Source organism: Thamnophis elegans, chromosome 5 (genome assembly GCF_009769535.1).
Source record: "Thamnophis elegans isolate rThaEle1 chromosome 5, rThaEle1.pri, whole genome shotgun sequence".
NCBI classification, from domain to species: Eukaryota; Metazoa; Chordata; class Lepidosauria; order Squamata; family Colubridae; genus Thamnophis; species Thamnophis elegans.
In genome coordinates, this window is record NC_045545.1 from 95,418,514 (window position 1) to 95,489,437 (window position 70,924).

General features: G+C 47.5%; 1 protein-coding gene across 2 annotated transcripts; it reads left to right on the plus strand.

Moving 5' to 3' along the window:
- Nucleotides 1-4,234: 4,234 nt before the first annotated feature.
- Nucleotides 4,235-58,796, plus strand: ZNF512B (zinc finger protein 512B). 2 transcript variants are annotated; one of them, XM_032217230.1, is made up of 17 exons: nucleotides 4,235-4,312; nucleotides 26,884-27,009; nucleotides 29,018-29,097; nucleotides 34,113-34,241; nucleotides 36,191-36,369; nucleotides 37,945-38,204; nucleotides 39,317-39,388; nucleotides 41,587-41,742; nucleotides 44,331-44,455; nucleotides 47,499-47,591; nucleotides 47,801-47,902; nucleotides 49,767-49,937; nucleotides 51,585-51,776; nucleotides 52,376-52,477; nucleotides 55,128-55,190; nucleotides 55,682-55,780; nucleotides 57,411-58,796. In XM_032217230.1, the coding sequence occupies exons 2-17, from the start codon at nucleotides 26,886-26,888 to the stop codon at nucleotides 57,702-57,704; spliced, it is 2,241 nt and encodes a 746-aa protein (XP_032073121.1). In that variant the 5' UTR covers nucleotides 4,235-4,312; nucleotides 26,884-26,885; the 3' UTR covers nucleotides 57,705-58,796. The 2 variants fall into 2 exon arrangements, with proteins under 2 accessions (XP_032073121.1, XP_032073122.1); XM_032217231.1 differs by lacking the exon at nucleotides 34,113-34,241.
- Nucleotides 58,797-70,924: the final 12,128 nt, after the last annotated feature.

The following is a 70,924-nucleotide window of genomic DNA, read 5'->3' on the forward strand; positions in this document are numbered from 1 at the left end:
TTCAAGAAGAAGCTGGACTGCCATCTGTCAGAAATGGGATAGGGTCTCCTGCGTGGGTGGGGGGTTTTGGACTAGATGACCTCCAAGGTCCCTTCCAACTCTGTTATTCAGAAGTTGTGGGAGCTTTTCCCTGGAGGCTTTCAAGAAGAGGCTGGACTGCCATCTGTCAGAAATGGGGTAGGGCGGTGATGGCACACAGACATGTGTGCTGTCGCCCCCCCTCAGCTCCACATCACCTGTGTGTGCGCCTTCCGCCGGCCAGCTGGTTTTCGGGTCCTTGCTACGCATGCACACGGGGCGGTGCACATGCAGGAGACATATGGGCATGCATGAGGCACACATGCGCAGGGGACAAGACGCATGTGAGGGGTTGCACGTGTATACATGGAGGTGGGGGAGCAGGGCAGAGGTGAGTTCCTACCAGTTTGGACTGGTTTGGCCGAGTAGGTAGTAACTCAGCTAGCCACATGCCCAAACCAGTTCTATCGGCGGCGCCATCTTGTTTTTTGCTCCTGCCCATACGCATGCAGTGTGTATCAAGCGCACCCACGGCCAAAATTGCATCCCTGAGCGAACCGTCAGAAGCTGGAACCCACCCCTGGAGCGGGGCGTCACACACAAATGCGCTGGGGGTGGGCCAAGGGGAGCATGGGGGGGTCATGCACGCGTTCAGCACGTGACGACAAAAAGGTTAGCCATCACTGCCCTAGACGAGGGTCTCCTGCTTGGGCAGGGAGGGTTGGACTAGAGGACCTCCAAGGGTCCCTTCCAACTCTGTTAATCTGTGAATCCCATGATGGCTAAGGACAGTAGCTTTAGTACGTACCTCTCCATTCATGTATTGCATTAAGCCATAGTTTGTTACCTGGGGTTTACTTGCTCAAAAACAATGCCCTGGATTGGCGCAAAATTCTGATGGCGAAGCAATTAAAAAAAAACCCCATCCAGATAAATAGTTTAAAGACATAATCCCTGTCTCCGCTTTAAATCACTCGCAGGCTGATGATTCATAGCAGCTTCTTCCTTGTTACTGAGTAAAGTAAATTTTCAGGGTTTGCGTTAAGCCAGAAACTAACCAATGGGGCTGGCAATGCACATCAAACCATGCCATCACAACACACACACAATAATATGATTTTAAAAGAGCTAAAGAGAGTTATTTGTTCAAATGCCTCTCATAGGCATACACATGCGCACATGCACAAACACACACACACACACAAATATTCCTTGCAAAGGCAGGATTACAACATTCTTAAAACCCAGGGAGAAATGGCACGTGGGCTGCCCTGATTCCCCCCCCCCCTCTGCTTTTCCAGCTGCTCAAGAGCCAGGGGGGGGGGCAGGGGTGGAATCTTTTTCCTTCTCGCATCCGCTTCCTTCTCTCCGCTGCCATTCAGCCCTGCTATTCCCAGCCACAGTGTTCCCAATTTATTTACTACTAGCCGATAAGCTGGCGTTGCCCGGGCGTTTATTTATAGGGGACAAATGTCTGGACCAAACGTAATTTCTAATGTTGGATTTTCCCCCTTGCGGAGTACTGTGAAGCCATTACGATGGCAATTCCACTGCGCTGTACAGCAGGAGCCATTTTACAGTACAGTAGAAGCCATCTGAAGGCACAATAGGCTGTATTGTAACAGAACACCACCAACCCCCGAGGGGTTTTAGGAGTGTCTTACCCCTACAGTATTTGTCTCCAGACAGTAAGTCATCTGTGTACCAAGTTTGGTTGAAATTATTGGAGGCATACATACACACTATGTATGTATGTATGTATGTATGTATGTATGTATGTATGTATGTATGTATGTATCAGGGGTGGGTTGCTAATCCCGTTCCAACCGGTTCGGTTGGAACGGGGCCGGTGGTGTCCTCGTGCACGGGTGCAGTTCACGCATGCGTTTTAGCGCCTGCGTGATGCTCCAGCTGCTTGCGGAGACTCGCGCAGGCGCTGTATGTGCCATCCAGCTGCTCGCAGAGAATCACGCAGGCGCTGTATGTGCCATGAGCCTGCGTGGAAGCGCAGAAGCCTTCAAAGACCGGTAAGGAGCGCGGGCGGGCGGGTGGTCCCTTCGCCGTTCCCGGAAGTTACTTACTTCCGGGATCGCCGACCAACCAGTTCGCGGGAACCGCCGCGAACCAGTTGAAACCCACCCCTGGTATGTATGTATGTATGTACATATATATAAAATGGCTTTCTCCCTGGATGGCTCCTAGGGTGAGCCGAAAGACAGAAAAGGAGAGCAGTATGTAGATTTTCACGGGTGTAGGTATGCTGGCCTTGTATTCAGGTCTTTTCCCGTGTATCACGGGAATCTCAATCTGGCGGGGGGGGATTCTGGGAGTTGAAGTCCACAGGACTTAAAGTCGCCAAGGTTGAGAAACATTGCACTATACGCTAAATAAATAAGTAAATAAATAAAATGGTTAGCAGCAGATATCTATGTTTGGCCCAACTATGAAGCAAGGACTTAGAAAAGTGCTGTCTTCTTTTCGGCTGGCGACAAGTAGTCCTTGACTTACGACCATTCGTTTAGTCACTATTCAAAGTTACAGCAGCACTGAAAAACATGGCTTGGGTGACCAATCCTCATGCTAGCTGTGGAATTCTGGGAATTGTAGTCCTCACATCTTCAAGCGGCCAAGCTTAGCGGGAGAATTCTGGGAATTGAAGTCCCTGCATCTTCAAGCTGCCAAGGCCAACTGGGGAATTCTGGGAGTTGAAGTCCACACATCTTCAAACAGCTAAGATTGAGAAACTCCCCCCCCACTAGAAATTATGGGCTTCCAAGAAGTCCCCCCTGCCCAGTTTGACTGTCTTCATCCAGAAGTTCTCCGTGATTAACTCAGCCAAGGTCTCCTCAGTTAGCGGCGCGTTGGCCTGGGTCACCCACTAACTAGATGGATTCAAACTTAGTAGGTTTCTCAGAACTGACCCCAATCTGGGTTTGTGCAGGAAGCCCACAACCATCAATTTAGCAAAGGAAGGGAGAGAGGGAGGAAAAGAGGAAGGAAGGAGGGAGGGGTGGAGGAAAAGAGGAAGGAAGGAAGGAGGGAGGAAAACAGGAAGGAGGGAAGGAAGGGAGGGAGGGAGGAAAAGAGGAAGGGAGGGAAGGAGGAAAGGAGGGAAGGGAGGGAGGGAGGAAAAGAGGAAGGGAGGGAGGGAGGAAAGGAGGAAGGAGGGAGGGAGGAAAAATGGAAGGGAGGAAAAGAGGAAGGGAGGGAGGGGGAAGAAGGGAGGGAGGAAAGGAAGAAGGAAAGAGGGAGGAAAAGAGGAAGGAGGGAGGGAGGGGTGGAGGAAAAGAGGAAGGAAGGAAGGAGGGAGGTAAACAGGAAGGAGGGAAGGAAGGGAGGAAGGGAGGAAAAGAGGAAGGATGGAAGGGAGGAAAAGAGGAAGGAGGGAGGGAGAAAAGGAGGAAGGAGGGAGGGAGGAAAAGAGGAAGGAAGGGAAGAAAACAGGAAGGAAGGAAGGAGAGAGGAAAACAGGAAGGAGGGAAGGAAGGGAGGGAGGAAAACAGGAAGGGAGGGAGGGGGAAGAAGGGAGGGAGGAAAGGAAGAAGGAAAGAGGGAGGAAAAGAGGAAGGATGGAAGGGGGGAGGGAGGAAAAGAGGAAGGGAGGCAGGGGGGAAGGAAGGAGGGAGGAAGGAGGAGGGAGGGAGGAAAGGAGGAAAAAACTCCCTCTGGGGCCAAGCCAAGCCAGGCTTTGGAAGCCCAACCCAAGTTCTCCCTTAGAGGTGACTAACCCTGGCTAAAGCAACCATCGGAGCTAGGAGCTCCCCTCCAACTGTCGTGGGAACCCCACCTCCCACTTCTCCCGCCCTGCTGATCCGAGTTAGGCTGTCCGAAGAAGACCCGAGTGCCCCATTTCTCCCACGCTTCCCCCCCCCCCGGAGTGTGTGTGTGTGTGTGTCTATGTGGGGCAGACCCTTCCCTTCCTCCTCCTCCTCCCCCCCGCGGGAACTATTCCACGGCCCCCCCCGGGATCCCTTCCCGCCCCCCTCCCACCCCCCCACCCGACCCCCCTCCGACCGATTAAAATAATACCGCGAGAATTGCCGAGCGCCGAGGGTGAAGCTGTCAAGGGGAGAAGGAGGGGAGGAGGAAGAAGAAGGGAAGGAGGAAAAAGAAGTGGAGGAGGAGAGAAGGGAAAGGAGGAGGGGGGGGGTCTCCGCGCATGATCCGGCCGGGCGGCTGCTGCTGCTGCTGCTGCGGGCTGGCTGGGCTGGCGTGGGGCTCCGCGCGTGGGAGAAGAGGAAGAGGAGGAGGAGGAGGAGGAAGAAGAGGAGAAGAGCTGGCCGCCCGCTCGGAGGTAAGCGAGGCCGGCCAAAGCGCCTTGGCTGGGCCACCCCCGGCCCTTCTTCTCCCCCTCCAGCCCAGCCCGGCTCCCTTCACCTCCCTGCCTGGCTCCCTTCCTTCGTTGCCAATCCCGGGGCTGCTGGGCGCCTTCTCCCTCCCTCCCCTCGTTCTCTTTCCTTCCCTCCTTTCCTTCCTTCCTCCCTTCTCTGCCATCCCTCCTTCTGCATTATTAAAAAAAAAAAGCAGAAAGTCGCCATTTTGCTTCATTGCTTTCCCGGGGTTTGCTTCCCAGGGCCTCCTTCTCTCCCCCCCCCCCCCCCCACAACCCACTTCCCCCTCCACCCACTCGTGGTTTGTTTGTTTTTTTGCACCGCCAGAAAGCCCCCCCCCCTCTCCGGGTCTTGGGTTTTGGGTGGGTGGGTGGGAAGCGGGAAGAGGTGGGGGGGCAGCTACCGAGGCGTGCTGTGCTGGCGCGGGTGGGAGGGAAGGAAGGAAGGAAGGGGGGGTCGGGCGTGTTTGTGCAAGATTAGGGGTGCAATTGAGGGGGGCTCGGTGTTTTTTTAATGAGGAGGGGGCTTCTACCCCCCCCCCCGTTTTTAATGGGGGGGTGGGAGAGAAAACCCTGGGGGTCTTCTTCTCCTCTCTCTCTCTCCCACCCACCCACCCTTTTGCAAAAAAAGGGAGAAAGAAAAAAAGAAAGGGAAAGGGGGAAAGAAAGAAAGGGAAAGGGAAGAAGAAAGCGAAAGTGAGGGGAGGAGGAGAGAAAGCACTTTTTAGGAAGGGGAAGGGGACAGAGAGGGGCTTCCCCCCCCCACTGGGGAAGCAGCTGTGGCCACCTGCCCACCCGCCACCTCCCTTCCAGCAACAGGTGGTGGGACTGTCACCCCCCCCTCCCCACGCGTGGGGGTCTTTCGAGGGGCTCAGAGAGGAGCATGGGCTTTTTCTGAGCGGGTCACTTCGAGGTCACGAATGAAGGGGGGGGCAGAAAGGCTCTAGCCACTAGGCTCTGTCTGGTGCCCCTCAAGGGCAGACGGGGGGTCCGAATCAAGCTGGCCAAAGTTTGGGGAGGAATTAAGTACGCCCCCCCCCCCCCTGGAGTAAGGCTGGGATTATGGGTGTGTGTGTGCTGGATATTGGGGAGCAGGGACTGGGGGGGACACCCAGGTCGAGATGGCTATGAAGAGCCGCTGGAGGTAGTCCTTGATTCGCGACGACCAATTATTTCCGTTGCTAAGTGAGGGGCGCCTCATTTGACCACCGGTTTTTTTTTTGCCAGCGTTCTTAAGCGAATCGCTGCCATTGGTAAGGGAATCGTGGGGCCGTTAAGCGAATCTGGCTTAACAGGGATATGGCAACGATTTTTCAGTGGGAAAACTAGCTGTCGGATGCTTTTTCCCCGGTGCCGGCGTAACTTCGAACGGTCGCTAAAGAGTGATAAGTTGAGGACTATCTGTAGATGGCATTTGGCACAAATGCTTGCTGATTGTAGGAAAGGCTGCCACGTGAAATTGTGACCGGGCCTTGGTTGAAAGCTTCTGGATAGGGATCATAAATCCATACATTTGGAAGGGGCCTTGGAGGTCATCTAGTCCAACCCTTCTCTGGTGGAATCTGCCTTCCGCAGATGAGGTGACCTGAGGTCCCTTTGAGGGCTGTGCTGTCTTTTGATTTCCCCTGGTATACAGTTAATCCTCGACTTACGACCACACTTGAGCCCAGCATTTCGGTTGTTAAGCGAGACATTTGTTCAGGGAGTTTCTCCCCATTTTACGATCTTTCTATTGTCAAGGGAATCACTGCCATTGTTAAGTGAGTAGCACAATTGGGAAGTGAATCTAGTTTCCTCGTCGTCAGAAGGTCGCAAAAGGGATCACATAACACCGTGTCCGTCATAAATACGAGTCAGTTAACCAGCGTCTGAATTTTGATCACGTGACCATAGGGATTGTTGCAACGGTCGTGAGATAAATGGTCATAATTCACTTTTTTTCAGTGCCGTCGTAACTTTGAACGGTCACTAATGAACTGCCGTAACTCGAGGACTACCTATATAGGCGCTCAACAGACAGGAAGTCATGTTCGGGGTCAAGCAAGGAGAAATTGCTGTCCGCGTGCCTCATCCCAACTTCCCAGATATTTATGTTTTGGGAATTGGAAAGGAATTGGGCTAGGACAGGGGTCACACAACCCGGGACTGGATGGGTTTGAAAAGGGCTTATTAGCTAGCTTGTGACTCTGTGCCTGCATTCACACAACACGGGTTAAGCTGGTCAAGTGAGAGTCTAGCAGAGACATTTGGACGGCCTGCTAAGCTGGGTGTTAACCTTGGTTAGATTTTTGCCTCGCTTTGGATGACTTTAGCGTTGTGGCTCACCAGCGGAGCTGGCAGCAGATTCGGACAGTGAGGAGGTTGGGGAGGAACCTGGGCCAGTCCTGGAGGCTGGGGAGGGCTTGGATGAAGGCTCTGTGTCGGAGGCAGAGATGGGACCAGGGCCGTCTGACAGTTATCAGCTGCCTTCGGAGTCAGACATCAGTGAGCAGAAGAACAGCTGGAGCCTGTTCCCAGTGTGCGCATGCACAGAGCTGCCAGACAAAGGGAACAGCTAAAGAACAGGGGTCGACTTGGGAGTAAGACCACAGGTGGATGGTGAATGGCCCCTCCCAGAGGAAATAAAACAGGAGCGAAAGGGGAGTGAAGTTGGCAGGAAACAATTAGTTCGCTTCATTGGTTCCTGACTCTCCGAGACTCCTTGCCAAGTTTGCAGATATCAGCCTGGCAGCTCTCCAAGCCAGATAAGGTCTGTGACTGTAAATCCTCCCTTGAAAGACTTTGCCGTCACAGTAAATTAATAAAAGGTGTTTTTGTCGGGACAAGGGGAGTGGAGTTTGCAGGAGACAATTAGTTCACTTTATTGGTTTGTGACTCTCCAAGACTTCTTGCAGAGATCGGCCTGGCAGCTCTCCAAGCCAGATAAGGTCTGTGACTGTAAATCCTCCCTTGAAAGACTTTGCCGTCACAGTAAATTAATAAAAGGTGTTTTTGTCGGGACAAGGGGAGTGGAGTTTGCAGGAGACAATTAGTTCACTTTATTGGTTCGTGACTCTTCGAGACTCCTTGCCAAGTTCTGCAGATATCGGTCTGGCAGCTCTCCAAGCCTGATAAGGTCTGTGACTGTAAATCCTCCCTCGAAAGACTTTGCTGGGTGTGAATGAGCAGAATTCACAGCAAATTAATAAAAGGGTTTTTTGTCGGGACAAGGAGTTTGTTTCAGACTCTTGGGAAGCCTCGGTCAGAACATCTAGCTTGTTTAAATTAGATTGAAGGTTCGGTGTGTTGTGTGAATCCAAGCACAGCAGGTTTACAGCACGATTCAGTTAACCATGGAAATGTGATAGGTAAACACAGCCTGGAAAAACACAGTCCTCAACTTACAACAGTTCATGAGTGACTTGTTCAAAGTTACAACAGCATTGAAAAAAGTGACTTCTGACCCTTATTTCACACTTAACAACTGTCGCATCGTCGTCTCGGGTCACATGATCCACATTCGGACACTTGGCAACTGATTCATCTTTATGACGGTTCCGGTGTCCCGGAGGTCATGCGATCCCCTTTTGCGACCTTCCAACAAGCAAGGTCAACGGGGAAGCCAGATTCCCTTAATGACCATGTGACCAAATTAACAACGGCTGTGATCCCCTTAACAACGGCAGCCAGAGGGGGGGTAAAAAGGGGCAGGACTCCCTTAGAAACACAAATGTGGCGCTGTGTGGTGGTCGTAGGTCGAGGACTAACCGTATAGCAGGGGAAATCTCAAGACAGCATAGCCCAATGTTGCCAAACCTTTTTGGCACTGGATGCCAGGAGTGTGTCCGCAAGGGAGCACCAAAACCTGGACAGCAGTTCCCCGGCACGCATGTGTGCACCGGGCACGCAGGTAGAGCAGCTGGCTGGCACACGTGTGTGCTGGAAACCACAAATGCACCTTCCTGACACACACATGCGCGCCGGGGATTTGGTCTTCCAGTTTCTGGCGCCCTCGCGCGTGCAAAAACCAGCCGGCCAGTGAGCATGGGGCGTGCCGGAAGCCGGAAGAGCAACGGGCTACAGCTGGTGTGCCCGGAGAGATGGCTCTGTGTGCCACTTCCGGCACTCGTGCCATAGGTTCACCATCACAGGCATAGCCCCTGAAGTGATCTCAAGTGACCTAATCTGCCGAGGGCAGACTCCACCAGAACATCCCCAGGGAAGGGTTGGACTAGATGACCTCCAAGATTCCCTTCCGGGTCCTTCTGCTGTCTCGCTGGGCAACAGAAGTCTTGGGCTCAGTTGTAGGTCGTTAAGTCGAGGACTACCTGTCCTTACATGGTTTGATTTTTTTCTTTCCTTTTCTGAATCTTCATCCTTCCAGGAATCGGTGTGTAGTTTCCCACTTCCCCAGGCCAAGTGAATTAAAAAGAAAATTACTCCCAGGTTGATTATTCCTGCCCTTGGCTGGGGATCTGTCCAAGAATCCTTTGCAAGGTTAGGTTAGGTTTAGGTTTATTGGTTTTGTATGCCGCCCACTCCCGAAGGATCCGGGCGGCTCACAATAAACAGGGGAGGGAATAAATAAGACAATACCACAATGGCTGTTCCAGCAGGCTGTGGGGAGCTGAGAAGCATCTACCTCCACGGAAATTGTGAATGTTGGTTTTGTTTTCAATATGTTGTCTTTGTCTCGTTCCCCTCTTTCCCTTGTCTTTTGTGAGCCGCCCGGAGTCCTCCGGGAGTGGGCAGCATACAAAACAAACAAACAAACAAACAAATAAATAAATAAATTTTAAAATCCACAACAGTCACAATTAAGACGGGGCTGGGTGCTTTAACAGCCCCCAGCCTGCCGGAACAGCCAGGACTTAGTAGCTTTACGGAAGGCCGGGAGGGTAGTAAGGGTCCGGATCTCCACGGGGAGCTCGTTCCAGAGGGCCGGAGCAGCAACAGAGAAGGCCTCTCTCCCGGGGGGTCGCCAGCCAACATTGGCTGGCAGATGGAACCCGGAGAAGGCCAAGCCTGTGCGATCGAATTGGTCTTTGGGAGGTAATTGGCAGGAGGCGGTCTCTCAGGTACCCAGGTCCGATGCCATGTAGGGCTTTATAAGTAACAACTAGCACCTTGAAGCGAGTCCGGAGACCAATGGGCAAGCCAGTGCAGCTCGCGGAGGATAGGTGTAACGTGGCAAGGCTGATCTCTGGACCGAAGACCCTGCGAGGAATGAGGAGGGCATTGCTAAAGTTAGGGGAAAAGACCCACTGGGTACTATTTAGCATCCCTTAAAAACGGTGAGGGTTGGTGCTGTCTGCGTTTGCCGGCTGGCAGATGGAGAATAGCGGCGTCTTTAATCCTTCGCAATAGCAACCTGCAAGATTGCCTTTGCGTGGCTGGGATTGATCATCGGTTCCAACTTGATCCTTTTTCAAAGTGTCTGCTGTGAAATGGATCCCAGAGCCATTTTGCAGACTACAGGTAGTCCTCGGCTTACGACCGGTCGCTTGGTAAACATTCAAAGTTACGACGAGACTCTCCAGGGTTGGGGACAACCTGGTTCCCAAGTTCGGATAGAAGAGAATAACAGAGTTATTATTATTATTATTATTTATTAAATTTATAGGCCGCCCTATAAAGTTGGAAGGGACCTTGGAGGTCTTCTAGTCCAACCTCCTGCTCAGGCAGGAAACCCTACATACCTGTGATGGCAAACCTATGGCACGCATGCCACAGGTGGCGCACAGAGCCCTCCCTGTGGGCACGCCAGCTGTACCATGCATGCTCGCGCGCCTCCTAGCAGCCAGCTGCTCTTCGGGCCTCTGCTGCGCATGTGTGGGAAGTGGGGCACATGTGAGGGCCAGATGCCCGGAGGATGGGGCGCATGCATTGGAGGGTGGGCTGCATGTGCACCCGCATTGCATTTTGGGGTACATGCTTGTGCATGCAGTCCCTCGGTGCCCCATTTTGGGCTTGGAAGGCCTGCATCAACCTGGAAGCCAAAAATGGGCCAGGGGAGTGCATGTGTGGAGACATGCACGTATGCACGGGGGATTGGTGCGCATGCCCTGCGTGGCAGTGGCATTGCATTTTGGGGTTTCACGCGCACACATTTGGCAGTTGGCACCAAAAAGGTTAGCTATATACAATTTCAAGCAAACGGGTGTCCAATCTCTTCTTAAAAACTTGTTGGGGAATTCACAACTTCTGGAGGCAAGGAGTTCCTCTTTAGTTCTAAGTTGCTTCTCTCCTTGATTAGTTTCCACCCATTGCTTCTTGTCCTGCCCTCAGGTGCCTTGGAGAATAGCTTGACTCCCTCTTCTTGGGGACAACTCCTGAGATATTGGAAGACGGCTATGATAGTGCTATCATGTCCCCCCTAGACTAGTCCTTCTTTTCATTACAACAGAACAGAATAGAATAACAAAGGTGGAAGGGACCTTGGAGGTCTTCTAGTCCAACCCCCTGCTCAAGCAGGAGACCTATACCGTTTCAGACAAATGGCTGTCCAACTTCTTCTTAAAGACTTCCAGTGTTGGAGCATTCACAACTTCTGGAGGCAACTTCTGTTCCACTGATTAATTGTTCTCACTGTCAGGAAATTTCTCCTCAGTTCTAAGTTGCTTCTCTGCTTGGTTAGTTTCCACCCATTGCTTCTTGTTCTGCCCTCAGGTGCCTTGGAAAATAGTTTGACTCCCTCATCTTTGTGGCAACCCCTGAGAGTCTCAACATCTTTTGAGAGGGATGGCTGCCTCCCCCTTCCCTGATTATGTGACTGCATTTTGGGCACATGACCCCCGGACTTTGCTGTGTCCCGGTACCTCACATATCTGGGTTTTACGTCATTTTGACCCAAAACTGCCCCAGGGGTTTGCTTAAGGATTGCAATGTTTAGGTGGGCTCCATTGTAGGGATTAAAGCAGTAGGCTAGATAGCTGGAGATCGTGAGTTCAAATTCTTTTTTCGGCATGCAAGGCGACTGAATTACTTTGAGCCAATCAGCAGGAGATTGTGATTTCTAGTTCTGCCGTAGGCACGAAAGCTAGCTGGATGGCTTTCTGCCACTCACCAGGAGACTGTGAGTTCTAGTCCCACCTTAGGTATGAAAGCCGGCTGGGTGGCTTTGGGCCAATCACCAGGAGACTGTGAGTTCTAGTCCCGCCTTAGGCCCAAAAACCAGCTTTGTGCCACCACTTTGTGCCACTCACCAGGAGACTGTGAGTTCTAGTCCCACCTTAGGTACGAAAGCTGGCTGGGTGGCTTTGGGCCAATCACCAGGAGACTGTGAATTCTAGTCCCCCCTTAGGTATGAAAGCCAGCTGAGCAGCTTTGGGCCAATCACCAGGAGACTGAGTTCTAATCCCGCCTTAGGCAATCACTAGGAGACTGTGAGTTCTAGTCCCACCTTAGGTACGAAAGCCAGCTGGGTGGCTTTGGGCCAATCACCAGGAGACTGTGAATTCTAATCCCGCCTTAGGCAATTACCAGGAGACTGTGAGTTCTAGTCCTGCCTTCGGCACAAAAACCAGCTGCGTGGCTTTGGGCCACTCACCAGGAGACTGTGAGTTCTAGTCCCGCCTTAGGCACAAAAACCAGCTGCGTGGCTTTGGGCCACTCACCAGGAGACTGTGAGTTCTAGTCCCACCCAGCTGGGTGATTTTGGGCCAATCACCAGGAGACTGTGAGTTCCAGTGCAGTTTAGGCAGTTGATTTGGGCCAGTTACTCTCCCTTAACCCAACCCACCTCACAGGAATGTTGTGGTGGTGAAAGCAGAGCCAAATTATATATGCCTCATACATTTCACTTCCTTGAATTATTTATAAAAATAAGAAAGGTGGGATTTAAAAAGAATCTTTTTTAAAAAAATCAAATAATTCCCCTGCCAGTCCTACCTTGGCAACTCCTGTCTTCCTTTAAAAAAAAAGAATCATAATGCTTGCAACAGCAAGATGAGGAAAAGTGTCTGTTTTCACTTAATCCTCCTTCCTTGATCCTTGTTCCGTGGGCGTAGAGAATAAGGCTTTCACGTTTTGAAGTGGGAGAAGTTTGCTGTAGAGAAATGAACAAAACCGAACATCCGTTGTGCAGAAAGAGAAATGTAAATATGTTGGTCAGTGCTGTGATGAGGGGAATAGTACAGTAAAAACAGTAAAAATGTAGGGCAGGGGTCTCTAACCTTGGCAACTTTAAGACTTTTGGACTTCAACTCCCAGAATTCCCCTGCCAGTCCTACCGTGGCAACTTTAGGACTTGTGGACTTCAACTCCCAGAATTCCCCTGCCACTCCTACCTTGGTAACTTTAAGACTCGTGGACTTCGACTCCCAGAATTCCCCTGCCAGTCCTACCTTGGTAACTTTAAGACTCGTGGATTTCAACTCCCAGAATTCCCCTGCCACTCCTACCTTGGTAACTTTAAGACTCGTGGACTTCAACTCCCAGAATTCCCCTGCCAGTCCTACCTTGGTAACTTTAAGACTCGTGGACTTCGATTCCCAGAATTCCCCTGCCAGTCCTACCGTGGTAACTTTAAGACTCGTGGACTTCGACTCCCAGAATTCCCCTGCCAGTCCTACCTTGGTAACTTTAGGACTCGTGGACTTCAACCCCCAGAATTCCCCTGCCAGTCCTTCTTTGGCAACTGTAAGACTCGTGGACTTCAACTCCCAGAATTCCCCTGCCAGTCCTACCGTGGCAACTTTAGGACTTGTGGACTTCAACTCCCAGAATTCCCCTGCCACTCCTACCTTGGTAACTTTAAGACTCGTGGACTTCGACTCCCAGAATTCCCCTGCCAGTCCTACCTTGGTAACTTTAAGACTCGTGGATTTCAACTCCCAGAATTCCCCTGCCACTCCTACCTTGGTAACTTTAAGACTCGTGGACTTCAACTCCCAGAATTCCCCTGCCAGTCCTACCTTGGTAACTTTAGGACTCGTGGACTTCAACCCCCAGAATTCCCCTGCCAGTCCTTCTTTGGCAACTGTAAGACTCGTGGACTTCAACTCCCAGAATTCCCCTGCCAGTCCTTCTTTGGCAACTTTAAGACTCGTGGACTTCAACTCCCAGAATTCCCCTGTCAGTCCTACCTTGGCAACTTTAAGACTCATGGACTTCCCCTACTACTGGGAGTTGAAATCCACAAGTCTTAAAGTTGCCAAGGTTGGAGAACCCTGATATAGGCAATACAATACAGCTAGTCCTCAAGTTACAACCATTCGTTTAGTAACCGTTCAAAATTACGTCGCTGAAAAAAGTGGCTTGTGATCATTTTTCACACTTACAACTCTTGCAACATCCCCACGGACATGCGATTTGTATTTGGATGCTCGACAACTGGTTCATACTTATGACGGCCGCAGGGTCCCAGGGTCGTGTGATCCCCGTATTGCGACCTTCCGGCAAAGAAAGACAGTGGGAAAGCCAGGTTCACTTAACAACCGCGTTACTAATTTAAGACCTTCAGTGATTCACTTAACAAATGTGGCAAGGGAAGTCGTAAAATGGGGCAAAGTTCACTTCCTCTCAATTTCTCACTTAACAACATAAATTGTGGACTCAGTTATGGTCAGAAGTTGAGGGCTACCTGTGGGAGAGATTTATTTCCTTGACAGTTCTAATTCAGGGGTATTTTCTCTCTGCAAGTAATTGACTTCCCAACTGTTTTTCATTTTCATGGAAATAATCTAAATAAAGAGCTTTGGGTTGCGAAATCTTAGAGGAAAATTCACAGCAGTGGGATTGTTATTCATCCTCTTATTGTGTCCAGACAGTCCTCATTTTACAACCATTCATTTAGCAACCGTTCCAAGTTAAAGGAATTCTGAAATAAGGACTTATAACCGATCCTCGATTTTACAATTGTGGCACCAGCCCCAGGATCACATATAATCCGGCCACTTGGCAGCCGGCCAATACAGGTAGTCCTCGACTTATGACCATTCGTTTAGTGACCCTTTGAAGCAAAAACATCATTGAAATAAGGGACTTACGACCGTTTTTCATGCTGACGACCATTACAGCATCCCCGTGGTCACGTGATTAAAATTTGGATGTTTGGCAACTGACTCATATTTATGATGGTTGCAGCATCCCGGGGGTCATGTGATCCCCTTTTGCGACCTTTTCTGACATCCAAAGTCAATGGGGAGGCCAGATTCACTTAACAACGGTGTGACTAACTTAACAACTGCAGCGACTCGCTACAACTGTGACAAGAAAGGTTGTAAAATGGGGCAAAAGTCACTTAAAGAACTGTTTCGCTTAGGAATAAAAACGTTGGGGGCAATTGTGGTCGTAACTCGAGGGCTACCTGTACTTAAAATACATAAAATATTTGTTGTGTTCAAGAATTTTCTTCCTGAAATTAGTTGGTCTAATTGTTCTGACCAGTTCTCGTGGCACGACAAAACCGCGCTCGTCAAAATAGTGGTGATAAAATCGCGTCGCTAAAGCCGCGACATCATCACCGCACGTCATCAACGCTGCGACAACAGCGCGGCAACAGAAGGGCGCTTTAAAACGGCGCCGCGGCAGAAAGCCGATTTAAATTAAGGTAAGGGTTAGGATTAGGTTTAGGGGTTTGCTTTAGGGTTAGGTTTAGGGTTAGGTTTACGGTTAGGTTTACGGTTAGTTTTAGGGTACTGAGTGCTTCGGAAGGCGCGGATTTGCCCTCCGCGATTATGTCATTGCGGTAGGGTCGCGTTTTTCCTTAGCGCTTCGAATGGCGCGGATTAGCCCTTCGCGCTTATGTCTCCACGGATAAGGGCTTCGCGGTATTGTGGTGGAACCACCAGTTCTGACCCAGGCTTCCTTTGAAACCAAGAAGCAAAAGATTGGTCCCAAGAAAACCTTTTATTTACACGACTGTGAATTCCTTTCATTCACAGTCACCAAGGCTTTAGCAAACAGTCTTTCAGAGGAATGTTTATCCACACGCACCTTATCTCGTTTGGCGAGCTGCCAAATCACTAGTTTCCAAACGCAGGGCAAGGCAAAACTTGGCATAGAGTCTCTTCTAGGCACAAACAGAACTTTCCACTCTCGAAACGACCGAAGGAACAAATTGTTTCCTGCAAAAGCCCCCTCCCCATTCGCTCCTCTTTTGTTTCCTATGGGAAGGGCCAATTCCCTTCCAGATGTGGCTTTACTCGACCCTGCTTTCTTGATTGTTCTTGTCTTCAGGCAGCTCTGTGCATGCGCACACTGGGAACAGGCTGCAGCTGTTCCTCTGCCTCACTGCTGTCTATCTCCCTCTCTGCCTCCGACGCAGAGCCCTCGTCTGAGTTTCTCTCAATCCCCAGGAGTGGCCCCTGTTCCTCCCTAACCTCCTCACTGTCCGACTCTGCTGCCAATGCCGCTGGCAGGCGGGTCACAATGCTGTTTGGAGAAGGCTTTAATTTACGACTTTCCAAAGTGGTGTTGAATTAAGACTGGAGGAAAAATTTAAGGATTAAAAGTAGAAAAATAGAAAGGGGTGTCTGGCTCTATTGGGGTGCTGCAGGTTGTATGTGGGGTGTGATCAGGTACCTTAGTTACAGCTCCAAGACTCAGACTGGGAGGGAGAAAAGGGGAATCATGCAGAGCAGGGGTGGGTTTCAACCGGTTCGCGGCGGTCCCTGCAAACCGGTTGGTCGGCGAACCCGGAAGTAAGTAACTTCCGGGAACGGCGAAGGGCCCACCCGCGCGCCCGTGCTCCTTACCCGTTTTTGACGAGTTCTGCGCTTCCACGCATGCGCAGGACGCATACAGCGCCTGCGCGATCCTCCAGGAGCAGCTGGAGCATCGCACAGTTGCTAGTATGCATGTGTGCGCCGCGTGCGTGCACAAGGACGCCGCCGGCCCCTTTCCAACAGAACCGGTTGGAACAGGGCGAGAAACCCACCCCTGATGCAGAGATACAAAAGGCAACCCATCCAGCATATTTAAGAAGATCAGTTCAAGAGCTTTCATGGAGTATTGGTTAATCTTAAACTTGGTTTTAAGTTGGCTTGGATTAGTGGTGAAATGTAAAAATTTGTGCCACCAGATCTCTGGGCGTGGCTTGGTGGGTGTGGCTTGGTGGCGTTATGTGACTGGGTGGGCGTGGTCAACTTTTAAAAAAGATTTAAAGCATTTTTACAACCTATTCGTCTGAACCGGTAGTAAAAAATGCTTTAAGAAGTGGGGGGGGGGGAAGGTTCAGCTGTGGCGTGCGAAAGTGGGAACCCTTTTTCCCACTTTTTAAAGTATTTTTTAACTACTTGTTCGGGCGAATAGGTAGTTAAAAAATGCTTTAAAAATGAAAAAAAAAAGGTTCCCACAATTTGGACTGGAAAAAATGCTTTAAAAAGTGTGTGTGTGGGGGGGGGGGAAGCTTGCGACAATCGTGCGGCTCACAGCTGAGCTGCGCGATTCTCAGAAGCTTTTTTGAACTACTGGTTTGCAGAACCAGAGCCCAGGTGGCGCAGTGGTTAGAGTGCTGTACTGCAGCCACTTCAGCTGACTATTATCTGCAGTTCGGCAGTTCAAATCTCACCGGCTCAGGGTTGACTCAGCCTTCCATCCTTCCGAGGTGGGTAAAATGAGGACCCAGACTGTGGAGGCGATATGCTGACTCTGTAAACTGCTTAGAGAGGGCTGAAAGCCCTATGAAGCGGTATATAAGTCTAACTGCTATTGCTATAGAACCGACGACAATCGTCCCTACCAGTTCGCGCAAACCGGTGCAAACCCGTAGCATTTCACCCCTGGCTTGGATTCTTCACGGCTTCACGTGTGCCGCCTGTTGAATGCATCCGTTGTGTGTTACGATTCCGTAGAAGCCTGGCAAAGAATGATAAAGCTGGTAACCCGGTTAAATCTGGGGTGGGTGGTAGCTAGTCTGATTATCTCGTGGAGTGATTTGGATGTGAACCAGGTTCAAGAGTCGCAGTGGGCATTTTCCAATAAACACTCCCGTCCCCAATAGCCCCTCATCCAAGGGTTTAATTGGCATTCTTCATGGAAAGGTAGAAAATTATGATGAGAAAAAATCGGATCTGGAGCAAAATAAAAACAAGCATTCTCCTTGTTTGTGTGTTGTGTTCATAGAACAAATTTTGGCCTAGCAGTTGAAGATGGCACCTGTGCTCACCCAACAAACTCACCTTAATTAGAGCTGACATTAGTAAGATTCCTTCTTTCCCTCCCTCCCTTCCTTTTCCTTCTTCCCTCCTTCTTTTTTCCTTCCCTCCCTTCTTTTTCCTTCCTTCCCCTTCTTCCTTCATTTTTCTTCCCTCCCTTCATTTTCCTTCCTTCCTTTTCCTTCCCCCATTCCAACCTTCCTCCCTTCTTTTCCCTCCTTCCCTTCCTTTCCCTGCTTTTTTTCCTTCCCTCCCTGCTTTTTCCTTCCTTCCTTTCTTCCTTCCTTCCTTTTCTACATTCCGCCCTTCCTCCCTTTTCCCTTTCTTTCTTCCCTCCTTTCTTTCTCTTCTTCCCTCCTTTTTTCCTTCCCTCCCTTCTTTTTCTTTCCTTTCTTCCTTTTCATTTCCTCCATTCATTCATTCATTCTTTCCCTTCCTTCTTTCCCTTCCCTTCCTTTCCCTTCTTCTTTTTTCCTTCCCTCCTTCTTCTTTCCTTCCTTTTCCTTTCCTCCATTCCTCCCTCCCTCCCTTCTTTTTCCTTCCTTCCTTCCTTCCTTCCTTCCTTTTCCTTTCCTCCATTCCGTCCTTTCTTCTCTTATCCTTACACCCTCCCTCCCTTCTTTTCACTTCCTTGCTCCCTTCCTTCCTTCTCTCCCTCCTGTGAAACTACCCAATTTGCACATCCATTATTTGTTCCAGCCAGTTACCAATTTGATCAGTGAAGCCGAGAAAATGGGTTAAAGCCAAGCATTCAGATTTTCTGGGTTTTGTGTGAATGGAACCCATGTGAAATAAGGCTAAAGAAGATCCCTTAAGATTCTGTTATTTACTCTGAAAACCTTGGCATGCTTCACTTCAGAAACTCCGTTGATTTACACTCAGTTACCATTTCATGTTACGTTGACCGTGCTGAACAATTTGCCAAGTTAATAAAAAGCCAGATGAAATGTGCCAAAACTAAAGCAATGTATAAAGATTGACTGCATAGCAACAGGAATAGACAGTAACTAGGAGTGGAGCAGTGGCAATTATGCATTATTTTATACAAAATCAAAAAAAAATATGTGTATTTTTAAAAATTAAGTGCAAAATCTAAAAGCCACCACCGTTATGCACTGAATTGTCCTGGTTTGGTGTAAAATTGGAAATGCACCAATATGTAGAATTCCATCTAGAATTATAGGGCTGAAAGGGACCTCGGAGGTCTTCTAGTCCAACCCCCTCCCTATTCAAGGCCAGGAGACCTTATAACCGTGATGGGTATGGCACACAGGTGGCACGCAGAGAGTCCCTTTTTTTTATGACCTGCTTGTCACAGTTGTTAAGTGAACCACTGCAGTTGATAAGCGAGTAACCCGGATGCTAAGTGAATCTGGCTTCCCCATTGATACTGCCCGTCAGAAGGTCGCAAGAGGGGATCACGTAAACCCGGGACAGTGCAACCATCACAAATATGTGTCAGTTGTCAAGCATCTGAATTTTGATCACATGGGACTCGTAACACTAGAAAAAAGTCCGGTCTTACAGGGGTGTTGTAACTTTGAACTCAATGAACTGTTGTAAATCAAGGCCTAGCTGTGCTGCTGGATTTGCTTGCTCGCAGAATCCCCCAAAGCGTTTTAATCCAACTCCGGCGTAGAAGAAAGCCAATATGGGGTGGGGGGCCTCTTATCCCACACAACCTGTTAGCTTCCCCACATATTGAACCAAATGAGCTTAGCCTGTGGTCCAGAACGGGGGTGTCAAACTCGATTTCATTGAGGGCCGCATCAGGGTTGTGTTTGACTTTGGAGGGCCGTGGTGTGTGTGTGTGTGTTTTCCCGTGGCGGGCATGACACGGGATCCTGTGGTGGCCAAGTGCTAAGACAGGACTTCCCTGCTGAGACCCTCCCTTACTCTCATCATTATAACACGTCTTCACTCTGCTTGTTTGTGTGTTGTGTTCATAGAACAAATTTTGGCCTAGCAGCTGAAGATGGCACCTGTGCTCACCCAACAAACTCACCTTAATTAGAGTTAGCAATAGCAATAGCAATAGCAATAGCAGTTAGACTTCTATACCGCTTCATAGGGCTTTCAGCCCTCTCTAAGCGGTTTACAGAGTCAGCATATCGCCCCCAACAATCCGGGTCCTCATTTTACCCACCTCGGAAGGATGGAAGGCTGAGTCAACCCTGAGCCGGTGAGATTTGAACAGCCGAACTGCAGAACTGCAGTCAGCTGAAGTAGCCTGCAGTGCTGCATTTAACCACTGTGCCACCTCGGCTCTTAGGTGGCATTAGTTAGATTCCTTCCTTCCCTCCCTCCCTTCCTTTCCCTTCTTCCTTCCTTCTTTTTTCCTTCCCTCCCTTCTTTTTCCTTCCTTCCTTTTCCTCCCCCCCATTCCACCCTTCCTCCCTCCTTTTCCCCCTTCCTTCCTTTCCTTTCCCTTCTTCCTCCCTTCTTGTTTCCTTCCCTCCCTTCCTTTTCCTTCCTTCCTTTTCCTTTCCTCCATTCCTCCCTCCCTTCCTTTTCTGCTTTTCTTTTTTCCCCTTCTCCTTTCTTCTTCCTTCCCATCTTTCCTTCCCTTCCTTCGTCTTTCCCTTTCTCCTTTCCTGTCCCATCTTGCATGCTCAAATGCAAAAGGGGAAACATTTCTCCTTTAGTTGTATTTTTAGTTTTGATAGCCCTCTCCCAGTGAAAACAGAGCTTGGGTGGTGGTGGGGGGCACATTTTCTGCCAGGACAGCCTCCTGCAACCCTCTGTCCCTCCCGAGCTCAGATTTCGCTGGCAGAGGCACTGTGGGCTGGTCCTTCGCTTGTTTCCATGTTCCCCGCAGGCTAGATCTAAGCATCCCTTGGGTCGGATTTGGCCCGCAGGCCTTGAGTTTCACACCCCTAGCCCAGAATCTAGATTTTTTTTCCTACTGGAAAAAAAGCAGAAAACAGCCCAATTCAACAGCACTTGAGTTTGCAAGGAGACCAGATTTACAGCCACTTAGTGGTTAATTAATAATGTTGAGCCGATGGCTGGCTCTTTGCCCGCAAACCTATTAGGCCAAATACTCTGGAAGCCTGGCTGAATTTGGAAACAGGAAGAGAGAGAGACTTCTGGACAGTGAAAGTGGTTTTTATGGATAGTCCTCGACTTACAGCCAAAAATGTCTGCTACCAAGTGAAGCATTTGTTCAATGAGTGGGCCCCATTTTACGACTTTACTTGCCGTAATTGTTAAGCGAATCACTGCAGTTGTGAAGTTAATAACCTTGTTGTTAAGTGAATCCCTGCAGTGGTTAAGTTAGTCACATGGGCGTTAAGTGAATCCGGCTTCTCCCACTGACTTTGCTTGTCAGAAGGTCGCAAAAGGGGATTCTCTCTCTCTCTCTCTCTCTCTCTCTCTCTCACACACACACACACACACACACACACACACGATGCTGTGACCGTCATAAATATGAACCAGTTGCCGAGTGTCTGGATTTTGATCACGTTATCATGGGGATGCTGCAAAGATCATAAATGTGAAAAATGGCCATGAGTTACTTTTTTTAATGGTGTTGTAACTTCAAACCATCACCAAATGAACTGTCATAAGTTAAAGATTCCCTGTACATGCTGTTCACCAAGTGCCCAAATTTGGATCATGTGACCCTAAGGATACCCCAAAGGTTGTAAGTCCAAGGACTGGTCATCAATCACTTTTTTTGGTGCCGTTGTAACTTTGCACAATGTTGTGATGAATGCTTGTAAATTGAGGATTTTTTTCTATGCTGTTTCATTAGTGGGGAATAGTAAGGAGCAGAATGTGTTGTTGTCATAATAAAACATTCCTTTCCAGAAGCCCAAGGTCATCTTTTTGTCTCCACACCTCTGCACCTGACCGGAACTAGATGGGTGGAAATGCCAGCGTGGCAGAGGTACATTGGACCATGTGGTGGACTTGTGGGTGTGGGGCCAAGGTTTTGAACTTTCAACTAGGTGGAAACCCAGGAAGCTTTCAGATTCGGGTTCCCACAGTTTGTACCAACATGTCTCTCTGATTAAATTGGAACTTGATGAAAGCTATGCCTTGAATTCTGATTTAATTCTGGATGATATTTGGAACGCTGACTATATATATAGTCTCCGACGGCGAGGGGTCTTATGAGTCAGCCCTGGAGGAGGTTGAGGACCCTGGACGGGATTCTGACTCCGAGAAGGGTGAGGAGGGACTGGTTGGCCACCAGGTGGTGTCTGAGCCTTGGATCAGTGGGGAGGATACAAGAGTGAGTGATCCAGAAAATACCTGTGAGTTGTTCCGGGATGCACGCTGTCAAAGGGCTACTCAGCAAGAGGTGATTACACTCAGCTGATGCTCATTAAGATCCTCTCCTGATTATAAAAGAGACTGCTTGTGCCACGCCTTTCTGCAGAAGTCAACGTTAAGGATTAACAAGAAACAAACTTGGCAGGCTGGATTGCTGCCAAGTTTTGTAGGACTTGCTGCCAGAGTGCATATATAGATATAGATATAGATGATATAGAGATAGAGATAGAGATAGATAGATAGATATAGATATATATCTATATATCTATCTATCTATATCGATCTATCGATAGATAGATAGATAGATATGAGATAATCATTCATCATTTTCTTATACACAATATATATATATATACTAGTCTCCCTTTATTTATTTATCAGCACAAATACAACACAAATGTAACAAAGGCAACAGTAAAAATATTGGGTTTCTGTCTGAATGGTCTCTTGTGACGAGCCGATGGACAGAGAGTGGAAGCAGTGGGCTTCCTCCCATATTTGGGCATACCAGGGGTTGTAACACTTAATAGATATATGTGTGTGTGTGTGTATGTATATGTGTGTGTATGTATGTGTGTGTGTGTATGTGTGTGTGTGTATATATATATGTGTATATACATACATACATACATACATACATACATACATATATATATTTAAAGTCACAACCCCTGGTATGCCCAAATATGGGAGGAAGATTATTATCAGCACAAATATAACATATACATATACATATACATATACATATACATATATATCCATCCATCCATCCATCCATCCATCCCCCGGTATGCCCAAATATGGGAGGAAGCCCACTGCTTCCACTCTCTGTCCATCGGCTCGTCATAAGAGACCATCCAGACAGAAACCCAATATTTTTACTGTTGCCTTTGTTATATTTGTGTTGTATTTGTGCTGATAAATAAATAAAGGGAGACTAGTATAGATGTATTTCAAGCTATTTAGCTCTCATCAGCTAGCCATACCCTTACTGGGATTCGAACCTGGGCTGTATTGCATCTTAGGCAGATGTGTGAACCATTAAACCACAGAGTTCCTCTCCTTATCAGCTGAGCCAGGGAGAAAGGTATATATTTAAAGTCACAACCCCTGGTATGCCCAAATATGGGAGGAAGATAACTGCTTCCATTCTCTGTCCATCGGCTCGTCATAAGAGAACATCCAGACAGAAACCCAATATTTTTACTGCTGCCTTTGTTACATTTGTGTTGTATTTGTGCTGATAAATACAACACACACAGACACACACACACACACATACATATATGAGATAATCATTCATCATTTTCTTATACACAGTAATAATCTTCCATCTTCTAATTTCTACCTCTATTATCCAACCATTGATAAAACAAATCCCATGTTAGGAAATATTCTGTATTTTCCTTGTCTTTTATCTTTAAATTGAGGACTCACAAGATTGTCGTTGCTTTGGCATTCTTTCACCCCTAAAATAATTTTACAGTTTGTCTTTGAGTGGCATGGACCTAGTTACAGATTTTTTATTTATTTTTTTAAACTTTATTTTGATCTTTCCATTTTTAAAACCAGGGCTGTGCTCACATAGATCATCTCAGGTCAGGTTCCACCAGATGTATTTCTCTTTGATCCTTTTTTAGTGTGTGCAAAACTGGACTGGCTAATTTATTGCTCAACGTGCAACTTTGAAAAATGTATCCATTCCGAAACTGGGTTAAGAGTGTTGTGCAAACGCAGCTAACGTCGTTTCTTCGGTGGCAAAATGGAACTCCTTTGTAGGTCATACTCTGTAGTAAAGGATGTTTTTGTGTCAACATATTTAGAATTGAATATTAATAAAGGGGAATATTTGCAGCTCAGGTTTGAAATGATGGGTCCTTGGTGCTCTCTGAGCTTCGGTTGTTGTTGTTGTTATTGTTGTTGTTTTGCAGTTGTTTTGTTACCTAAACTAGGTTACGTCATCAGTGCCATAAGGCAGTGGTCACCAACTGGGTGGTCCGTGAGAAAAGTTTGGTGGTCCGCAGAAAAATTATTTGCATTTTTTATATTGCACTAAATCAGGGGTCCTCAAACTACGACCCCTGGGACGGATACATGTAATGAACGCTTGTGTTGCTGCAGAGAGTCTCCCCCTTTGGGGTCTTTTTGTGGGGGTCGGAGGGGGACAGAAATTCCAGCTTGGGGTCTGCTTCAGCCTCCTGGTGGGGGGCTTTGGGTGAAGGCTGGAGGGAAGTGCCACTGGTGGCGAAGAGCCGGAGGGCCTCGTTCCAGTGGGACTGCATCATGGCCTGGAACTGGCTGACCATCTCAGCCCAGTGAGCCTCCAGGCGCCGGTCCCTGGCCTTGCTGTCTTGCAGGTCTTCCCTCTGCTTGGAAAGCCTATGCTCCTAGTCCTCAGTGAGGTGCTTCTGCTGAGCCTCCTTCTCGGTCACATCCAATTTGAACTGAGCCAGCTGTTTTGCCAAGTCTTTCTCATAGTGGCTCCTTAGCTCCAGCAACTGCTTCCTGTTGGGGCCATAAGGAGCCCCGGAAGGCAGGCAAGGAGTGTCTGGGAGGGAAGGGGAGAGTAGAGGCTGGCGAGGCGCCCCTTGACGTGAGTGACATCGAGTTGGCCACGCCCACCCACCCAGTCATTAGGCAGATTATTAGTGATCTGTGGAATTTGAAATTATGAATTTAGTGGCTCCTGAGGTCCAGTGATTGACCTCTGCCATAAGGGATTGGGGTTTGCTCTCCTTCCATTCTAGCCCTGATGATGTTATACTTTGGTAGTGAGATGTCTACAGGAAAACAACTGAGCTCAGAGCGTGCCAAGGATCCCTCAGAATTGAATATGGGTAGTTCTCAAATTACAACAGTTAATTTATTGACCGAAGTTACAACGGCACTGGAAAAAATGACCGATGACCATTTTTCACATTTAACGTCTGTTGCAGGTCACATGATCAAAATTCAGACAATAGCAATAGCAGTTAGACTTATATACCGCTTCATAGGGCTTGCAGCCCTCTCTAAGCGGTTTACAGAGTCAGCATATCGCCCCCACAATCTGGGTCCTCATTTCACCCACCTCGGAAGGATGGAAGGCTGAGTCAACCTTGAGCCGGTGAGATTTGAACCGCTGAACTGCAGAACTGCAGTCAGCTGAAGTAGCCTGCAGTGCTGTATTTAACCACTGCGCCACCTCGGCTCTTACACATGGCAACTGACCCTTATTTTTGATGATTGCGGTATCCCGGGGGCATGTGGTCCCCTTTTGCCACCTTCTGTCAATGGGGTAACCAGGTTCACTTAACAACCGTGTTACTAACTGAACAATGGCAGTGAGTCACTTAACTGTGGCAAGAAAAATCGTAAAAGGGGACAAAACTTACTTAACAGCTGTCTCGGTTAGCAACTGAGGTTTAAAGCTCAATTGTATGTGCAATTACCTGTATTCCCTAGGACAGTGGGGGTGAACGTTTTTGTCCTCCTGTGCCCAAATTGTCTGCGTGTGCATGATAGCCACAATGCAATGCGCCCCGCCTATCTGCGCATGCACGCACGACCACCACGACCCCACATGGGTGGTGCAGTTTTCATCCTTACCAGCCTCTGGAGGCTTTCCTCAGGCTCCTGGGAGGGCAAAAATGGCGTCCCCCGGGCTCCAAAGGCCCTCCGGAGGCAGGAAACATGGTCCGTGTTTGGCACCAGGAGGCTTCAGGGAGGGCATCTGGAGCCCGGGGAGGCCATTTTCACCCGCCCAGAGGCTTGAGGAAAGCCTCTGGAGCCTGAGGAGGGCGAAAAATGAGACTTCCTGAAGTTACATTTTTCACCCTCCCCAGCTCCCCTCGTCCCCCGCGCATGCATGGTGGAGTTGCACTGGGCGACTGCTTGTGTGCCCACAATAGAGGGCTGTGCATGCCACCTATGGCATACATGCCATAGGTTTGCCATCATGGCCCTAGGCTTTGCAACTTTCCTGCATAGTTTCCACCACATTCTCAACCTCAGCATCTTTCAGATGGCTGGACTTCAACGCCCACAATTCCCCATGGCTGGCTGGGGAATTCTGGGAGTTGAAGTCCACCCATCTTAAAAGTTGCTAAACTTTCCTTCAAAAGGATGCATTACTGGTGACCTTTTCGTGTAAGGCAGGGGTCTCCAACCGTGGCAACTTTAAGTCTGGTGGACTTCAACTTCCAGAATTCCCCAGCCAGCTTTGGGGAATTCTGGAAGTTGAGGTCCCCCAGGCTTAAAGTTGCCAAGGTTGGAGACCCCTGGTCTAAGGCAAACTAACTTCTCTTGGTTGGGTGTGTTGTGGCCCACCAGCGGCCAGCAGAGATGGCAGCAGATTCGGACAGTGAGGAGGATGGGGAGGAAGATGGGCCAGTCCTGGAGTCTTGAGAAGGCTCTGATGAGGGCTCTGTGTCAGAGGCAGAGATGGGGCCAGGGCCGTCCGACAGTTATCAGCTGCCTTCGAAGTCAGACATCAGTGGGGCAGAAGAACAGCTGGAGCCTGTTCCCAGTGTGCACATGTGCAGAGCTGCCAGACGAAGGGAACAGCTAAAGAACAGGGGTCGACTTGGGAGTAAGGCCGCAGGTGGACGGTGAATGGCCCCTCCCAGAGGAAGTAAAAGAGGAGCGAAAGGGGAGTGGAGTTTGCAGGAGGCAGTTGGTTCACTTAATTGGTTTGTGACTCTCCCAGACTCCTTGCCAAGTTCTGCAGATATCGGCCTGGCAGCTCTCCAAGCCAGAGAAGGTCTGTGACTGTAAATCCTCCCTTGAAAGACTTTGCTGGATGCGAATGAGCAGAATTCACAGTCAGTTAATAAAAGGGGTTTTTGTCGGGACAAGGAGTTTGCTTCTCTTGGGAAGCCTTGGTCAGAACAGGGTGTTCAGATGGTCTTCAAGATGCCACTTTAGAGAGGACAACTTTGGGAGGCCTATATCTTCACCCCTGGCTTAGGAGTTGACCCAAAACTGGTTGGTCATTAGGAGACATCTAGTTTCGGATTGAGATTGGGCTTGACTTCATCCAGGAGGACCATTCTGAAGTTCTGAAGAAGCAGCAGTGGGTTAAGGTCGACCTCTTTGACCTCCATCCCAGAAGGTTAAAAGAAAAGAAAACCCCAAACTCCCTTGTGTGACGGTCCAGGTTCTTGAGTTGATGCTCTTCCTTCTTTCTTTCAGCCATGGCAGACCACTATACCTACAGAATTGGAAAGAAGGTTGCGGGCTCCAGCAGGACCAGCGCGGAGAGAGAAAGCAGAAAGGCAGAACTGAAGGTCCCCCCAGCCTATGAACAGTCTAACCTGGGTAGGCATTAGATTTTCCCAAGTGGGGTCAAGGGAGGTCAACCTTTGGATCCACCAAAGGGCCAGGGGTGGTGGGCATTTGCAGTTACCCTGAAGTTGTGGACGACCTGTAGCACAAGATCTGAAGATGGGGAGAGACCTGGGCCGTAAAATCAGCAAGAGCCGGACACGGCTGAGTGGATAACATCATACAATAGAATGAAATAATAAGAGTTGAAAGGGACCTTGGAGGTCTTCTAGTCCAACCCCCTGCCTAGGCAGGAAACCCTACACCAGTTCAGACAAATGGCTGTCCAACATCTTCTTAAAGACTTCCAGTGTTGGGGCATTCACAACTTCTGGAGGCAACTTCTGTTCCACTGATTAATTGTTCTAACCGTTAGGAAATTTCTCCTCAGTTCCAAGTTGCTTCTCTCCTTAATTCGTTTCCACCCATTGCTTCTTGTCCTGCCTTCAGATGGTTTGGAGAATAGTTTGACTCCCTCTTCTTTGTGGCAGCTCCTGAGGTATCAGAACACTGCTATCCTGTCTCCCCTAGTCCTTCTTTTCATTAAACTAGACATACCCAGTTCCTGCAACTGTTCTTCATAGGTTTTAGCCTCCAGTCCCCTAATCATCTTTGTTGCTCTTCTCTGCACTCTTTCCAGAGTCTCCACATCTTTTCTACATCGTGGTGACCAAAACTGAATGCAATATTCCAAGTGTGGCCTTATTATAGAGTGGGATTAACCCTTCACGAGATCTTGATTCTCTCCCTCTGTTTATGCAGCCTAGAACTGTGTTGGCTTTTTTGGCAGCTTCTGCACACGGCTGGCTCCTATTTAAATGGTTGTCCACTAGGACTCCAAGATCCCTCTCACAGTTAATGCTATTGAGCAAGGTACCACCTATCCTGTACCTGTGCGTTTCATTTTTCTTGCCTAAATGTAGAACCTTCCTTTTTTTTCACCATCTTGATTCTGTCCCTCTGTTGATGAAGCCTAGAACTGTGTTGGCTTTTTTGGACAGCTGCAGCACAAGGCTGGCTGATATTTAAATGATTGTCCACTAGGACTCCAAGATTCAAGACTCCATCCTCATCCTCATCAAAAGCCAGGAACCTCAAGACAATGTTGTCTTCTCCAGCCCCCCCGCCCCATGTATTGACAAAGTATGTCAATACTTTTTAATTATATTTTAATGTTAGTATATTTTAATATAGTGTAAAAACTAATGTGCATTTCTGGTCTTTGACCGTAATAAAGATTTTACTTACTCTCCAGCCACTACTGCAATGCACTCTACATGGGGCAGCCTTTGAAGAGTATTCGGAGACTACAACTTGTCCAGAATGCAGCCGCGCGAGCGATTGTGGGTGCACCTCGGTACACCCACGTTACACCTATCCTCCGCGAGCTGCACTGGCTACCGATCGGTCTCCGGATACGCTTCAAAGTGCTAGTCGTAACTTATAAAGCCCTTCATGGTATTGGACCTGGGTACTTGAGAGACCGCCTGCTGCCAATTACCTCCCATAGACCCGTTAGATCGCACAGGGTCGGCCTCCTCCGGGTTCCGTCTACCAGCCAATGCCATCTGGCTACCACCCGGGGGAGGGCCTTCTCTGTGGCAGCTCTGGCCCTTTGGAACGAACTCCCCGCAGAGATCCGGACCCTCACCTCTCTCCAGGCCTTCCGGAAAGCCGTCAAAACCTGGCTGTGCCGGCAGGCCTGGGGTTGATGAGTTCCCCTCCCCTCTCGACTGGTATGGCTGTATGACTCTTGTGTATTTTAATTACGTGTATTGTGTTTGTATCCCCTTTTCCCCTTTTGAGTTGTTCGCCGCCCTGAGTCCCTCCCGGAGAAGGGCGGCATACAAATAAACTAAATCTTAATCTTAATCTTGTCATGATGCAAATGACATTGTAGTGGTCACGTATGCATTCAGCCACCACACTACACCCTGTTACACTGAAAGCATATGTTGATTTCAACGGCTGTCTCGTTTTTCTTTTCTCCCCCTCTTGGTAGGAAATGCAATGAATGACAAAACAGAAAGCAAACGGAAAGGAAGGCCCAAGACCGAAAACCAGGCCTTGAAAGATATTCCCGTAAGGTTTTAATTATATTTTCTGTCTTTCCAGCAACTGGAGGGAGGAGGGGGGGGGGAACCAGCCTTGAATTGCTGAGCATTCCTTTTAACATAGGATGGTGTATTAGATGGAGAGTTTTGTTTCTGTGCTTAGAACATAGTCTCAAAAGGCTGAAAGGGACCTTGGAGGTCTTCTAGTCCAACCCTCTGCTTCAGGCAGGGGTCTTTATACCACCCCAGTCAAATGGTTTTGGAATCTTTTCTTACAAACCTCCAGACACAAAAGGAGGTTGAGTGACTTCCAGGCCAATCAACAGGAGACAGGGAGATCTAGTCCCCCCTTAGGCATGAAAGCCAATTGGGTGACTTTGGGCCAATCACCAGGAGACGGGGAGTAATAGTCCCACCTTAGGCATGAAAGCCAATTGGGTGACTTTGGGCCAATCACCGGGAGAGACGGTGAGTTCTAGTCCCGCCTTAGTCATGAAAGCCAATTGGGTGACTTTGGGCCAATCACCAGGAGACTGTGAGTTTTAGTCCCGCCTTAGTCATGAAAGCCAATTGGGTGACTTTGGGCCAATCACCGGGAGAGAAGGTGAGTTCTAGTCCCCCCTTAGGCAGGAAAGCCGGCTGGTGACTTTGGGCCAATCACCAGGAGACTGTGAGTTTTAGTCCCGCCTTAGGCATGAAAGCCAATTGGGTGACTTTGGGCCAATCACCAGGAGACAGGGAGTTCTAATTCCACCTTAGGCATGAAAGCCGGCTGGTGACTTTGGGCCAATCACCAGGAGACTGAGTTGTAGTCCCACCTTAGTCATGAAAGCCAATTGGGTGACTTTCGGCCAATCACCAGGAGACAGGGAGTTCTAATTCCACCTTAGGCAGGAAAGCCACCTGGATGACTTTCGGCCAATCACCAGGAGACGGGGAGTTCTAGTCCCACTTTAGGCATGAAAGCCGGCTGGTGACCTTGGGCCAATTTCCATTTCCTCTAGGCAGGATGAGGATGATGGAACTTGTAGTGCACCACTGCTGAGCGACTGCAGCTGCTTTTAAATCTCAGCAGAGGAAACCCACTGTTTAGATTCATGCAGGATGATTAATTGTCATGGATTACTGATGAGCTCTCGGATGGCTTAAAGCCTGTGGCCGTTGGGTGAAAAACCTCCCCTTTAATCCACTTTCATTTATTTGCTTCTCCTGGTGGAGAAAGCAGAATTTTTTCCCCCTGCTTCTGCATTTGAGCTTTCACTCGTTCCAGGTGGAGAGAATCCTAGAGCTGTGATGGAGAATCTGTGGCATGCGCAGGGGGTGGGATGAATGTGGGAGATGCATGCGCATGTGGGGGGCTTAGGAGGGAGTCACTTGTGCATGTGCTGGGGCGGGGGGAGTACGGGGTGTGCCACCCCCCCTCCACAGCCTTTTTTTTTCATCCTAGGAGGCAGCAGGGAGTCCTACTGGGAGTGAGGGGGTGTCATGCGTGCATGCGTGGGGAGAATGCGGGGGTATAACACGCACATGCGTGAGGGGGAGTCGCATGCACATGCATAGTGGGCACAGGGCGCGGGGGGGAGTGTCACACACGCATTACATTATGGGTGCGGGCGCAGTTTCGCCACGAGACGGCAAAGGTATTAGCCATCACTGTCCTAGAACAGTGTTTCCCAACCATAATGACTTGAAAAGGGGTGGGCTTCAACTCCCACAATTCCTCAGTCAGCAAAGCCGAGTGGAATTCTGGGAGCTGAAGTCCGCCCTTCTTCAAGTTCTCAAGGTTGAGAAACACCGTTTAGAGGAAGCATCGCATTGCATCTTGTAAACAACTCCAAACCTTGGGATCTTAAGCAATAGTGAAATTCTCAGAGGAATTCCCACCTCCCAAAAACCTCATTAAAACTTCATTCATGACGATTGCTTAAGCCAATGGAAGAGAATATTTCTAGCTCAGGATGGAACTGTGGGGGTCCTTGGTGCTCTCTGAACTTGGTGTGGTTTTTTTTGGCAGATGTTTCGTGACCCAACTAGGTATCAGCGCTAGAAAGGAGTGGAGTTTGCTCTCCGTTTACATACACGTCGCTTGCCCTGTCAGTGTTGGTGGGTGTAAACCCAATGACAAAAACACCTTCCTGCCTGCAATCAATACTCGGATAAGCAGAGATCAACACCAAATTTATTACTAGACCAACAATTATGAATTAAACAATACAGATGAATTAAACAATGCAGATGAACAGTCAAACAGCAAGCAATAGGTGGCTGTTTGACTGCCTCTCATCAAGACAGACCAAGGACAGACCCACTAAACAGAGAGCAAACCCCACTACCTTCTAGCACTGATGATGTTACATAGCTGGATCATGAAATGTCTGGAAGAAAACATCCAAGATCAGAGAACACCCTGGACCCCACATTCCTCCTCCTCCTCATTCCCCCTACTTCCTACACTCCCTTCTAGCACTGATGATGTTACCTAGTTTGGTAATGAAACATCTGCAAGAAAGGAACCAAGTTCAGAGAGCATCAAAGACTCCATAATTGCTTAAACATTAGCGACAGACATACATACTCATATTGTTCCATTAGCTGGATACCCGTGCTTAGCGACGAAAGTATGTGTTCGGGCTATACAGGAGAAATTCGGTTCACAATCCATTGGCTCAGTGGTGGGCGGTGATTGAAACACATAAGGAATATCCCTCCCACCGCCTTGAGTCCGGAAGCCGTTCGATAGGTGGAAGGTTTAGACATTTGGATGAGGTATCAACGTTTAGTACTGTAAGCAGCCCCAGATCGCTCCTGAGTGAAGGAGAGGGACATCTGCCAGTTTGAACTGAGGTAACGGAATGTGAGGCAACTAGCATTTGGAACAGAGTTCTTTTCAGGTGGGGAGGGGGAGTAGAATGTCTAACTCCTTAGCATCAAAGCGTGTTAACATAAGGCAACTGGCAGTTGGAACAGAGTTCTTTTCAGGTGGGGAGGGGGAGTAGAACTCCTCAGCATCAGAATGTAATAATTACTGTATAAGAAATATTAATGATCTGATGGTCATTCGAAAAATCCTTTCTGAGCGAGCACCTAGAAGCCAAGAGGAACATATGTGCCAAATTTCAAATTTGTAGGCTTTACCATTCTGGAGATTTTGTGATGAGTGAGTGGTACTTGGCTTTTAGATAGATAGATAGATAGATAGATAGATAGATAGATAGATAGATAGATAGATAGATAGATAGATAGATAGATAGATAGATGATAGATAGATAGATAGATAGATGATAGATAGATAGATAGATAGATAGATAGATAGATAGATAGATAGATAGATGATAGATAGATAGATAGTTAGCCAGATAGGGAATGGCATTTGGGGGAGACAGAAGTGCTTCCTAGTGGGTTGTTGTGTACACAGATCGTTGTGTCCTCCAATAGCTTTTCCTTTATCTTTCGCCTTCTTCGTTCCTTCAGCCTTCCATCTCACATCCAGTTGCTGGTTCAAACATGACTCTCCATGTCTAATTGCTGGTTCAAAGTTCTTCTTTGAAGATTTTTCCCCCCCTATCTTGCTCATTTTCACACTCATAAATTCTCAAGGGAAATATTTCTCAACCTTGGCAAGATTTAAGACGTGCGGACTTCAATTCCCAGAAATCCCCCTCCCATATGTACGGACTTCAAAACCCCAAATTCCTTCGCCAACACGCATGGACTTCAACTCCCAGAATTCTCATCTAAGCATGTGTGCACTTCAACTCCTAGAACAGCGATGGTGAACCTTTTTGTCCTCGCGTGCCGAAAGTGTGCGGGCGTGCATGATGGTGCACATGCCCACACCCATAATACAATGTGTGTGTAACACCCCCACACCCCGTTTTGTGCCTAGCAGGCCTCCCTGAAGCCTCCTGGGACCAGAAATGGGGTGCTGGGGGGAGGGGGTGCAGGGGAAGCTCCTCCCCCTTGCACTCCCCCCCCCACAGTGCATGCACACATTGTTACAGGTGTTATGTATGCCTTGTATGCAGCTTTATTCCTCTCTAGCGTTCCTCTCCATTGTTCAGTGATGCATTTCCTGCCTCTCTAGAATTTACCTCTACCTGCTCCTTTGAGGCACTTCCTGTTGGATGTATATAGTTATATTCTCGATCGCTTGCATCGTGTTTTAAGTGCATTTTGATTAAACAACATGCGCTGCAGAGGCTCAAAAATCAGTTGACTGGCAGGAGGCACGCGGCGCATGTGCGGTGGAGCTCAGCTGGGGCGATGGCTTGCGTGCCAGTAGAGAGGCCTTTGCGTGCTTCCTGTGGCCATCACAGTCCTGGGATTTACCCAGCTGTGGAATTGTGGGAGTTGAAGTCCATGTATCTTAAAGTTGCAATGGTTAAGCTAGGGTGACATTTTAGCCGTTCTGCTTCTTGCAAAATTTTAGTTGGTATAACTATCTCTGCATGAGTCTCTGTTCTTGGGTTGCCTTCTTCTGTTCCCTGGGAGAGGAATCTTTACCTTTCAAGCCCCATAATTCCCTTCTAGCATGTGTGGACTACAACTCCCAGAATTTGCCCAGCTCTGTAATTCTGGGAGTTGAAGTCCACAAACACCTTAAAGTTAATGATGATTGAGCTAGGATGAAGTCTTAGTCAATCTATTTCTGGCAAGATTTTAGTTTCGTGTAACTATCTCTGCATGAGTCTCTGTTCTCGGGTTGATCCTCGTTTTCCCTGGAACGGAAATATTTTAACCCTAGAACAGTGTTTCTCAACTTTGGCGACTTTAAGTCCTGGGAACTTCAACTCCCAGAATTCCCTAGCCAGCTATGCTGCCTGGGGGATTCTGGGAGTTGAAGTCCACAGGACTTAAAATTGCCAAGGTTGAGAAACACTGCCTTAGAAGGTTCTATGGAAAGCCTTGGGTTCAATAGAGATTGAGCTGAGGAACGAAGCTGCGCTCTCTTTGAATCTTTCTGCTCCCCCTTTCTTGATTTTTTAAATTCCCTTTTTTGTCTCTCTCTTTTTTTCTCTCATTTTATGGGCTTTCTCCTCTCAGCTGTCTCTGATGAATCAATGGAAGGATGAATTTAAGGCTCATTCCAGGGTGAAATGTCCTAACTCGGGTTGCTGGCTGGAATTCCCAAGCATCTATGGCCTGAAATACCACTTCCAGCGGTGTCAGGGGGTAAGGAAGTCAGCCCTGCTGTCCTCGTTTTAGTGACCACCTTCATTGCAGCTCTGTCATTGTGTACAGGCAAGGCCTTGACTTACGACTACAATTGAGACCAGGTTTTCGGTTGTTAGTTAGACATACACAACCTTTTCTCAAACTTGAAGATGGGTGGACTTCAACTCCCAGAATTCCCCAGCCAGCCAGCTAGCAGGCCAAAGCCACTGACCTCTCCTCTGGCCTTTTCTGCTCTATCTAGGCCTGCAATCTTGGCCACTTTAAGCCTTGTGGACTTCAACTCCCAGAGTTCCACAGTCAACAATGCTAGCTAGGGAATTCTGGGAATTGAATCCATCCATCTTCAAGAGGCCACAGTTGAGAAACATTGGTCTGGGGAATTGTAGGAGTTGAAGTCCATAAAAGTTAACGTTGCCAAGATTGAAAAACACTAGTGTGGACAGAGGAAAACAAGACTTTGGCCACTGCTAGCTAATCTTAGCATTACCCCCAGATTTTGAACTCATCTGTTTAACTGTGCTGTATGAACTCATCCTCAAGTGAAGTAGAATGCAATGGATGTCTCAAACAGTTTCATTTTTACGCAAGGGATTGCAGACTACGCTTAGTCAAATCCATACTATTAGCCAAGCTGGATTGTCAAGATTGGACAGAACCAATCTGTTTTTTGTCTAGAACAGCTCCCCACCCCACCCCCCAAAACCAGGCGGCACTCTACATATGGAAACTCCAAGTCCCAGAATTCGCAGCAGCAGCAGTAGTGACAACAGAAGAGAATTCTGGGACTTGAAGTCCACCTGAAGTGTCAACCGAGGTTAAGGGAAGCTAATCTGGAAGAGGGATGTTTTATTTTATTTATTATTCTACTTTACTTTACTATACTATACTTTACTTTACTATTCTATACTTTACTATAGTTTACTGCTCTGACCCCCCCTCGTTCCACACCAAAGCACACTCCGAGCCAGAGATAAATTACGGCATTTAATTAACCGACAAACAGGTCCTTGGCAGCAACCCAACACAGACAAGCTTGGGCAGCAATAAACACAGATAAGGCTTGGCAGCAATCCAACCTGCCAAGCTCATACAAAGTTCTCCGACATTCGATTCTGTGTTGACTTCTGCAAAGAGGGGTGTGTGCACAAGTAGCCTTTTTATAGTCTGGAGAGGAGCCTAATGACCACCAGCTGAGTGCAATCACCTCCTGTAAGTGCATAATTGTTCCTGACGCCCATTAGCTCTTCGATGGCGTGCATCCAGGAACAACTCACTACTGGCTTCCGGCTCACTCTCCCTTGTCTCCTCCCCACTGGTCCAAGGCTCAGGTGCCTCCTGGTGGCCAACCAGCCTCTCTGCGCCCTGCTCGGAGTCAGAACCCTGGCCAGGGTCCTCCACATCCTCTAGTGCCAACTCATAGGGCCCTTCGCTGTCAGAGTCTGGTGGCAGCTCCAACGGCTCCTGCTGGGCCACAACAGTTTACTATAGTTTACTTTAATTTAGTATACTTTACTATACTTTAATTTACTATACTTATACTTTTACGATTTTATTTTATTTTATTTATATTTCATATTTTCTTAACTGCCCATTTCTCTCGGGGGGGGGCTGTGGGCAGTATACAATGCAATCCATAAAGCTAACATTCAAATCAGAATTAATTCAAGATGAGAAAGTTTTAAAATTATAAAAAACAACTTTGTAAAATGCCAAAAGGGGACACCTTCCAAGATTGGGGGCGTGGGGAAGGGCGTTAACAGTTATTAATGGAGGTGGGGGGGGGGCGAAGCCAGCCCCATAGGTGTCTGGACCTTTGTGTTTCTCACTCAAGGGCGCAAAGCCATTTTTTGGCCCCTTTGCAGAAGCCAAGAGATATGTTGCATTCCCTCCATCTCTTTTGCTTCTATTTCCACTACCTTCTTTCCCCTTTTCTCTCTTCCTTCCAGGGCGCCGTTGTCGAGAAACGCACCTTCCCCTGCCTGTACTGTGAAGCCGTCTTCACGTCAAAAACTCAGCTGGAGAAGCATTGTCTCTGGAACCATTTGGACAGGCCCTTGCCAGCAGCCAGCCCCCCAGCAGAAAACAAAGTGCAGAAGGCAACCAGCAAGGGGGCAGGGAAGAAAAGGTAGGGGCCAGAGCCTCCGGAGCAAGAGGAGGGGCTAGTCCTTGTGTGCCAAAAGTGTGTGCGTTCACACCCATAATATAATACATGTGCACTCCCTATACCCCATGTGCATGCAACACCCTCCCCTCCCCAGTGTCCCATTTTGGGCCTAGCAGGCTGAAGCCTCCTGGGACCAAAAATGGGGCGCAGGGGGGCACACACACACCCCACGCACCTCCTCCCCATGCATGCCTATGCCATTACAGTGGTTATGTTGGCCTTGTATGCAGCTTTATTCCTCTCTAGCATTCATCTCCATTGTTCAGTGATGCATTTCCTGCCTCTCTAGGATTTACCCCTTTCTGCTCCTGTGAAGCACTTCCTGTTCCTGTTGGATGTATAGCAATGGCTTGTATAGTGTTTTGCAGAGACCTGAAAATCAGCTGGCTGGCGATGCATACTTGTTGGAGCTCAACTGGGGCTCATGTGCCGGCAGAGAGGCCTCTGCGTGCCACCTGTGGCACACGTGCCATAGGTTCACCATCATGGGGTTAGGGGAAGCTCCTCCCCTTGACCACATGGATCTGGAATACTGTATTTTTCAGAGTATAAGATGCACCAGATTATAAGTCGCACCAAAGTTTTGAAGAGGCAAATTTTTTAAAAAAAATTTTTTGCACTCGGCAAACCTCCCCAAATCAGCCTGTTTTTTAATCAAAAAAGGGCATGGCTAGCCTTTAGGAGGCTTATAGAGTGCTCCTGGAGGCTGGGGGGGGGGGAAGAACTGAGCAAAAAACGACCCTTTTCTTGCTCATTTCTGTGCTCCCCAGCCCCCAGGAGCACTCTGAAAGCCTCCTGCAGGCTCTGCATGCCCATTTTGGTGAAGGGGCAGGGTTTTGGAAGGCAAAAAATGCTGTATTCAGTGTATAAGGTGCACCCAGATTTTCACCCTCTTTTTTGAGGGAAAAAGGTGTGTCTTATATTCTGAAAAATACAGTAATCACCAGGAGTCAAATATTTGTGTAAAAGAGGGCATGGTAGAATCTTGGGGGCCGAGTCAAAAAAGGCATCAGCCTAGCATCCATATGTTGCAAGAAAAAAAACCAGTCCAGTTCCAAGCTGGGAGAAAGTCGTTGGAAATAAAATGGAGGCTGGCTACAAGCAAAGAAGGTCTCTGTTTATTTGGTTTCCAGAAACTTCAGTGACAGCAACCTGTTTCTGGGGTAGCTGACAAAATGGCTGAGTGAGTGGATGGATTTTTAGAGGATTCTGGAGTTTGGTAATTGAGATGCTCCAGGAGGGTTGTGCAATATAGTGAGCCTTGTGTCTTTTGCTGTTCTAACGGTGGTGGGCAAATCTATTATGCCCTAAAGCTCCCGTCCTGTCCTTAGAATTTGGGTGGGGGAATATAAATTCTTAACCCCATCAGGGCATGGCTAGCTGATGAGAGCTTTACAACAGCTTGAAATAGATCTATACCAGCCTCCCTTTATTTCTTTGTCGGTAAATTTAAATTGAACACAAAACGTGGATCGGATCGTCTGCACCTGATTCTTGCCCGGCTTGACTTCTCCTTAACTCTGCCTTTTGCCCTAGAGCTGCCGAACGCACCATGTCCCCCACCCTTCACCCCAAACAATCGAAGGTGGAGAAGGCCGTCGCCTTGCAGCACCCCGAGAACGGAGAGCACGCGGCCGTGAGCCAAGGCATCAGGGTTTTGAAGACGGCTGCAGCTGGAGGTGGGGAAGGAGCTGCCACTCCGCTCGGCCAGACGCCGGGCACCCGCAGCTCCAAACATCATGCGAGCAGACAGGCCTTTAAGCAGGAGGAGGAAGACCCCGAAAGGATGAAGCACAGTAAGATTAGATCAGCGTTTCTCAAGTTTTGGGGGAAGTGGAGGGACCCTTTCCCTCCTCCTCCTCCTCCGAGTTTAAAATGGGAAGGTTGTGTGCTTGTGTGCTTGCTTGTGTTGTGTTTGGGTCAGTGGTGAAATTCAATTTTTTTTTACTACCGGTTCTATGGGCGTGGCTTGGTGGGCGTGGCAGGGGAAGGATACTGCAAAATCCCCATTTCAGTGGTGAAATTCAGACTTTTTTTTTATTGAAAATTTTTGGAAAAAAAAACTTTTACAAATGTTTACCTCCCCCCCTTACCCTCCCCCCCAACCCCCCCCCAACCTTCCCCCCCCCCCCCCGACTTCCCAGAACTAATACAGGGTATAAATCTTTAACAAACATATTCTAAAATAAACTTTAAAAAAAGTTAGTATCATCTTTCATTTGAGCTTTAACTCCTCTTTGCTAGGCTAGCTCTAAACAGATTATGTCATTCCTTGTTTCTTCAGTCATAAACTATCTGGAATTTCTTAGTCCCGTATTTATTTTGAATATAGTCAATCCATCTTCTCCACTCCAGTTTATATCTCTCATTTGTGTGGTTCTTGAGATATGCTGATATTTTAACCATCTCTGCTAAGTTTTTTACTTTTAATGTCCATTCTTGAATAGTAGGCAAATCTTCCTTCTTCCAGTATTGCGCCACCAACAGTCTTGCTGCGGTTGTTAAATGCAAAATCAAGTTAGTCTCTATAACTGTACAATCAGTAATTATACCTAACAAGAATCGATGAATAAATGTACAATACCAACAGGTGGTTCTTCCTAGTAAACACAAGGCAGGAGAGTTACAGGCAAACATAAGCAGTTAGCTTCATTTCAGCAGACAAGCCCAGACAGACTGCTTAAGTTTACTTCTCAGAGCAGCAGACTGCTTAGGTTTCTGTTTCAATTCTCTGCACAGACTCAGATCTGTTTAAGCTCCCATTGGCTGACTTAGTTGCTATGCCTATTCATTGGCTGACCTTGTTCCCATGTCCTCTCCCAGTCATGAATATTTTAACAAAGAAGGGCGACTCAACACCCAGGGGTTTGACCAAAGTTTTATTTCTGTTTTCTCCTTTTTGAGTTAGGAAGGAAACAGAAAACGCCTAAGAAGTTTACTGGAGAGCAGCCGTCTATCTCAGGAACGTTTGGATTAAAAGGTAAAATAAGTGATTTCTCCGTTTCCATTCCTCTCCCATAATCCAATAAATAACAACGCAGGAACGTTTGAATTATTTCATCTGCAAAGGTGAGGGTTGGGTCCCTCTTCATCCATTTCCTCTGGCCCAAAATTCATGGTTCATGTGGACTAGTAACCGACCTCTGTTTGCTGAGTTGCCTGAAAAGGGAGATGAGGGCTGGTAGAAGGTTTTTCAGCACCTGCTGCTTCTCGTTCTCCATTCCTGACTTTGGCATCATGCCAAGCGATGGCGGGGGGAGGGGGGCTTGTTCATGGTCACTCACACCAGCTGGACAACTGCAATGCACAGTGCATGGGGCTGCCCTTGAAGACTGCCTGGGAGCTACAACTGGTGCAGAATCTTGCAGTGTGCTCAATGTTTGGTGCCCTTTTGGGTGCACTCCCCTACCCCCCCCCCCCCAGTTTCCTTCCAGGTGCAGTTTATGATTATGCGTCTTACCTTTAAAGACCTATAAAAATACCATATTTTTCGGAGTATAAGACGCACCGGAGTATAAGACGCAGCAAGGTTTTGAAGAGGAAATTAAAAAAAAAAATTCACTCTGTAAACCTCCTCCAAACGGCCCGTTTTCCCCCCAAAACAGGCCAGTTCCCCCCCCCCCCCCAAATGGCATAAATAGCCTTTAGGGAGCTTTACGAAAAACAGGCCTTTTTTCATTAAAAAAGGGCATGGATAGCTTCTAGGAAGCTTTATTTATTTATTTATTTATTTTTATTGCATAAACAACACATACACACAACAATAAAAAAAAACAGAAAAAAAAAACCATCATCACATAAAGCATGTCGTTTGGTTACAGGTGTTTTAACATTTATCATTCTTATACATTTATTATTTCATTTAATAGGTTATAATATACAGTTTGGGTTGCTTTGTTTACCATCCCTTCCTCTTGTTGTAACACCACCTTATTTTCCCTTTCTTCTCTCCATCTCTCCCTTTTCTACTTTCTCCCTTCCTCCTCTCCTTTCCCTTCCTTCTTCCTGTACCTTTCTCCTACTCCTGCTCTTCCTCTTCCCCTTCCTACCCTCTCTCCTCCTCTTTCTCTCCTTTCCATCCTCCTCTCCTTACCTCTTTCTTTCCACCCTCTCTCCCTTCTCTACTTTCTTCCTTCCTTCCTCCTTTCCTTCCCCTTCCTTCTTCCCTTACCTCTCCTTTGCTCCTACTCTTCCTCTTTCCCTTCCTACCCTCTCTCCTTCCTTTTCTCTCCCTTCCATCTTCCTTTCGGCTTCTAGAAAGCTTATAGAGTGCTCCTGGGGCCTGGGCGGGGTAAAATTGAGCAAAAACCGGGCCATTTGTTGCTCATTTCTGCCCTTCCCAGCCCCCAGGAGCACTCTGAAAACCTCCCAAAGGCTCTGCACGGCTGTTTTGGTGAAGGGGGCGGGGTTTCGGGAGGTGAAAAATGCTGTATTCAGTGTATAAGACACACCCAGATTTTCAGCCTCTTTATTGAGGGAAAAGGGTGCGTCTTATACTCCGAAAAATATGGTAGTCTGCGACTTATGGCTGATCTCTAAAAATTAGGTAGAGACAGCCCTGGGTTAATGTCTGGAAAGGAGACCCCTGTTCTGACCTAGGCTTCACAACATCATGAAGCAGACTCCTTGACCCGACAAAAGCCCATTTTATTAAGCTCCTGGCAGCTCTGCGCATGCGCAAATCGGGAGCAGGCTCCAGCTCCACTGGCCGCTGGCAGGCCACAACCACCATCAGCAGATCCCCATTACTATCAGCCAGGCTAGGAAATAAAAAACAAAGATGCCACTGATTGGACCCCATTGGAAAATATCTTATGGGGCTGGTATGGGACCGGGGCTCAGAGATTCTGTATGCTCCTCCTCCTCCTCTCCATATTCCATACTTCCTTCTAGCACTGATGACGTTACCTAGCTCGGTAATGAAACATCTGCAAGAAAACATCCAAGTCAGAGAGCACCAAGGGCCCCACGGTCCACCTCCTTCTCCTCCTCCACCTCTCCACATCCCACACTCCCTTCTACCACTGATGACGTTACCTTGCTGGGTAATGAAACGTCTGCAAGAAAACAAGCTCACGGAGCACCAAAGACCCCTCCTTTCCACCCTAAGCTAATTTCCCCCCCGTTATCGAAGCCCGAGACTTCCCAACGCTGATCCGAAATTCTACTTTTCAACAGGGCTGGCGAAAGCAGAAGACAAGGCTAAGGCACATCGCGCAAAGAAGTTGGAAGCTTCCCTCCTCAGCGGTAGCAACGAAGAGCATAAGAAAAAGCTTTTGGGATCCAATGCGAGAAAAGAGGCCACCACCTTAGCAACTGCTCCTTCAGCCACAGGTAAGATTGAGCAAGGTGCTCTCTTTGCAGCCATCCCCCTTGTTTCTCTAAGACAAATGGTTTTTTTCAAACCTGACCCCCTGAGCAACGTGGTATATACAGTACAATGAAGTGAGCCATGTACAGATCTCTACATTGGGGAAACGAAACAGCCACTTGACAAACACGTGGCACAACAGAGGAGAACAAACCCATCAGGACTAGATTCAGCAGTCCATCTGCATTTAGAAGACAAAGGCCACTCTTTTTTTTTTTCATTTTTCGAACTTGTTTTATTCTATAGCAAACACATGTTCAACTTAACAAGTGTCCTTTTGCATGCAAGACCAAAAATAAGAATACACTAGGAAAATAAGACACAGTAATGCCACTGCTGTGAAGAAGAGTAGCAAGTCTAGCAAACAGAGAAGGATTCATAGGTAACTGTTGTGGCCCAGCAGGAGCCGTTGGAGCTGCAAACAGACTCCGACAGCGAGGGGCCCTATGATAGCAATAGCAATAGCAATAGCAGGTAGACTTATATGCCGCTTCATAGGGCTTTCAGCCCTCTCTAAGCGGTTTACAGAGTCAGCATATTGCCCCCAACAACAATCCGGGTCCTCATTTTACCCACCTTGGAAGGATGGAAGGCTGAGTCAACCCTGAGCCGGTGAGATTTGAACAGCTGAACTGCAGAACTGCAGTCAGCTGAAGTAGCCTGCAGTGCTGCATTTAACCACTGCGCCACCTCGGCTCCTCCATGAGTTGGCTCTGGAAGATGTGGAGGACCCTAGACAAGGTTCAGACTCCGAGCAGGGACCAGAGAGGCTGATTGGCCACCAGGAGGCGCCTGAGGCATGGAGCAGCGGTGAAAGCCAAAGGGAGTTGGTCCCTGACGTCAGGCCCTGGAGCAGTGGGGAGGAGCTAAGTAGCATAAGTGTGCACAAATAACTTTTTATAGTCTGGAGAGGAGCCTAATGACCACCAGCTGAGCGCAATTACCTTCTGTCAGAACCTGCTAGATTTCACCTCTGGTCTAGGGCCCTCTTGCTTGAGCAGGGGGTTAGACTAGATCAGGCATCCTCAAACTACAGCCCATGGGCCAGATACAGCCCGTCAATGCAAAGAATCCGGCCCGTGGAATGGTGGGATGAAAAGCAGCTGCCATCTTGTAAAGTGGTGTTTTAAAAGTCTTTAAAAGTAGCCTTTCAGATGTTTTTCACAGCCATGTGATCTAGGGAAGGGGATTGCTTTTAAAGTAGTGCTTTCAAAGTGGACGGGTGGGAGACATGTCTCCTGCTCTCCTAGCTTTTTCAAAACCAGCTAAAGTTGGCTAACACTAATCCAAATGCAACCGCAGGAGGAGAATTCTGAAGGAGAATTCAGCCACTGTTTTGATTCTTCCCATGTATAAAGTCGATCCATCAAATTGGTTCTGAACAATTTTGGTAGATATTCAGTGTGCAGAGGTGGGTTCCTACCAGTTCGCACCTATTCGGTAGAACCGGTTCGTCAAATCTACCGAACCGGTTAGAAGAGGTTCCACCAGTGGACCCGGAAAGCAGGCCACACCTACAGAAGAGGTTCCAAAATTTTGGAAACCCATCACTGTCCTTGGATATGATTATTCTACTCCATCATGCTCCTATTTATAAAACTCAGTGCCTCTGTGAAAGGTAAGGATGACTACTGCGTTTGTGGTGCAATCAGAACATTGCGTGTGTTGAAGTTGTTTTAACGCAAACCAAAGATGCCTTTTAAAAAAAAAGTTTACATCATATTCTTATGCATGCCAGGGCTGTGTGGGAGGTAATTTAAGGTGGTTCTGACAAGTGTCGTCGGCATCATCATATCCGGTCACATGGGCGGCAAGCCACTCCCACAAAGGAGGCCACACCCACAGAGTAGGTTTGAACAATTTTTGAAACCCACCACTGCATGTGTGTATATAAACCACAGGTGGAATTCAACCGTTCTCACTGGTTGGGTGACTTTGGGTCAAACACCAGGAGACTGTGAGTTCCAGTCCTGCCTTAGGTGTGAAAGCCAGCTGGGTGACTTTGGACCAATCTCCCAAAGACTGTGAGTTCTAGTCCCGCCTTACACATGAAAACTGACTGGGTGACTTTGGACCAATCACCAAAAGACTCTGAATTCTAGTCCCACCTTACATGTGAAAACTGACTGGGTGACTTTGGACCAATCACACAAAGACTGTGAGTTCTAGTTCTGCTTTAGGCATGAAAGCTGGCTGGGTGACTTCAGTCAAATACCGGGAGACTGAGTTCTAGTCCCCGCTTAGGCAAGGAAGCCGATTGAGTGACTTTGGGCCAGTCCCTCTTTCCCTCAGCCCAAACCACCTCACAAGGTTGTTGTGGGGGAAATAGGAGGAGAAAAAGTACATTATCTGCCTTGAGTTATTTGTGAAAACAACAAAGGCAGGGAAATAAAATACACAAAAACAAATGGGAATGAAAGCAGCCCTGAACTACATATTTGCCCCTGAGAAACCAAAATGGAGTTTTGGGATCAAACCAAAATGGAATCCTTTCACTGTTGAGCCTGACCTGCAATCATAGTTTGTATTTTTTTCCCCCGCTCTTCTCCAGCAACCCCTGAGGAGCAGTGGCAGCGGATAATCAACGAGAAGGGAGAGGTCTCTTGCCCGACCTGTGGCATGATCAGCCGGAAGACGGTCTTGGGTCTCAAGAAGCACATGGAAGTCTGCCAAAAAGTAAGAGGGGCGCGCCCTGCCCGTTATCAAATGGCGAGTAATGAAAGCCATTTCGGAATGCTTTGAATGGGCTGATTCTAGCCCAAGACCACCTTTTGCCTAGTTCCTTCGCGATAAAGGATGATTTGTTCCTGGACCCTTGAGTCTGAATTCCAGGCCCCTGGAACCCTGGCATCACAATTGCTGGGTCATGGCAGTTTAATATACAAATAGTCTTTTGACTTACAACGGGATGGGATGGGACGGAATAGAAAAAGAAATAGAATAGAAAATATGGAATGGAGTAGAATAGAATAGAAAATATGGAATGGAGTAGAATAGAAAATATAGAATAGAATAGAAAATATAGAATAGAATAGAAAATATAGAATAGAATAGAAAATATAGAATAGAATAGAAATATAGAATAGAAATATAGAATAGAATAGAAAATATAGATTAGAAAATATAGATTAGAATAGAAAATATAGATTAGAATAGAAAATATAGAATAGAATAGAAAATATAGAATAGAAATATAGAATAGAAAATATAGATTAGAATAGAAAATATAGAATAGAATGGAAAATATAGAATAGAATAGAAAATATAGAATAGAAATATAGAATAGAATAGAAATACAGAATAGAATAGAATAGAAAATATAGAATAGAATAAAAATACAGAATAGAATAGAAAATATAGAATAGAATGGAAAATATAGAATTGAATAGAAAATATAGAATAGAAAACAAAATATGGAATAGAATAGAATAGAAAATATAGAATAGAATAGAAAATATAGAATAGAATAGAATAGAATAGAATAGAATAGAAAATATAGAGTAGAACAAAACAGAATAGAATAGAAAATATAGAATAGAATAGAAAAGAAAATATGGAATAGAATAGAAAATATGGAATAGAATAGAATAACAGTGGGAAGGGACCTTGGAGGTCTTCTAGTCCAACCCCCTGCTTAGACAGGAAACCCTATACCATTTTAGACAAATGGCTTTCCAATCTCTTCTTACAAACTTCCAGTTTTGGAGCATTCACAATTTCTCCACTGATTACAACAGTTCACTTAGTGCCTGTTCAAAGTTACAACAGCACTGAAAAAAGTAACATCATTTTTCACAAACCTTTGCAGCATCCTCATGGTCACGTGATCAAAATTCGCCCGCCTGGTATCTGGCTCGTATTTGCGATGGTCACAGTGTCCCAGGGTCAAGTGATCCCCTTTTGCAACCTTCCAACAAGCAAAGTCAGTAGGAAAGCCAGATTCACTTAACAACCATGAGACTAACAATGGCGGTAACATAACAGCCGTGGCAAGTTGTAAAGTGAGGCAAAATTCGCTTAACAACTGTCTCACTTTGCAACAAGGTTTATGTATAGGTAGGCTTCAACTTATGACTGCAATAGGGACCAGAAAATTCATTGTTTGATCCCACGACCATCGGGATGCTACAATGACTGGTTGTAAGTCACTTTTTTCAATATAGTCACAACTTTGAACAAACAAATGACCGTAAGTCAAGGACTACCTGTATCAGTTGTGCTGAAGAAAGATGATTCAGGCAATTCCATGGAGGTTAAATCCAATCAATATTAAAATTTCCCATCTATTTTCTCACCCTATTTAAATGTGGTCTTGTGGCCAACCTGATTTACGACAGTTGCAACATAAAACTGTCATGGGCAGGCTCCATTATGGTCATATGCCGAGGAGGGCCTGTACACATTTGCAGCATCTGGTTTTGGTTTGTTTTATCAATTGCATTTACCCTCTGTGGGTGTATTTATTTTATTTTGCAGGGATCATAAAACTGGGTACTTGAGAGACCGCCTGCTGCCAATTACCTCCCAAACACCCATTAGATCACACAGATTAGGCCTCCTCCGGGTTCCGTCTACCAGCCAATGTCATCTGGCTACTACCCGGGGGAGGGCCTTCTCTGTGGCAGCTCCGGCCCTCTGGAACGAACTCCCCGCAGGGATTTGGACCCTCACCTCTCTCCAGGCCTTCCGGAAAGCCGTTAAAACCTGGCTGTGTCAGCAGGCCTGGGGTTGACGAGTTCCCTTCCCCTCTTGAATCGTGTGGCTGTTGGCTGTTTTTAAATGCCCTGTATTTTGTAGTTTTTTGTGTTTTTCCCTTCCCCTTCTTGGGATTGTGCGCCGCCCTGAGTCCCGCCGGGAATAGGGCGGCATATAAATAAAATGAAACTCAAACTCAAACTATTACCATTTTGAGCAACTCTGAATCTCTCTCTCTATAAAATTGGCTGCGTGTATGTGTGTGTGTTCCAGCATAACTTTGGAACGCCTTGAGCAATTTCAACCAAACTTGGTACACGGATGACTTACTTTCTGGAGACAAATACTGTGGGGTCAAGACACCCCTAACACCCCTTGGGGGGGGGGGTTGTTCTGTTAAGATACTGCCTGTTGTGCCTTTAAATAGCTTCTACTGTACTGCCGTACAGGCTTCTACTGTACAATGCAGTGGAATTGCCAATGGTAAAGGCTTCACAGTACTCCACAAGGGGGCTCCCTCTGGTTAGAGAGAAAATCCAACCTTAGAAATTATGTTTGGTCCGGACATTTTCCCCTCTATAAATAAATACCCGGGCAACACCGGGTTATCGGCTAATAATTGGGTTAAAAATGTAGGAGCCGAGGTGGTGCAGTGGTTAAATGCAGCACTGCAGGCTACTTCAGCTGACTGCAGTTCAGCAGTTCGGCTGTTCAAATCTCACCGGCTCAGGGTTGACTCAGCCTTTCATCCTTCTGAGGTGGGTAAAATGAGGACCCGGATTGTTGTTGGGGGCAATATGCTGATTCTGTAAACCGCTTAGAGAGGCCTGAAAGCCCTATGAAGCGGTATATAAGTCTAACTGCTATTGCTATTGCTATGTGCAAGAGGATAAGCAAAAAATAGACGCACAACATAATCACTTATCCCACACAATTAGTGCTAAATGTCATTTTATGCAAGGGAAATCGTATTCACTGTAGATCTCTTTGTCTGAAATATATGTCTTTTTCTCCTTTGTTTTAGCTGCAGGATGCCTTGAAATGCCAGCACTGTAAAAAACAGTTCAAGTCAAAAGCAGGGCTGAATTATCACACAATGGCAGAGCACATGAACAAGGTACGGCCCTTCTGCGTGTAGATCCGTGTACAACGTAGATTTTGCATGTGGAGGGCGGGACAAGTAATGGGTGGAAACTCAACAGAGGGAGACCCAACCTTAATTATTTTAATTGCTCTTCTTTGCATTTTGTTTCCAAAGTCGAGGATTACCTGTACAGCTGATATGAGTGGGTAATTTTTCCCCCCTGATTTCTTTTTTGTTTCTAGACTGCTCCTGTGGAAGCTGCTGTCCCTCTCGGGGAGCTAGGAGACAGGGAAAGGCTGAGGAAAATGCTAAAGCAGATGGGGAAACTCAAGTGTCCGAATGAGGTATTGATTTTGCTCTCTGCTAGGATGTCCGTAACAAGGTCACCTGTACCAGTAGACCAGAATATTTGTAGCCCAGGGATGAACTGTGGGGTCCTTGGTGCTCTCTGAGCTTGGTTCTTTCTTGCAGACATTTCATAACCCAACTGGATAACATCATCAGTGCTAGAAGAGAGTGGGGTGTGCAGGGAGGAGGAAGAGGAAGATTATGGGGTCCCTGGTGCTCTCTGAGCTTGGTGGTTTTCTTGCAGAACATTTCATTACCCAACTAGGTAACATCCTCAGGGCTAGAGGGAAGCAGGGTTTGTGGAGTGGAAGAGGAGGACTATAGGATCCTTGGTGCTCTCTGACCTTGGTTTTCCTGTAGAAGTTTCACTACCCAACTAGGTTAATACCATCAGACTAGAAGAGAGGGAGGGAGGGAAGAGGAGGAGAACCGTGTGGTCCTTGGTGCTCTCTGAGCTCGGTTCTTTTCTTGCAGACGTTTCATTACCCAACTAGGTAATATCTTCAGGGCTAGAAGGGAAGCAGGGTTTGTGGAGTGGAAGAGGAACAGGAGGACTATACTTGATGCTCTCTGACTGATTTTCCTGTAGATCTTTCATTACCAAACTACGTTAATATCATCAGAGCTAGAAGAAAGGGAGGGAGGAGGAGAAAGGGGGGAGGAGGAGGAGGAGGAGGAGGAGGAGGAGGAATAATAATGTGAGGTCCTTGGTACTCTTTGACCTTGGTGGCTTTCCTGCAGGCATTTCATTGCCCAACTGGGTAACATTATCAGTGCTGAAAGGGAGTGGGGTATGCAGGGAGGGGGAGGAGGAAGAGGAAAAGGAGGAGGAGGAGGAGGAGGAGGAGGAAGATGATGGGGTCCTTGGTGCTCTCTGAGCTTGGTTCTTTCTTGCAAACGTTTCATTACCCAACTAGGTAACATCATCAGTGCTAGGAGGGAGGAGGAGGACTGTGGGGTCCTTGGTGCTCTCTGAGCTTGGTTCTTTCTTGCAGACATTTCATAACCCAACTGGATAACATTATCAGTGCTAGAAGAGAGTGGGGTGTGCAGGGAGGAGGAGGAGGAAGATTATGGGGTCCTTGGTGCTCTCTGAGCTTGGTTCTTTCTTGCAGACATTTCATAACCCAACTGGATAACATTATCAGTGCTAGAAGAGAGTGGGGTGTGCAGGGAGGAGGAGGAGGAAGATTATGGGGTCCCTGGTGCTCTCTGAGCTTGGTTCTTTTCTTGCAGACGTTTCATTACCCAACTAGGTAACATCCTCAGGACTAGAGGGAAGCGGGGTTTGTGGAGTGGAAGAGGAGGAGGAGGAGGAGGAGGAGGAGGAGGAGGAGGACTATAGGGTCCTTGGTGCTCTCTGAGCTTGGTGGCTTTCCTGCAGACATTTCATTACCTAATTGGGTAACATCATCAGTGCTAAAAGGGAGTGGAGTGTGCAGGGAGGGGGAGGAGGAAGAGGAAAAGGTGGAGGAGGAGGAGGAGGAAGAAGATTATGGAGTCCTTGGTGCTCTCTGAGCTTGGCGGCTTTCCTGCAGACATTTCATAGCCCAACTGGGTAACATCTTCAGTGCTAGAAGAGAGTGGGGTGTGCACGGAGGAGGAAGAGGAAGATTATGGGGTCTTTGGTGCTCTCTGAGCTTGGCGGCTTTCCTGCAGGCATTTCATGACCCAACTAGGTAACGTCATCAGTGCTAGAAGGGTGTGAGGTTTGCAGCTGTTCTTATGTCTTTTGTTTCTTACAATCTTTTAATACCATTAGGTTGTTTTAAAGGGTTGCCCCCCCCCCCCTGTACCTTGAACATCCTCCCTTCATTGCTGACCTCTGACCTGCAGCCCCTTTGTCTTATTTTTCTTCAGGGCTGCGTGGCCACCTTCTCCAGTCTCATGGGGTACCAGTACCACCAGAAGCGATGCGGGAAGCAGCCCTCGGAGCTGGAGAAGCCGGTCTTCACCTGCCCCCACTGTGGGAAGGCCTACAAGTCCAAAGCTGGGCATGACTACCACATCCGCTCCGAGCATCCGGCCACGGTGAGACCCTGACACCCCACCCCCCCTCCCCGTCGCCCGGTTTCCTTGTCATCAACTGTGTTTGTATTTAAAAAGCATTCAGAGGAGGAGATAATAAGGAAGATACTAGTCCGTGCAGAAATGGAGCCCTTTCGGAAGGGACGCGAGGCGTTGCCCTGTCAGCTCCAGTTAGCAGCTAGTTGGTGTTAGAATAGTTTGAGGATTGAAGGCCACATAGCTGGAAATCACTGCCCTTCACCGAGGCCTACAAGTTCCCTCTTCTCCTTTGAAAGTTCTGAGGTAAAAAAGCAATCAAAAGGCCTTAATTGCCACCATTTCTTAATTTGTTTCCTTCCTTCCTTCCTCCCTCCTTCTCCTTCACCTTTTCCGTCTCCATCTGCCTTCCTACCCCTCCTTCCCTTCCATCTGCTTCTCCTCCTTCTCCTCTTTTCATTTCATTCTCCATTTCCTTCTTCTCTGTCTTCATCTTTCTCTCTCGTCTCCATCCCATCCTTCCCTCCCTCTCTTCCTTCCTCCCTTTCTTCCTTCTCTTCCTCCCCCCTTCATCCTCCCTGTTCCTTCTCCTTATCTCTCCATTTCTTTCTTTTCTTCCTCCTTTCCTTCCTTTTTCTTCTCCTTATCTCTCCATTTCTTTCCTTCCTTCCTTCCTTTTCCTTCTCCCTTTTCCTTCTCCTTATACGTCTCCATTTCTTTCCTTCTTTCCTTCCTTCTTTCTTTCTTTCTTTCTTTTTCCTTCTCCTTATCTGTCTCCATTTCCTTCCTTCCTTCTCTTCCTCCCCCTTCATTCTCCCTTTTCCTTCTCCTTATACATCTCCATTTCTTTCCTTTTTTCCTTCCTTCTCCTTCTCCGTATATGTCTCAATTTTTTTCCTTCCTTCCTTCCTTCCTTCCTTGTCTCCATTTCTCTCTGTGTGCCCATTTCTCTTTGTGCCCATTCCCTCCCTCCCTTCCTTCTGTTCCTCTCCCCTTCATTCTCCCTTTTCCTTCTCCTTATCTGTCTCCATTTCTTTCCTTCCTTCCTCCTTTCCTTCCTTCTCCTTCTCCTTATCTGTCTCCATTTCTTTCCTTCCTTCTCTTCCTACCCCTTCCTTCTCCCTTCTCCTTCTCCTTATCTGTCTCCATTTCTTTCCTTCTTTCCTTCCTTCTCCTTCTCCTTATATGTCTCAATTTCTTTCCTTCCTTCCTTCCTTCCCGTCTCCATTTCTATGTCTGTCTCCATTTCTCTCTGTTTCACTTTGTGCCCATTCCCTCCTTCCCTTCCTTCTGTTCCTCTCCCCCTCTCCTTCCCCTTATATGTCTCAATTTCTTTCCTTCCTTGTCTCCATTTCTCTCTGTGTGCCCATTTCTCTTTGTGCCCATTCCCTCCCTCCCTTCCTTCTGTTCCTCTCCCCTTCATTCTCCCTTCTCCTTCTCCTTATCTGTCTCCATTTCCTCTCTATCTCCATTCCCTGCATCCCTCCCTCCCCTCTTCATTCTCCTTTTCTTCCGTCCCGTCCTCCTCTTCCTCCCCGTCTCCTCTCCCCTCCCTCTCTTCCTCCTCCTCCCCTCTTTCCCCTCCTTCCTTCCTCCCTCCCTCCCTCCTCTCTTTCCCTTCTCTTCCTCCCTTCCAGCATCTGCCTTCATCACCAACCGCTTTTCTCTCCTCAGCCCCCAGAGCAGCCAGAGCTGAAACCCGAACCCAGCCCCGTGGAAGATTTCGAGAGGACCCCCAGCGGCCGCATCCGGCGCACCTCCGCCCAAGTCGCCGTCTTCCACTTGCAGGAAATAGCGGAGGATGAGTTGGCCAAGGACTGGACCAAGCGGCGGATGAAGGACGATCTGGTCCCCGAAACAAAGCAAGTGAGCGACTGGGGGCACCTGGGAATTTCTCAAAGATGGCGGACGGTGGGGGTGGGGGGGTGAACTAGAGAATTGGGGCGTTTGGGGGGTCGAAGGCTTGGCTTGAGGAGGATCGTTGCATGCTTTCCATTTATCGGTTAAGATTTACGTCCTGCCTTTCCCTCCAAGATGGCTTCCATGGGATTTCTCTTCCTTTATCCTCACAACAACCTGTATACGCAGAAGCAATTTTTTCAAGACTGCGCATGCGCGCATCAAGTACGCGCCCAAAGCGCATCCCTGAGTGAACCAGCAGTAAAAGAATCCGGAACCTGCCCCTGCGCCACCGTGGCTTATATAGCATGTCTGTATAGGTGTGATGTATGTGTACAACTTGAGAACAGGCAACAGAATTTCATGTTTAATGTGTGCCAGTGTGCCCGCCGTAATAAAATGTCGGTAAAGGTGATCCTATATCTTAAATGCTCTCTACCAGTTGAACGTCTTGCAGAGGCTGTCTGGAGTGGTAGTGGTGGTAAAACATCGAGGAGACATTAGCCGTGTTTTTCCGTGCACTTGTGAATAGCATTCTGACTGTTGTGACTTCTGGATGTTGGCAGCTAAACTACACTCGGCCTGGACTTCCCAAATTGAACCCGCAGCTTCTGGAGGCCTGGAAGAATGAAGTCAAAGAAAAAGGACACATCAATTGCCCAAATGACGTGAGTGCTTTGTGCGTTTACAGCCAGAAGACCTTGATTCCAGTTCCCATCGGTGTTGGGGTGGGATTTGAAGAAGATTTACCATATTTTTCAGACTATTAAGGCGCACAGGAGTATAAGACGCACGGGGATTTTGAAGAGGTTAATTTTTTCCAAAGGATTTTGCCCTACCTGGCTCCCAGGAGTTTTTTTGTGAAAAAGGGGCATGCAGAGAGTTTGAGAAGCCTGCAGAGTACTCCTGGCGGCTGGGGAAGGCAAAAATGTAATGCGTGGGGGGTTTAGGAGCACAAAACGGGCCTGGGTTCTACAAAAATGTAGAGTGCTCCTGTGGGCTGACGAGGGCAAAAAATGAGCAAAAAACGGGGCAGGCAGAGAGTCCTGGGGGCTTGGGAGGGCAAAAACATCCCCATTTTTTTGAGAAAAATGGGCCCGTTTTTCACTCGTTTTTGCCCTCCCCAGCCCCCAGGAGCACTTTGCAGGCCTCCCAAACCCTCTGCCTGTCCAATTTTGCGAAAAACAGGAAGGGCAGGGCAGGGTTTTGGGAGGCCAAAAATGCTGTATTCAGTGTATAAGACACACCCAAACTTTTCACCCTCTTTTGGGGGGGGGGGGAGGTGCGTCTTATACTCCGAAAATTACGGTAAGTCCCAAACAGAGGTATGACTAGATAGGTAGTCCTTGACTACAATTGAGCCCCAAATTTCTGTGGCTAAGCGAGACAATTGTTAAGTGAGTTTTCCTCTTTTTCCCGACTTTCCTTGCCACCGTTGTTAAGCGAATCACTGCAGTTGTTAAGTTAGTGACACGGTTGTGAAGTGAGTCTGGCTTCCCCATTGACTTTCCTTGTCAGGAGGGCTCACCTGTCCCCGGGGCATTGCAACCGTCATAAATGTGAGCCGGTTGCCAAGCGTCTGAATTTTGCAGCAGGCTGAAACGGTCGTCACTATGAAAAACAGTCATAAGTCACTTTTTTTCCCAGTGCTGTTGTAACGTCAAACATTTTTCGGTGATGAAACATCTGCAAGGAAACCACCAAGCTCAGAGAGCACCAAGGAGCCCCCAGTCCTCTTCCTGCTCCCCTTCCTCCTCCTCCTCCTCCTCTCCACAAACACCCCTCCCTTCTAGCACTGATGATGTTACCTAGTTGGGTAAGGAAACATTGGCAGGAAAACCACCAAGCTCACAGAGTGCCAAGGAGCCATAGTCCTCCCCTCCGTAACCCCACTCTCTTCTAGCACTGATGATGTTACATAGTTTGGTAATGAGACCCCACTGGCTCCTCCTCTTCTTCCTCTTCCTCCCCCTCCTCCTCCTCCCCGCAAATCTCACCACTCCTAGCACTGATATTACCTAGTTGGGTAATGAAATGTCAGTAAGAAAACAACCAAGCTCAGAGGGCACCAAGGACCACCCCCCAATCCTCCTCCTCCTCTTCCTCTCCTCCTCCTCCTTCTCCTCCTCCTCCTCCTCCTTTCTGCAAATCTCACTCCTTCTAGCACTGATATTACCTAGTTGGGTAATGAAATGTCAGCAAGAAAACAACCAAGCTCAGAGGGCACCAAGGACCACCCCCCAATCCTCCTCCTCCTCCTCCTCTTCCTCTCCTCCTCCTCCTCCTTTCTGCAAATCTCACTCCTTCCAGCACTGAAGATGTTACCTATTTGGGTAATAAAATATCTGCAGGAAAACCACCAAGCTCACAGTGCGTCAAGGAGCCACAGTCCTCCCCTCCGTAACCCCACTCTCTTCTAGCACTGATGATGTTGCATAGTTTGGTAATGAGATCCCACAGACTCCTTCCCCCCCCCCCCCGCCCCACTCCTCCTCCTCCTTTCTGCAAATCTCACTCCTTCTAGCACTGATATTACCTAGTTGGGTAATGAAATGTCAGCAGGAAAACAACCAAGCTCAGAAGGCACCAAGGACCACCCCCCAATCCTCCTCCTCCTCCTCTTCCTCTCCTCCTCTTCCTCCTTTCTGCAAATCTCACTCCTTCTAGCACTGATGATATTACCTACTTGGGTAATAAAATATCTGCAGGAAAACCACCAATCTCACAGTGCGCCAAGGAGCCACAGTCCTCCCCTCCGTAACCCCACTCTCTTCTAGCACTGATGATCTTACATAGTTTGGTAATGAGACCCCACAGACTCCTTCTCCCCCCCCCGCCCCACTCCTCCTCCTCCTTTCTGCAAATCTCACTCCTTCTAGCACTGATGATATTACCTACTTGGGTAATAAAATATCTGCAGGAAAACCACCAAGTTCACAGTGCGCCAAGGAGCCACAGTCCTCCACTCCATCACTCCACTCTCTTCTAGCACTGATGATGTTACATAGTTTGGTAATGAGACCCCACTGGCTCCTCCTCCTCCTCCTCTTCTTCCTCTTCCTCCCCCTCCTCCTCCTCTCCGCAAACCTCACTCCCTTCTGGCACTGATGCTGTTAGCTCCTTGGGTAATGAAACATCTGGCAGGAAAACCATCAAGATCAGAGAGAGCCCCAGGGACCTTTCAGGTCAACCCTGAGCTACAAATATTTTCCTTTTATTGGTACTTTTGGCTGCAGCTTGTAGGAGGGACGCTTCGGGGGGGGGGGAGAGGAGGATTCCCCGGTTCCCCACTCAGCCTCTCTCTCTTTTCTCTCCCAGTGCTGTGCAGCCATTTACTGCAGTGTGTCCGGCTTAAAAGCCCACCTGGCCAACTGTAATAAGGTAAAGAAGCTCCATAGTCAATCTCTCTCTTCGAATTTCTAATTTCTTTCTTTTTTGGTTTGCAAAGGCTGGCCTGCCAAATTCTCTGCAGACTGTAGGAGAAATACCTCCCGAGGCCTGCTAGGCCCAAAACGGGGCGCGGAGGGGGTCACACACATGCGCGGGGAGGTTGTGTGCATGTGCGGGGGGCTGGGGGGAGCACAGGGGGGGGTTGTGCACACATGCAGGGGGCGGGGCACATTGCATTATGGGTGCGGGCACATGAACATGCGCTGTGGTGCATGCACGCACGATTTTGGCACGCAAAGAGGAAAAGGTTAGTCCTCACTGCCCTGCATCATTGTCCGATCTCTTCTTAAAAACCTCCAGTGTTGGAGCGTTCACAGCTTCTGGAGGCAAGTCGTTCCACTGGTTAATTGACTGTCAAGGAATTTCTCCTTAGTTTCAGGTTGGTTCTGCCAAATTAAACACGGCCGGTCTTTCGTTTACAGGGAGGCCATTCGGTGGGCAAATATCATTGTCTTCTGTGTCAGAAGGAGTTTAGCTCAGAAAGTGGGGTCAAATACCACATCATCAAGACACACTCAGAGGTAAGTATCTTCTCGTTGGCTGCAAAGTTACTTCTAGCGGCTAAAGCACCAGGCTGGAAAGCAGGAGACTGTGAGTTCTAGTCCTGCCTTAATCAGGAATGGTGGCTGGGTGACTTTGGACCAACCACCAGGAGATAGTGAGTTCTAGTACCATATTAGGCATGGATGACAGCTGCGTGACTTTGGGCCAATCCGTGACCTGACAAATGCGCGAACGTCAAAAGCGCGCCGACAAAACCGCGGCACTAAAACCGCGATGTCAAAAGTGTGCTGACAACAGCACGCCGACAAAAGCGCGCCGACAGAAGCGCGATTTAAGTTAAGGTAAGGTTTAGGGTTAGGTTTAAGGTTTGGTTTAGGGTTAGGGTTACAGCGCACTTCTGTCGGCGCGCTGTTGTCGGCGCGCTTCAGCGCTCATTCGTCGGTGCGGTTTTGTCGGTGCGGTTTTGTCACCGCAGTTTAGTCAGGCGCGCTTTTGTCGTTAGCGCATTTGTGGTGGAAACGGGCCAATCACCAGGACTCTGTGAGTTCTATTCCCGTCTTAGGCACGAAAGCCAGCTAGGTGACTTTGGGCCAATGAACAGGAGACCATGAGTTCTATTCCTGCCTTAGGCACGGAAGCCAACTGGATGGCTTTGGGCCAATCTCTCCCTCTTAGCTCACCATGGAGATGCTGCAGCATAATAAGTGTGAAAAACTTATCCTAAGTAACTTTTGTCTGGGCCGTTCTAACTTTGAATAGTCGAAGTTACAGTGAACGGCTGTAAGTCGACAACCGCTTGTATTGTACAACGTGTGGTGGGTTTCAAACATTTTTCGAACCTACTCTGTGGGTGTGGCCTCCTTTGTGGGAGTGGCTTGCCAGCCATGTCACCTGGTGGGAGTGGCTTGCCGGCCATGTGTTTTCTTTCTTTCTTTCTTTCTTTCTTTCTTTCTTTCTTTCTTTCTTTCTTTCTTTCTCTCTCTCTCTCTCTCTCTCTCTCTCTCTCTCTCTTTCCTTCCTTTTGTTTCTCTGTCCCTTTTTCCTTTTTTTCTTTCATCTCTCTCACTTTTCCTTTCTTTTTTCTTTTTTTCTTTTTTTCTTTCTTCCTTTCTTTCTTTCTTTCTCTTTCTGTGTGTGTGTGTGTTTGTGTGTGTCAGTGGTGGGTTTCAAAAAATTTTGGAACTTCTTCTATAGGTGTGGCCTGCTTTCTGGTGGAACCTCTTCTAACCGGTTCGGTAGATTTGACAAACCGGTTCTACTGAACTGGTGCGAACTGGTAGAAACCCACCTCTGTTGTACAAACACAATTTAAGCCAGCTTTGTGGGAATGCAGGCGACTGTCAGGGTTGCAAGCAAGACCCCTAACGAAAGAAGACTCCAAGGCTTGACTTTCCTCAAAAGTTCCATTTTATTATTTATTATGTATTTATTATTCCATTTATTTTTCTATGCCTCCCAGTCACACGGCTCCAGGCCCTGCAGGGCAAGCTGCCCTTGCCTCTCTGAGAAAGGGAATGTTATTTAGACTATATGTCTCCCATACGCCACATAATCCCCACCTCCCGTTTTCCCACGGCCCTCAACGTGGCCCAATGCAAAAGATGCAATATGTACCCACCGATCTTTCTTTTGCTCCCCGAAACGCAGAACTGGTTCCACACCTCAACCGATTCTTCGAAGAAAAAGAAAAGTAAAGAACAGAGATTGCCCAGCAACGAGGAACGAAAGACTAGTCCCGACGGCAAGAAGCGAGGCCGGAAACCGAAGGAGAGGCCTTCCGAATTTTTCCCGAAAGACACAGAAAGCCTCCTGGGAAATATTAACCATAAGAAAGCCACGGGGTCTTGGCCGGTGGCAAACTGCATCCTGGATGAAAAAGATAGAGGTAACAATTCCTTCCACGCCCCGAAATTCGGGGCTAATAAAATGCCAGAAAAATAAGCCGAGGGGTCAGGAAAAAAAAATATTCAAAAAAAATAATAATAGTCCCTCTTTAAAGATTAGTTTACAGAGTGATGGGTGAGCAGGATGCTCCTTCATTGGCGAGCCCCTCCCGTTCCGCTCAATCCTTCCTTTTTTTTAAGAAAACAAAAAAAAGTGACAAAACCACTTTAAGACGCTGGAAACAAAACATTGGATTTTATTTTTCGGAGACGGACTCGACCTTCCGGCGCGATTCTTCCATCCGAAAACCCCGCCTGGATTGTACATAATGCCCGCCTGCCTGGGCAGACCACGTCCACGGATCGGTTGGGTACCACGGCGAAAGGCGGGGTAGCGGGTGGGGGGATGCTGTTTCTTCGGAAGAGACGCTGCAGGAGGAGGAAAGAGCGAAGTGCAATAGGGAAACCACGCGAAGCGTTTTTTTTTGTGGATTGCTTTTCCCGTAGCGGTCGTGTGTTTAGGGGAAAACGGAGCGTGTTTGGGAGTCCCGCGAACGACAACAAATATTGTGGTTGTGGTTGCAAACCCAGCTTACTTTTTATAATTTTGATAGGAAATGGCGTTTAAAAAAAAAAAGAATTATCTGAGATTGTTTGACAATGAACCATTGGCGGGGGAGGGGGGTTGGGTTTATGATGAGGATGATGATGGCGAATTTTGAATTTTTGGTCTATTTGTTTTCATGGTCCAACCAGGTCCAACCAAAAAGACTGATGCCCCCCGCTTGTAATTTGGATAACAAAAACGCTGGAAAGATTGAAAAGTTTAGGGAAAACCAATATTGGAGAAAGGAACTTTTGGCAAAGAGATGTTTGGGGAAGTTTTCTTAAAGAAAGAGGATTAATTGTGGGAAATTTAGGGCCTTTCCATGAAACTCTTTATTATAAGCAGGTATTTGTGAGGGGAAAAATGCCCTTAAAAATATCCCAAGGAGAAAAATCGGTCTAATGAATGAATTAATTAATCTCAATTTTATTTTCCCGTAGCGCAGAAGTGCCCAACCTTAGTAATTTTAAGATCTCTGGACTTCAACTCCCAGAATTCCATGGCTGGCTGAGGAATTCTGGGAGTTGACGTCCAGCCATGCTGGCTGAGGAATTCTGGGAGTTGAAGTCCACAGGGCTTAAGTTGCCAAATTTGGACACACACACACACACATACCCTGCTGTAGTGCTTGGAAACGCAGGGATGTGGGATGGCGGAGTTTGTTATAAGTTGCTGAGATGTATATTACATTAATGCAATGTCCTGGATCCTCACTGTCAATTAAGGCCTAGCATTTAATTCAAAGCCAGGGATGGGTGAATTTACGCAATTGGACATTTCGCTATATTTTTCATTTGTGTAAATCTGTCCGAGTCCTTAAAGCTGAGATTCCCCCCACCCCTCCTCCCCTTCGAGTTTGCACTAAAATCGGTATGCACTTGAGTGGACATTTCTCCGAACATAAACCTTTTGCATTTTTCCTAGCATCCTTCCGTGGTTGCAGTTATGAGGAGTGCGTCTTTGTACATTATTTCAGGAATGTCGTTGTTATTGTGTAGTCTTCTCCTGTAAAAAAAAAAAGAGAGAGAAAAAAAAACCCAACAACAACGAACTGCTTGGAAAAGTTTGGGAACCTGTGACTTTCAAATGAGAATAAAAATTTCAGTTCTCATATTTATTCCAAATATGCAAAATTTGCAAAGGCAGCACTTAAATGCCCTCTCTTTAATTTGACCTACCTTTCGCACATACTCTCTGACTTCAAAATGATAGGAATTTCTAGAAAAAAAGCTGGTTGGCATTTCTCGGAAAGACTTTCTCTCTGCTATTTTTCCTAAAGCATGAAATTTTAGCTCCCCAAGACATTTACCTGCAAGTCTCAAAGTAGCAATATTTGAGCTGGATAAAATGGAAGAATTTTCCTCCAAGCAAAACAACAGCTTGACTATAAAATGCCGGTAATCCTCGGTTAATTACAGATAGTCCTCGACTTATGACCACAAGGGAGCCCAAAATTTCTCTGGTTAAGTGAGCCCATTTGTTAAATGAGCTTTGCTCCATTTTACGGCCTTTCTTGCCACCGTTGTTAAGCGAATCGCTGCAGCTGATAAGTTAGTCCCGTGGTTGTTAAGTGAATCTGGCATCCCTATTGTCAGAAGGTCGCAAAAGGGGATCACATGACCTTGGGACATAGCAACGGTCACAAGTCCGTGTCAGTTGCCAACCGTCTGAATTTCGATCTCGCGATCCCAGGGATGCGGCAACGGTTATTAAGTGTGAAAGTCTGTCAGAAGGTCGCAAAAGCTGCCCAGGAGACTTCAACTGTCATAAATATGAAACCGTTGCTAATCATCCAGATTTTGATCATGTGACCAGAGGGAGGCTGCAACCGTCGTAAGTGTGAAAAACGGTCATGAGTTTTTTCAGTGCTGTTCACTCAGTGAACTGTTGTAAGTTGAAGACTATTTGTAATTGGGACTGGCAACTGCGTTACTAAACAACACAGTTATAAAGGGCGATGCCGTGCAAATGCCCTGTCTTCAGTTGCCGTTGTTAAGTGAATCCCACGTAGTCATATTACCGTCGTCCCATGGTTACCTGATCACCATTTTCAATTTCCTGCCGGCTTCCCCATTGACTTTGCAAAGTGCTGTGATGTCATAATTAGGCGCCGATTACCAAATGCTTGATTCACGAAACAATGGAGACCCTCGTTCAGTGCTGTTGTCATTTCAAATGATCATTGAACAGATGGTTGTTTGTGGCACGACAAAACCGCGAAGGCCTTATCCGCGGAGACATAAGCGCGTCGCTAAACCCGCGATGTCATCACCGCGACGTCATCACCGCCGCGACAACAGCGTGGCAACAGAAGGGCGCTTTAAAACGGCACCACGGCAGAAAGCTGATTTCAATTAAGGTAAGGGTTAGGATTAGGTTTAGGGGTTTGTTTTAGGGTTAGGTTTAGGGTTAGGTTTAGGGTACTGAGTGCTTGGGAATGCGCGGATTTGCCCTCTGCGATTATGTCATCGCGGTAGGGTCGCATTTTTCCTTAGCGCTTTGAACGGCGCGAATTAGTCTTCGCGCTTATGTCTCCGCGGATAAGGGCTTCGCGGATTTGTGGTGGAACCATGGTTGTTAACCAAGAATTTACCCAAGTATTCCAATTGGAGCACGACAAACCACTTCCTTTCTGGACAATTTACTCCAGCAAATCAACCATTTTTCAATAATATTTCTTTTTTTTTTTTTCATTTCATCTAGTTTTCTAGATAAAACTGCCCTCCTTTTTCCAATTTTTTCAACCCTAGTATCCTGCCCAGAAACCATCCATATTGGGCAGGATCTAAAAACTAAATAAATAAATGTACACCAGCCAATGCTGGGAACTTTGGATCATATAAAAAAAAAATACATGAGGAAATAAAAAAAAAATGTGGGAGAAAAACAGAATATTTAACCCTTACTTCACAAATCTTTGCAAAGCCATTCCTGTCCCTATAGCAATAGCAATAGCACTTAGACTTATAAATCGCTTCACAGTGCTTTTAAAACTCTCTCTAAGCGGTTTACAGAGTCAGCCTCTTGCCCCCCAATAATCTGGGGTCCTGATTTTACCCACCTCAGAAGGATGGAAGGCTGAGTCAACCATGAGCCTGGTGTGATTCAATCTGCCAAATTGCAGTCAGCTGGCAGTCAGCAGAAGTAGCCTGCAGTACTGCATCTAACCACTGCGCCACCGTGGCTCATAGCAATAGCACTTAGACTTATATACCACTTCACAGCGCTTTTACAGCCTTCTCTAAGCGGTTTACAGAGTCAGCCTGTTGCCTCCAACAATCTGGGTCCTCATTTGACCAACCTTGAAGGATGGAAGGCTGAGTCAACTTTGAGCCGGTCAGGATCGAACTCCTGGCAATGGGCAGAGTCAGCCTGCAATACTGCTTTCTAACCCCTGCGCCATTCTTAGTTCTTATAAGCACTTGGCCTTTCTATCATGTGAATCTTCATATGGTAGCATCTCTTCCCCTAGTAAGGGCTTTAGAATAATTTTGTGCTCTACACAACTATTTTAGGTGGCAGGGCTATGCAGCGCTTGGATTCAGTCTTCAAGAAGGGTTTTAAGATGAGCTAGAACGCAAATATAGCATCGGTCATTAGGAGACGAAAGGCTAAAACATGAAGAATGATTGCAGGATTTGAGTATGTCTAGTTAAATGAAGGAATACATGATAGCAGTCTTCCAATACCTGAGGGGTTGCCCCAAAGAAGAGGGGGTCAACTTATTCTCCAAAGCGCATGAAGGCAGAGGAAGGACAAGAAGCAATGGATGGAAACTAATCAAGGAGAGAAGCAACCTAGAACTAAGGAGAAATTTCCTGACAGAATAATAAACTTGCCTTCCAGAACTTGTGGGTGCTCCAACACTGGAGATTTTTAAGAAGAGATTGGACAACCATTTGTCTGAAATGGTTTGGGTTTTCTGCTTGAGCAGGGGGTTGGACTAGAAGACCTCCCAGGTCCCTTCCAACTCTTGTTAATTCTGTTATTTTGTCTCCTACCCTTGAAAGCGGCTGCGTCTTTTCCTCGCTTAGGGCAGCAACTAACCCAGGAAATGAAGCGGCTGATTTAAAAGGTTGGAACGGATGCTACTTTTACTCTCCCATCCCTTGAACTCTGAAGCACTATTTTGAATCCTAGATTTTGAAGAGGTAAATTTTTTGCAAACGTTTTTGCACTCTGTAAGCCTCCCAAAACCTCTGCATGCCTTGTTTTTGTTTTTGTTTATTTGTAAAAAACAGGGCATGCAGAGAGTTTGAGAAGCCTGCAAAGTGCTGTTGGGGGGGAGGGCGCAAAAAATGAACCCAAAATGGCCTGTTTTTTTCGCTCATTTCTGCCATCTTCAGCCCCCAGGAGCACTCCGGAAGCCTCCTAAAGGCTATGCATGGCCATTTAGGTGAAGTGGGCAAGGCTTTTGGGAGGCCAAAAATGCTGTATTCAGTGTATAAGACGCACCCAGGTTTCCACCCTCTTTTTGGGGTGGAAAAGGTGCATCTTATACTCCGAAAAATACGGTACCTACCATAACCGGGGTTAACTTCTGGGTAGCTCTTAGTGAGAGGTTGTGACATGCCTTGACTTCTTCTGCCAAAAGTTATTGAAGGAATATAAACATCCCAATCTGGTCATTGAATGGAAAAGTTTGTGGCGTCCACAAATCATTTGGAATCTGGCAGTATACATCTTTAATAAGAAAATCATTCAATAAACTGGTTCAGTTTAGCTGGGATGGCAAATGCACGCTGGCTAGGAATTCTGAAAGTTGCTACCCCAATACGTCTGCGAGACGGGCAGCTTTATAAATTGAATAAATAGATAAAATACATTTTAAGGATGCTGGGCTGGGAGAAGCAAAGGAAGAGAAAATAGGTATTTTACTGGCCGAGAATGAATCTTGCATCTCCCAGCCTTTTGATCTTTGCCGTCCATCCCATGTCACCTCAGGGTTGGTTTCATAGTTTGTGGAGCCCTTAGTGCTCTCTGAGCTTGGTTATTTTCTTGCACACATCTCATGACCCAACTAGGGAACAGCATCAGTGCTGGAAGGGATGGGGTTTATAAACAAATGGCTTGATTTGTGTTGTGTTCTTGGTCTTTCTTGATTCGGCTGTTGTTTGTTGTTAGGTTGTCTGAGTGGATAAGTAAGCAACAGCCTAATCAAGGTTCGCATCAAGAATACTCCCACCAACGTGCCACTCATATATAAAAATAAGACCACACCCCATTCGCTTCTAGCTTCTAGCATTGATGATGTTACCTAGTTGGGTCATGAAACGTCGGCGAGAAAACCACTCAGCTCAAGAGAGCATTGAGGGAACCACAGTTCAGCCCTGAGCTACAAATACAGGTGGCCCTCAACTTACGGCCCTCAACTTACAGCCCCAACTGAGGCCAAAATTCATGTCGCTAAGTGAGAAATGTGTTAAGTGAGTTTCGCCCCATTTTACGACTTTGCTTGCCACTTTTGTGAAGCGAATCCCTGCAGCGGTTAAGCTGTTGTTAAGGGAAGCTGGCTTTCGCCAGAAGGTCACAAAAGGTGACCCGGGACACTGCAACCGTCATAACTGTGAGTCAGTCATCAAGCACCTGACCTTTTGAGCTAAGCTAGTAACACCGTTGTTAAGTGAATATGGATTCCCCCCCATTGACTTTGCTGACTGGGAGGGCACAAAAACGGATTACATGACTCCAGGATACACTGCAGGCCGTCATAAATACGAACCACTTGCCAAGCGCCTGAATTTTGACCACAGGACCACAGTCGTAACTGTGAGAAGAGGTCCTAAGTGCCTTTTTAAAGTCCTGTTGGAACTTTGAACGGTCACTAAATGAATTGTTGCAAGTCGAGGACCCCCTGTGTTGGTTTGAGTATTTGTACACGTGAAGTGCTGGCTTTGTATACAGCCCTCCTTCAAATGACCTTCAATGAAATTTCGCCATATAGACTGTGGGTCAGAGCCATAAGCGCATTTTCCAGCCAACACTGTGTGCGCGCCGAGCAAACGGTGCTGAAACTTCTCTGGTGCAAAGAAGTCTCGGTGCGAGTATTTTCTGCTTGTGGGGTTCATGTCGGTCGTAAGCCAAAAACAGCTGGCCAAAAAGCCCCTCTGGAAGACCACCCTGGCCAGATTCTCTTAAGGGCAAGCAAGATGGCTGTCCCGAGCGGCAGGCTCGTCCTGAGTTTTGATCCCTGCAGATCACTGGTGAAATTCATTTTTTTTTTACTACCGGTTCGGTGGGAGTGGCATGGTGGGCGTGGCAGGGAAAGGATACTGCAAAATCCCCATTCCCTCCTCACTCCTGGGAAAGGATACTACAAAATCCCCATTCCCTCCCCACTCCTAGGGGAAGGATACTGCAAAATCCCCATTCCCTCCCCACTCCTTGGGGAAGGATACTGCAAAATCCCCATTCCCACCTCACTCCTGGGAGAAGGATACTGCAAAATCCCCATTCCCTCCCCACTCCTGGGGGAAGGATACTGCAAAATCCCCATTCCCTCCCCACTCCTGGGGGAAGGATACTGCAAAATCCCCATTCTCTCCCCACTCCTGGGGAAGGATACTGCAAAATCCCCATTCCCTCCCCACTCCTGGGGGAAGGATACTGCAAAATCCCCATTCCCTCCCCACTCCTGGGGAAGGATACTGCAAAATCCCCATTCCCTCCTCACTCCTGGGGAAGGATACTGCAAAGTCCCCATTCCCTCCCTACTCCTAGGGGAAGGATACTGCAAAATCCCCATTCCCTGCCCACTCCTAGTTGAAGGATACTGCAAAATCCCCATTCCCTCCTCAGTCCTGGGGAAGGATACTGCAAAATCCCCATTCCCTCCCCACTCCTGGGGGAAGGATACTGCAAAATCCCCATTCTCTCCCCACTCCTGGGGGAAGGATACTGCAAAATTCCCATTCTCTCCCCACTCCTGGGGGAAGGATACTGCAAAATTCCCATTCCCTCCCCACTCCTGGGGAAGGATACTGCAAAATCCCCATTTCCTCCTCACTCCTGGGGAAGGATACTGCAAAATCCCCATTCCCTCCCCACTCCTGGGGAAGGATACTGCAAAATCCCCATTCCCTCCTCACTCCTGGGGAAGGATACTGCAAAATCCCCATTCCCACCTCACTCCTGGGAGAAGGATACTGCAAAATCCCCATTCCCTCCCCACTCCTGGGGGAAGGATACTGCAAAATCCCCATTCCCTCCCCACTCCTGGGGGAAGGATACTGCAAAATCCCCATTCCCTCCCCACTCCTGGGGAAGGATACTGCAAAATCCCCATTCCCTCCCCACTCCTGGGGAAGGATACTGCAAAATCCCCATTCCCTCCCCACTCCTAGGGGAAGGATACTGCAAAATCCCCATTCCCTGCCCACTCCTAGTTGAAGGATACTGCAAAATCCCCATTCCCTCCCCACTCCTGGGGAAGGATACTGCAAAATCCCCATTCCCTCCCCACTCCTGGGGGAAGGATACTGCAAAATCCCCATTCCCTCCTCACTCCTGGGGAAGGATACTGCAAAGTCCCCATTCCCTCCCTACTCCTAGGGGAAGGATACTGCAAAATCCCCATTCCCTGCCCACTCCTAGTTGAAGGATACTGCAAAATCCCCATTCCCTCCCCACTCCTGGGGGAAGGATACTGCAAAATTCCCATTCTCTCCCCACTCCTGGGGGAAGGATACTGTAAAATCCCCATTCCTGAGGAAGGATACTGCAAAATCCCCATTCCTGAGGAAGGATACTGCAAAGTCCCCATTCCCTCCTCACTCCTGGTGCAGATGTTCCCGTGTCAAAAATTGACCTCTGGTGATGACCGGCTTCCAACTAACAGGAGCTTCCATAGTTATGATGGCACTGCACTTTTTTTTTAAGAGCCAGTCTTAGGCCACAGTGTGGCTTCCCTCTGAAAAGAGGGGTCTCCAACTTTGAATACTTTTAAGACTTGGGTCAGGGTTCCGAGTAACATACCCATAGCAAACGAAACCAAGAGGCAGGCAATTGCCTCAAAGAATAGGTTTATTGGATATGTCACATCGCAAGGGTGTCAAACTCAAGGCCCAGGAGCCGGATACGTCCCGCAGGGTGCTTAGATCCGACCCGCGGAGCTGCCTTGGAAATAGCAAAGGACCGGCCCGCGGTATCTCTGCCAGCAAAAATGAAGCTCGGGGGTGGGTGGGTCATGTATGACCCTCCCGTTTTTGCTGGCAGAGGGTTTCAGGAGGCCATTGCTGCTGAAAATGGAGCCTGTTTTCACTGGCAGAGCGCTAGACGCCTGGTACATGAGTGAGATTGAGGCACCTGGTACATGAGTGACATTGAGCTGGCCACGCCCTCCCCCCACCCCCCACCCTCTCCGAGTTCAAACGCAACTCTGCTGGTGCCCTCAATGAAATCAGGTTTGACACCCCTGTCATATTGGCACAGGCAGGTGAAAACCGACTCTGAATATTCCCGCGATTTTCACCTAATTAAAAGTAAAAGTTTGTCACTTTTTCAAAACAATCAGTCACATGGTCCAATCAGGTTACTGTCCAGTTGCTAGGTGACTCCAGACCAGGGACGTGCAGTCAGGGGAGGCAGGGAAGGCAGAGCCTCACCACTGTCGTCATGAAAAGAAAAATGTAAAAGGAAAAAGGCAAGAGCTGAGGTCAGGCTGAGCTAGTTGCTGCCAGAGTCACAGTGGATGACTCTGCTTAGTGCTTAACTGTTTAAAACAGCCTCAAAAAAGCGCCCTCTACAGGAGGCGGCAGGAGAACGTGCCTCATCTAGTCTGACTTTAGGCGTTTTATGATCACTCAAACAGAGTTAAGCAAGGGTTAAAAGCCGAAAAATTCCTGACATAGATGAGGCACGTTGTTCTCCTGCCCCCTCCTGTAGAGGGTGCTTTTTTAGAGGCTTTTTTAAACAGTTAAGCAGAGTCATCCACGGTGACTCTGGCAGCAACTAGCTCAGCCTGACTTCATCTCTTGCCTTTTTCCTTTTACATTTTTTTTCATCTCTCCTCTCTAACTCTTCCTCCCTCCCTCCTTCTTTCTTTCTTTCTTTCTTTCTTTCTTTCTTTCTTTCTTTCTTTCTTTCTTTCTTTCTTCCCTTCCATCTCTATTCCCTAACTCTCTTCTTCCCTCACTCCCTTTCCTTCCTTCCTTCCTTCCTTCCTTCCTTCCTCCTTCCTTCCTTCTTCTTCTTTCTTTCTTTCTTTCTTATCCCGGGATGGATGTAAAGCAAATGTCTGAGAGAGGTCTTCTCTGAATCAAAGAAGAGGGAAGGGATGGATAGGAAGGTAGAGGACCTGCAAATTTATTGCTGTGCTGATAGTCAAAGGGCAAGAAAAGGAGGCAGAATTCTGGAGGCAAAATACAGGATGTTTTCAACAAATAATTTGGGTTCAAACACCAGGTTCTGTGTCAGTCATATATGGGGTTTTGGTCATGATAGTTTCTACCAGGAAGGGCAGAGAAAAAATGTGGGCAGCAGGAGCCTTGCAAACTTCACAAAGGTTTACATTGATTGGCTAGAGTTGGATAGATCTCATTTGAATTTAACAGTGGAGTAGGGGGTTGGACTGGATGACCGCATGGGTCCCTTCTTCCTCATCCACACTAATGATTCCTTATGATTCCTATGTGTATTTGACAGCTTTTATTTAGCAGCAACCAAGAGGCACTCTGGTTTTCTGGCAGCCAAAGCGAGGCTGAAATTGTCCTTTGTGTTTTTTAAAGGTGGAAATAATTGCAGTCAATTATAATTTCTTTTCAAATGTTCCATATTATTTTAGTTTCCTGAATCATTAAGACGTCCCTGTTTTTCACTACGTGGCAAAGGGAAATGCTGACAAAGGCTTCTCTCCGATTTTAGAAAGTTGCAAACACCGGGGATATTTCTGGCCCTCATTTTTTTTATTTTATTTTATTTTTTGTTGTTGCAACAACACCAAGCCATAAAAACCCATCACGGGTCATTTTCTGTGTTTACTGCCTGTGGTTTGAATGATTCTTGAAAAAGCAAAAAAATTGTTCTTGTTCTCCAACACGCAGAGTGGAAGCTTGAAATCTTCATACGCAGGGAAGTGAAAGGATATTAAAATAAAATAAAACAGCCATTTCCTGATCCTTCAAAACATGTAAGCATTGGGACAAATCGTCTACCTAACTTAACCCAAAATGCCTGGTCACCTTCACACAACACCAGTAGTGGGTTTCAAAATTTTTTAGAACCTCTTCTGTAGGTGTGGCCTGCTTTGTGGGAGTGGCTTGCCGGCCATGTGACCGGGTGGGTGTGGCTTACCAGCCATGTGACTGGGTGGGCGTGGCCAACTTGTAAAATGTGGTGAAACTCACTTAACAACGCTCTTGCTTAGCAACCAAAATGTTGGCTCAGAAACTGGCATTTGAAGCACGCAAGTCTTAAAGCTGTCAAGTCACAAGACCCTTGCACCCCTAACCCTTTAGAAAAAAACCCTCAGGGGTGTTCAAACTTGAGAGCTTTAAGACTTGTGGACTTCAACTCCCAGAATTCCTCTTCCAGTCATGTTGGCTCAGGAACTCTGGCATTGAAATATACAAGTCTTAAAGCTGTCAAGTTACAAGACCCTCACACCCCTAACCCTTTAGGAAAAAAAAAACCCAGGGGTGTTCAAACTTGACAGCTTTAAGACTTGTGGACTTCAGCTCCCAGAATTCCTCCTCTCCCTCTTCATCTTGATGATGTGCGGACGGGCGGGGGGAGGGAGCTGGAACCAGTTCTAAACAGCACTGTAGATTTGTGGAACCTCTTCTATAGAAGAGCTTAGAACTGGCAGGAACCCACCCCTCCACAACACCCTTAGCCCAGGTCCATTCAGGACTTTATAGCTGCAGATACTCAGTTTGCTAAACTTGGTTTGGGTTAACTTTGATGATAGTCCTCAACTTACAGCCATAACGGAGCCTGGGATTTCTATGGAAAGTCATGATGGCCGTAAGTCGAGGCACTTGTGTGACCCACTGGATTCCACCATCTCATTTGTGGTGATTAAGCAAACACGGCGGTTGTAAAGCGAATTCAGCAGTTGTAAAGCAAACTCGGTTTAAAATATCAATAGCAGTTAGACATATACCGCTTCATAGGGCTTTCAGCCCTCTCTAAGCGGTTTACAGAGTCAGCATATCGCCCCCCACAGTCTGGGTCCTCATTTCACCCACCTCGGAAGGAGGGAAGGCTGAGTCAACCCTGAGCCGGTGAGATTTCAACCGCCGAGCTGCAGAACTAGCAGTCAGCTGAAGTGGCCTGCAGTACTGCACCCTAACCACTGCGCCACCTCGGCTCTAAAAGCGAATCCGTTCATTCCTATAGGCCTATTTTGCCAGAAGTCAGTGGGAAAAAAGGCCAGAAACTCTCCCCCCCCCCCACAAAACATTATAAATTATGACTATGTTCCTATGGATGTGGGGTTTGCTTCAGTCAAAACTTCTGAACCAGTAATAAGTACCTTTTAGGATGTCCCTTGTCTTGGCTGCTACGAAATAAAAAAAGATGTGCAGAGAAGAGCAACGAAGATGATTAGGGGACTGGAGGCTAAAGTGATTGCAGGAATTGGGTCTATCTAGTTTAATGAAAAGAAGGAGTGGGGAGACATGATAGCAGTCTTCCAATATCTCAGGGGTTGCCACAAAGAAGAAGGAGTCAAACTATTCTCCAAAGCATCTGAGAACAAGAAGCAATGGGTGGAAACTAATCAAGGAGAGAAGCAACCTAGAACTGAGGACAAATTTCCTAACAGTTAGAACAATGAATCAGTGGAACAACTTGCCTCCAGAAGTTGTAAATGCTCCAACACTGGAAGTTTTTAAGAAGAGTTTGTATATCCATTTGTCTGAAATGGTACAGGGTCTCCTGTTTGAGCAGAGAGTTGGATTAACAGACCTCCAAGGCTCCTTCCAATTCTGTTATTCTAACTTTGAATTGTCACTAAACAACCGGTTGTGTAGTGAAGGGTTAGCTGTACATTTCCCTAGCATAGGTGACTGGGGAATTCTGGGCGCAGAAGTCCATAAGTCTTAGAGTTACCAAGTTTGGAGACCCTTGAACTAAAGCATAGAACATCAAATAATAAGAGTTGGAAGGGACCTTGGAGGTCTTCTAGTCTAGCCTCAAGGAGGTGGTAATAAGATGTTCCCCTCTAAACATGTTGAATTACACTCTCATAATCCTTGTGCTGGTTGTAGAAGAAAGACACCAAGTTAGAGAAACTTCACTCAGATATTCCAACACTGGAGGATTTTCAGAAGAGATTGCACAACTATTTGTCTAAAACCGTATAGGGGTTGGACTAGAAGACCTCCAAGGTCCCTTCCAACTCTGTTGTCCTTCTGCTTCTTGAATGAGACAACTAGCAGATGCAGTTGTGCCTTGCTTTGTGCCCAAAATAACTATTACCCACCTCTTCAAGATGGAGATAAAGGCTGAAATACAATAATTTAGAAGAACGTGTCCAAGCGGATAATACCTTGATAGCAATTGTGGTCTTGTGACTAATTTGCCTGAAATTTGGCTGTTCTCAAAGGTGCATGGCATATTCTCCAGAGGGTAATTTACGGATGTGTAGGATACCATGGCAACTCCTGCCTCTTAAGGAGATGTGTAAGGATCTTTCTAGCAGCTGCCTGTGGAATTAACCACTTGGATTG

Coding starts and splice junctions, on each gene's coding strand:
- ZNF512B (XM_032217230.1), top strand. CDS start 26,886: ATGGCAGACCACTATACCTACAGAATTGGAAAGAAGGTTGCGGGCTCC. Junction 36,370..37,944: donor AAGGGGGCAGGGAAGAAAAG/GTAGGGGCCAGA, acceptor CTTTTGCCCTAG/AGCTGCCGAACGCACCATGT. Junction 39,389..41,586: donor AGGAACGTTTGGATTAAAAG/GTAAAATAAGTG, acceptor ACTTTTCAACAG/GGCTGGCGAAAGCAGAAGAC.